Source organism: Martes martes (genome assembly GCF_963455335.1).
Source record: "Martes martes genome assembly, chromosome: 1".
Lineage (NCBI taxonomy): Eukaryota > Metazoa > Chordata > Mammalia > Carnivora > Mustelidae > Martes > Martes martes.
In genome coordinates, this window is record NC_137888.1 from 92,739,180 (window position 1) to 92,811,268 (window position 72,089).

Below are 72,089 nucleotides of genomic sequence, written 5' to 3' on the forward strand. Positions count from 1 at the left end.
GAGTACACACAAGCAGGCAGAGAGGCAGGCAGAGGCAGCGAGAGAAGCAGGCTCCCTGCTGAGCAAGGAACCCGATGCGGGACTCGATCCGAGGATCCTGGGATCATGACCTGAGCCGAAGGCAGCGGCTTAACCAACTGAGCCACCCAGGCGTCCCAACACTGAGTGTTTTAATCCATGGACATGATATACTTCTCATTTAATTTCTTTCTAGATTGCTGCTGTAGTCCATTTCAATTTGAGGAAATTTCAGATATCTTGCTTAGGGATTTAAGCCCCTAACCCCCAGCCAGGCTTAAGGATCTAAGACCACGAGTTCTCTCCCCTTCTCCTTGTCTCAAGAAGTTCCTTTGCCTGTGAATATGGAAGACTGGCTTCTCTGTCTGCTGGTCCCCAAAGTTGAAAATGCCACCAGGCATCAAAGTGCCCACTGGTCTCTCCTTCCTTAGGAAGGGGTAGTCCATCTCTAGAATTTAATTCTTTTGGCCTTCTTTGCGTCCACAATTCTCTGGTGGCTTCAAGGGAAAAAAATGCAGTATTTTAAAATATTATTTTTTCCTAGTGTTCTCTCAGTGTTTGTGGTAAGAGCAAACTTTTTTTGCAATCTTCTCCATTCTACCTGAAAATAGAATCAAGATAGGGATTTTTAAAAATGAGACAATCTTTTTTCTTTTCATGTAAGTCAACCTGTTAGAAGGAATCTCTACTTGAATTCATCTCCCAACACAAAACACAGAAACCTACATTTCATGCCACGTTAGAATGTCAAGCCCAAGATGCCATTAACTAAACTTAAATTTAATCTGTCTTAAGGATATGGAATCCCCTGGCAAGTAAACGGATCTTTTTATTCTTTTCCCAGTATTTTGGATTTTGGCTACTTGAACTTCCTCAACACAATGTCAAATGACATCATAAAATCAGTAGATGGCGCATCTAGAATTCATCCGAAAGATGATCCACAACAGGCCTCTGGTAGAACATTTTTCATTGATGCTTCGAATCGGAGCCTGACTACCATCCCATCAGAGCTCTTGGAGTTAGAAGAATTAGAAGAAGCGCATCTGGAAAACAACCAGATTGAAGCAATCCCTCCGGGCGTCCAGCGTTTAAGGAACGTCCGGATCCTCTATCTGAACAGGAACAAGCTGAGCGAGCTGTGCCCAGAGCTGGGCAAGCTGGGCAGCTTGGAGGGCCTGGACCTGAGCCACAACCCGCTCCTGTCCTCGTCCCTTCCGGTCCTCAGCGGCCTGCGCCGCCTGCGCGAGCTGCGCCTCTACCACACCGGCCTGGCCGAGATCCCCATCGTCATCTGCAAACTCCTGCACCACCTCGAGCTGCTCGGGCTGAGCGGCAACCACCTCCGCTCTCTGCCCAAGGAACTAGTGAACCAGACCAAACTGAGGGAGATCTACCTGAAGCAAAACCAGCTGGAGGTTTTTCCCGCGGAGCTCTGTGTTCTCACCAACCTGGAGATCATTGACCTGGACGAGAACAAACTCACCGTCATCCCGGAAGAGATTGGGAACCTGAAGAGGTTGCAGAAGTTCTTCGTAGCTTATAACAGCCTGCCCGTTCTCCCCGAGGCGCTGGGCCACTGCAGCCAGCTGTCGGTGCTGGATTTGTCCTACAACCGCCTCCACTCGATCCCGCACACCCTGGCCGAGCTGGTGGGGATGACGGAGATCGGGCTGAGCGGCAACCACCTGGAGAAGGTGCCGCGCCTCGTCTGCAAGTGGATCTCGATGCACCTGCTCTACCTGTGCAACACCGGCCTGCGGGGGCTGCGGCGCTCCTTCCGGCGCCTGGTCAGCCTGCGCTTCCTGGATCTCAGCCAGAACCATCTGGAACGCTGTCCCGCGGAGGTCACGGCGCTCAAGAACCTGGAAGTCCTGGCGCTGGATGATAATAAAATATGGCAGGTACTGAGTCCCTTCCTGGCTGTCACCGCGCTTCTGCAAGGGCTTTTCCCGCCCCTGGGCCGGTGCTCATGTCCTCATTTTGGCGTGGGTGCTGTTATCCTCAGTGACTCGCGGGGAGAACGAGGCGCAGGGAGCGGTAACTACTTTGCGGAGGCCACAACCCTGTACGAGACAGAGCCGAGTTTCAACCCAGAGCGGCTGGGTCCCGGGGGCTGTGTTCTGAACCAAGACCACCTCCTAACGGGGCTTCCTCACAGGGCAGGGTCTTTTCTGGCATGCGCAACCTCAGGCCTTGATGTTCCCCTCACGGTGAACTGCAGGAACAGTCCCCAGAGAAGCTCTCCCACGTGTGCAGGGCGGCGCGTTCACAAATGTCCGGCAGAGCACCGTTGACAGTAAGCAAGTACGGGAGACAATCTAAATTTGTCGCTAGAGCGGTGAGCGCGCAGATTGTGCTATATTCGTAAATTTAAAAACTATACGATAATTTAACCCATGTGCCAGGGCAGATCTCAAAATTGTGATGTCTCTTAAAAAGGAAAACAAGGGGGGCGCCTGGGTGGCTCGGTGGGTTAAAGCCTCTGCCTTCGGCTCAGGTCATGATCTCAGGGTCCTGGGATCGAGCCCCGCATGGGGCTCTCTGCTTAGCAGGGAGCTTGCTTCCTCCTCTCTCTCTGCCTGCCTCTCTGCCTACTTGTGATCTCTGCCTGTCAAATAAATAAAGTCTTTAAAAAAAAAAAAAAAGGAAAACAAGTTGCAGAACCTGATGCTATTTATAAATTCTTAATCACACAAACTCCATTCATACACAACACATACGTTGTGGATATGTATATATGTAATAAAAGGATAAAACATATGAGCTAGAAAAAAACGCGCTGAATTCTTAATAGTGGCTGCCTCTGGGAAGAGGAAGAAGGCAAGGAAATGAGGGGATCACAGGGGACCTCGGTTTTAATTGCACCATTTCATTTTGTTTACTTAAAAATTCTTTTTATTTGAGTCTAGTTGACGCACATTTCATTTTATTAACAAGTGGTTTGGATGGTGCATGCACAGGTGTTTGTTTCGTTATTTTTAATATTTGAAAATTAAAAAGAACAGTGAGTTCTGCTACAACTGTAGAGGGAGAAAGCAAGAGATTTGGAAATCCATGACTGTATCAAACAATAGGTCTGCTTTTCCTGGCCAAGGGCACAGATCTCCTGTGCTCACCATACTTTATACTAGTCCTAGGCCTTAAGGGTTTGTTGGGGGTGTTTTTGTTTAATCTCTTACTCGCTTTTTAATTTAGAACTTTATGGGGAGTGCTGTTGTTGTTTTTCCTAGTTGCTGTAGTTTTAAAACAGCCTTTCAGGAAGTAACAATTCTGATGCTAATTTAGGATTTAGGAAGAGAATCTAGGGCTTAATCTCTACTTAGGTAGCAACCCACTTTGGAGGATTTTAGAGGTTTTTCAGAGGCCATCTGCCCACCCCCCCACCCTCCCCCAAGCTATTCCAACACTGAGGTAAGAAATTCCTTTTACAGTGGAAAAAGGCTGTCCAGTTCTATGTGGGAGTGAAAGGCTCAACATATGAAGTACCCTTGGGAAGTATAACACACTGACTTAATTCCTGCTGAGTCCTGAATGATACCTAATCCTTTCCTGTGAAACATTTTCAGAGATCAGAATAGAAGAGGGAATCACACACAGACGGCACCTTAACAAACATTGTTGTGCCCCAATAACGGGTCCGTGATTAAAGGAGCGAGACTGATACAAAGCGAAGTTCAAGCAAAGCTTTATTTCGCGCCAAGCAACAAGAATCTAACCGAACGTTCGGGGCCGCACCTCTTACAAGAGAGGGCGACCCTTCTCTGTTTCACAGTCTAGCTTTTAAGGGCAAAGACCATGCGGTCGGGCCTGGCCACGCACAGGTGGCCAATGAGATTGTAACACACACAGAAAACTCCACAGTGATGCTAGGTGACCAACTGAATTATAATTTACCCTAGTAGACATTTGAATCAGCCTATTACACCTTGATTAGGATTGGCGCCAAAAGGGTTCCCAAAGGGCGGGGGCCCATACTCCTTGGTAGCTAGGGAGACAGTATGCAACCCCCTACTGATCGGATGTCTCCACCTGGCCTGACCCACCTTTGTATCTGGGCTTTGTTACCTGGAGCTGGATTCCGGAACTTGTTTTTAAGTGAATCCCCTGGGGGAAGGGAAGCAGGGACAGTTTAAGGGTTAAAACAACGAGGTTTTTGTTTAACCTCAATGAAAGCCTCTTCCTAAAATATAAAAATATAAAATAGGTCCTTACAACATAAGCCTCATCTGACACCATGTTTTACCTCAAGTCAAGTTGGCCGAAATGTGGATGTGTTCAATATTATCATATTGAATGTAAAAATCTCTGTGTCCCATTGCTTGTTATTCTTCAGTTCTTATGATGGTATTTCTGTGGTTTTTGGTCTTCTCTCATTTCCTATTATGCTAATCCCTCCAGTAATTACCCTCCCAGTGCATTTCTCTGTAAAATGACACATGACTTTTAAGACAGCTGCTTACCTCTCCTCCCCCAAAGATTTTCCTGATGGGTTGCTTACTCTTGGAGCCTGGCCGGTAGCTTTTTCTTGTCTAGGTGGATGCAAAAGTAGCTGACTTTCAGTGTGTATCTAGATGGATTTTCTTTGTATGGTCCATCTTCTGTTAAGGGACAACTCAACGTCAAAATGACAGAAGCTTGGTTAGAGCATCCCTAATGATGGTCCTCATTTGACGCTCCGTAGGTTTTCTGTACATCCAGATTTATTCCCACTACACTTTAATGTGACTGTGATGGGATTAATTATTGGATCTTGAATATCCTCAAAAAAAAAATCTTTAAACATTCAATGTGTTTTGAAAAAGAAAAACTAAACCTATGAGCTAACTGAACAGCAGTGTGAGGGACATTACTAGGCTATAATGAAGGGGCCAGATTGAAAACCTTTTTCCTATTATTTTGAACTGCATTGATGCTGCTGCTTTGTATTAAAGGGATCTAAGTGCCTGATGAAGAATCTTGAAACAGCCAAGAAGGAAAGCTTAAACAACAGTTTCTCTGGAGATTGACTTCCTCTGATTGAAAAATAAATAAAACTATGAACATTTCATAGCATTTTTAGGAAAATGAGCACTCATGCTACACAATAAAGGGAAAAATATAAGAGATTGCAGGTGTGTGAGACTATCATGTTATCCTTCTAGGGCTTTCTTTTGACCTACTTCCCAATTATTTATCTGTCTCCCCATCTATGGAGAGAGCAGGCTGACTTGAACTGTAACCATTCTCATGAAGAAGAGAGGAATGGGGGGAGGAGAAACCAGGGCTCAGGACAGGCAAATGTGGGGAATGATTTCCCCATTAGGAGTAAAGCCAGATGAAGGTGTTTCAAAGTGAGTGAAGAAAGCTGTTGATATGTATAGCTGGGCTTTTTTTTTTTCCTACAAGAAAGTAGGTGTCTCTGTAATGTAATCAATAGGGAGACTGTCACATTTTAAGAATGAGATTTTTCCATGTGGTTCCAGGGGGCCAGAAAGAGACCAATAAGTGAACATAATAGTGATGCAAATTTTGGCTTGACAGGAGAAGGAAATCTGATGATTAGAGGTCTCCATCCAACTAATGAGTTTTTCATTCCAGGAGGTGGTGTTTGAATGTATGCTGGATGGCTAGCTGTGAAATATATTCAACCATCCTATTAAAGGATTGGAATAGATGACCTTTGGAAGACCTTCCAAGCCTGACAGTCTGGGAGTCTGGAAAATGGCTACCCAATACCTACAAAGGGCACATAAGCCTTGGTGTTCATTGGAGGGCAGAATATGACAAGATACAATCACGACAGTCTTTGTTGTTTGCTTCCAACTGAGATTTTTTTTTTAGGATTTTATTTATTTATTTGAGAGGGAGAGAGTAAGAGAAAGAGAGAGAGAGAAGGAGCAGGGGAGGGGCAGAGGGAGAGGGAGAAGCAGACTCCCCACTGAGCAGGGAGCCTGATGTGGGACTCCATCCCAGGACTCTGGGATCATGACCTGAGCTAAAAGCAGACACTTAACCAACTGAGCCACCCAGGTACCCCCCACTGAGATCTCAGCTGAAGTTTCTAAATTGCTGACTTAAAGCCTTTTAGGATGAGAGGTCATGTTCCTCAACAGATCAATTCTAATAACTGAACTTATTCAGATTATAGTTGCAATACTACATTAAAACCTTCAGTACTTTTTCAGGAGTGTCAAGCTACATTACAGTTCAAAAATTTGCAATAAAGTAGGTTAAAAATTGCTTCAATTTCAAGCAGTGCCTAAAAGTGAAGAGCAGAGAGGCTCAGAGAAAGAGTGGGACTCCAGGCATTAGATCTACCATATAAATACTCTATATGCAGACATGTGTGCCAACTTTTCATCAGCAGGAATTGCTAAATTGCTCTGCTTTATGTTTATCAATTGGCCTCACAACTAAAAAACCCATTTATGATCTTACTGTTTAAAATAATCTTGATGTGAAACTTACCTTTTTGGAATACTTCTAGTTACCGCCAGACTTCGGCTCACTTTCAAAGCTGAAGATGCTTGGATTAACAGGAAATCAGTTCCTTTCATTTCCAGAAGAAATCCTTTCTTTAGAGTCTTTAGAGAAATTATGCATCGGGCAAGACCAAGGAGCCAAGTTCACCTCTTTGCCAGAACACATTAGTAATCTACAGGTAAGCCTCCTCCCCAGACGAGTAGGCAAAGCAGTTCGTGCCCACTGATTCCTTAAGTTGGCTGAGACTGAGAAAGCATGGTGGTGTCCCCTGTAGGCTGCCTGTGGAATCATCCTGACTAGATTTCCAACTGTGAACAAGTAGTCACTCTAACATTGTTTTCCTGAGCTGCTGGGTCCATCCTCAAAGAACACAGCCAAGAAGTTATGCCATGCCATACTCCTCTCCACTGTGCTGTTTGGCATGTTTTATTTGCAGAAATTGAGCCATTCCACTTTCCATTTGATTATACCTTGTTGTAAGAGGCCCCTGAAAATTGTACTATTTTAAGTTAAAGCGTCATACAGGTGACATGGCTAGGTGCCTGCATTTTGGATGGGTCAAGGTGACCTCCCTCCCTGCATGGTGGCAGGCCAATCAGGGTATATTTAACACTGTCCCGGGTTCCTGTGGAGATGGGTCCGTAGCTCAGTGCTAAATCCTGACAAGCAACAAGGTAACTTCACTCAAGGTAGCCTTACCCTGTGTCTTAATGTACGCATAAAAAATTGAGAATTTTTTTCCATGTTTGTGGTACTGCACTCTTACTAAGGATAAAGTAGATGCGGGCCACAACATGACCTCCCATCCTGGACCTGAATGACAGCGTGTGTTGCCCGGGTACTTCTCACCTGTGACACGGAGGTCCTGTTCCCGATTCTCCATTACTTTGTCCTATGTTCAGAATTCTTCTTATCATCTGGCTCCTGGACAGACCACATAACACTCCCTGAAATCTTCGGGTGAGATGCAAACATTACATTTTTGCCCAGCGGATTTGAAAATAGCTAACTCATTACCTGCACATTTGGCTACTTCAAACCTGGGCAATGTTAGATTGATACTTGACACAATTTCAGTTTGTTATCGACTGCTGCAGATAATTAGCTGTTGAAAGGGAGCAAATGATATATATAGTTAAATTATCACAATTATCTCTCCATAAAGTTCGTGCGAAACAAACACTAGATTCCTATGTTTTCTTTTCCTGCAAAACTGGGAACCATGTCTAATGGTTTTACTCAAAAATAATTTTATGTTTTGGTGATGGTTCTTTAAATAAGTATGTTTTTCCCTTGATCCCAATGCATAGTATCCCCCATTGAAAGAGTATGGGAGGGGTGCCTGGGTGGCTCAGTGGGTTAAAGCCTCTGCCTTCAGCTCAGGTCATGATCCCAGGGTCCTGGGATTGAGCCCCACATCAGGCTCCCTGCTCAGCGGGGAGACTGCTTCCTCCTCTCTCTCTGTCTGCCTCTCTGCCTGCTTGTGATCTCTGTCTGTCAAATAAATAAATAAAATCTTAAAAAAAAAAAGAAAGAAAGAGTATGGGAACTCACCAATGATTGTGGTTATTTTCATTCTTTTATCAGTGTAAGGATCATCATGGTCTACTCTTATGTTTTTCAGAGTCTTAAAGAGCTGTATATAGAGAACAATCATCTGGAGTACCTGCCCACATCCTTGGGATCAATGCCTAACCTGGAAATTCTCGACTGCCGTCACAACCGCCTTAAACAACTTCCGGATTCCATTTGCCAGGCACAAGGTGAGGAATCTTGGTAGATCCCCAGCCTGGTGGACTGTGAGGCCAGCATGTCCCATGATGACGCATTTCCCATTTCCTCCATTCACTAAAGACCAATCTCAATTTAGAGAGCTTAGCCCGACCCCATTATCTCCTCGCAGGTATCCCTAGCAAGACAGGGAAGGCCAGCCTCCTGATTAGTACAGCTAAGAACCTCACAAAGGCAGTTAGATTGTTTATTGGGAACTGAATAGAGAAATAAATAGCAATGGCTAAGAAAATTAGCATTCGCCCATGTAGTCATCATACCATCGACTATACCTGCTTTATTGCCTACCTGCTACATGCCAGAATTTGGAGTTTGCATTAGGTCACTAAGTCACTTGAATAAAAGGAAAAGCGTTGATCCAGAGTGGTGAAATCAGCAAGGAAGGACTTTTGGAGCTATATGACTGGCATGAAGAATCATTTATGACCCGTATTTAAATACCCAAACATTTCACACTAGGCTAAATCATTCTTTATTTGTGCATGTGTCAATTTATCCATCCATTGAACAGCCTTTTGCTGAGCTTTTCGTGGGACCAAATTAAAAAATGTTTTTTGCCATAGATTAAAGTCAGGGATGAGCATGCAGTACTCCTTAGTAATGCACCTGACCATGCATTTTCATCCTGTCCTTGGTCCCTGGAGGACTGAAATATTGTCACATTTTTTTCGTGTGTACTATTTCTGTCTCTCATACTAATATACACTGGCTCTAACAACTTTGAATTGTTATAAGGAAGAGAACTTGGTTTGCCTCATTAAATGTGTCTTTTGTTTCATGACACAGCAGGAGACACACATTTCAAAGTAACTAAAGAATGCGTGCGTTGACTTTGCTTCTTCTTAAGACAAATCTGTCATTAAAAACAAATTGTTTCAGCTTTGAAAGAATTACTGCTTGAGGACAACTTGATCACCTGTCTTCCAGAGAATTTGGATAATCTAGTGGATCTAAAGGTTTTGACACTGGTGGACAACCCCCTAGAGGACCCCCCAAAAGAAGTGTATACTGAAGGCATCCAGGCTATATGGGCACACTTTAAGAAAAAAAGAAACATGAAGATAATGGCAACAAAGGTAAAAAATTCTGGATAGCACATTCACAGCTGCTTTGGAGAAGGGCCAGTGGTAAAGATATTACGGACCATGTCGGGGCTGCTCTTGACACATCTATACCTTGTCCTTGTTAAGAGTAAACCCTCTTATTTCCTTTATATCCTCAGAATTGAGCAAGAGGGTCTTTGAACATCTCCTTAGCATTTTTGCATTTTCTTTTTTCATCTCTTTGTCAGTTAAGAAGACAGCAAAGAGGTGAAAGAAACCCAAACTTCCAATCCCAAAGCAGTCTAAAATTCTTGGACTGTTCACTGGACTGAAAAACTTATATTCACAAAGTTGCTAAGATAAGGCTGAAAAATTAGAAATGAAAGTATTTGTGGAGCAGGGCTGTGGGGACCAGAGTTCTGCTCTGGATCAAAGGGCAAAGAGCCTTTAAAGTGGGGGTGACGGGGTCAAAGAACCCGTCAGTTGTCATCTCCTCCTTGCCCCCCTAGCCCATGGAGATAATACGCTACCCCCGGCTAGGCCAGGCCAGGCCAGGCCAGTGTCCACGTCAGTCAGGATTCAGTGTACATTATGCATTTGATCCAAGCCCCCATTGTCTCACACCTTGACGACCACTCTGGTCCTCCAACTAGTATCCCCACTTCCACACCTGCTCCCCTTACAGTATACCTTCCGCTCAGTTGTCAAACCAGTGCTGTTAAAACACAGGTGAGATCTTATCACTACTCTACTGAAGTCCATGATTCTCTTTTTCACCTGAAGCAAGAGTCAGTCTTTACTTTGCAAGACCCTCTTCTGGCAATGGCCCTCAACCATATCAAACCGAACACCCTCTCTTTGATGCTAAATAGTATGTGATACCTTCTTTACTCTTCTGAAATTTAACTCAGATAATATAATCTACCAAAACCCGTAATTTTGACAAATGAAAATAATGCCTGAGTTGTAACGTAAAGAAGAAAGGAAAATAATTTATATTAAAATATTTATTTTAATATGTATATACTCAAGAATGGCTACACTGGAAGAATGAATATAATACTTTTTGGATACTTCCCAAAAGTGTTTTGAAAAACCATGTACCCTCTTGCACATTTTGAAATTGATGTTTAAATTCTTTTGCCACTAAGTTTAAATTATTGCAAAGGATTTTTCAGCGAGTTTTAAATATTGACATCTTAAAATAGAGCTCTTAGATCAGTATTTTAAACATACCCAATGGAATCTAAATACCATTATGATTTGATATGTCAGTCACATCAGTTGACAAAATGCACGAGCAAGCTCTTATAGCCAGAAATTTTTTTTTAGGATCGCGCGCATGCGCACGCACACACGCACATGCGCACTGAGTGGGGGTGGGGCAGAGGAAGAGGGAGAAAGAATCTCTTAAGCAGACTCCATGCTGGGTTCCGTGCCCAGAACCAGTGGCTGGACTCAGTCCCACAACCCATGAGATGGTGACCGGAGCCGAAACCACCAGTCAGACTTGAGCCACCCAGGTGTCCCATAGGCAGAAATTTTATATCCTTTTTCTTCTTGAACATGTATTTCTATTTCACTTTCCCTTAAGAATTGAGCTTAATGTTTTATATATATAACTTTAAGTCATTTATAGATCCCCTTTCATACTTTTAGGCAGCACAAATATTTATATTAATTAAGTTTTAAAATTAAAATTTTTTTCTTTGACCATAGGGTTTTTAATGTCCTGATTAAGTCATATTACAATTATTAGTGGTATAAAATTGACCAAAACACCATAACATCCATTACAAATTTTGGTATTTAATTATTTGACCTAGAGGATTTGGGGAAAATACATACACAAATGTGAGACTTCTCCAATATAGTTTATATATCCCTGTGTAATTGTTAGTTACTGCTAGAATGAGATAGGGTTGACATCGGTGCTATACCTGTTTTTCATTTTACAGATGAAACGCTGGGAAACCTTATTTACATAGATTAGTTACAAGAATGGAAGAAGTTGTTGTGTGTGTGTGTGCCTATATTATTTCATTTTAAATGGTAATGCTTCACACATCTCTGAACTTCTTCCAGATTTATATCCCCAAAAATCAGATAGTGGGCTCTTGGCTGGTCTTTCAATTTTCTTGAAGGCAAAGAGCTGGGAACCATTTGCCTTATAAAAGAATTGGTTACCTAGTCCCTAGGGCCAACATCAATACTGCTAGTCTTTTATTATTGAAATATAATTGACATACAATGTTATATTGGTTTCAGGTGCGTATCATACTGACTTGAGAATTCTGTGCATTACACAGTACTTACCCCAAGTGTAGTCCCCATCTGTCACCATACGAGATTATTACAATATTATTGACTGTGTTCCCGTATGCTGTACTTTTCATCTCCATGACTTCCTTTATAACTGGAAGTTTGTGCTTCTTCACCCCATCAGCTCTTCCACTCATCTAACCATCCCCCCCCCCACCACAACCAACAGTTCTTTGTAAGAGTCTGTTTTATGTTATCGTCATTTGTTCGTATGTTTTGTTTTTCCGATACTACTATTTTGTATTGTCTGGTTTTTATGGTGTCCCAGAGGTCTTTGGAGTCCAGGGCCACACAGCCCAGTCAGGTGTGACTGAGAGGTGTGCCAGAGGGGCAGCCAGGAAGCAGGGTGGGAATGGAGAACTAGCAGCCTGGTTCCTGGTTCCTAGGCAGATACATTGTGGGCAGGGCTGGAAGTTGAAGCTCTGGAAATGGATTGCCTTCGGACTCTCCAAGCGTTCACACCCTGGGAAAGTCTTTGTGCCCTGGGGCGCATGTCAGACCATTGAAGATGGCTAAACCTCAAGACATCAAAAAGCCTGGAAAATGCCTAGAATGCCTCTAGAGGGCAATACTGTTCCCCTGGAAAATCACCCCCTGGACTCCTGTGTGGCTGCTCTCACTCTCCCATATCCTCCACCCCATCTTCACATCACAAACAGATTCTTGGTGTTTTCCCAAAGTCCAAGCCTGCTCCTCCCTCTGCCCAGAGATGCATCTCCCAGATATGGACAAGACCTTGGCCCTCACGTAGTTCAGTCCTTGCTCAAATATCCTCATATCTGCCCTTGATCCATCTTATATAGAACAGCATTCCCCACCCACCTCATTCATTCATTTAGCAAATACTTACCGAGCTTCTGCTAGGTGCCAGGCACTTTTGTAGGCACTGGAAATATATCAGTGAACAAAACAAATTTTCTGTCCTCATATTGCTGAAAGTCTAGTATGATGGAAATAAAAACATGAGATAGAAAACAGAAAATTATATAGTCTGTTAGAAAATGATAAGTGGCATTGGACAAAGCTCAAGCTAAGGGGAACTGAGGTTGCCAGAAGTCAGGTGTGTGTATTGAGTGGGCTGGCAGGGGTGGGGGGGGAGGGTTCGATTTAAATGAGATGGTCAGAGCAGGCCTCATTGGAAAAATGAATGTCTTAGTCAGCTCTAGCTATCATAACAATATACCATACACTGGATGGCTCAAACAACAGACATTTTCTCACAGTGCTAGAGGTGAGAAGTCCAGGATTGGGGGACCAGTGTGGTCGGTCACTGGTGAGAGCTCTCTTTCCGCTTTACACGTGGCTGTCTTCTTGCTGTGCCCTCATGAGACTAAGTTGTGTGTTGTCTCTCATAAGAGCATTAATCCCATTATGAAGACCCCATACTGACCGCATCCAAGCCTAATTACCTCCGAAGGGCCCACCTCCAAAGACAATCACATTGGGGGTTAGGACTTTCAATATGAGCTGGGGATGAGGAGAGACAGTTCACTCCACAGCCATGACAATTGAGCAAATACTTGGAGAACTGGAGGTTAAGCCATCTGAGTATTGGAAAGAGCTTTTCAGGCAGAAGCAGCCGCAAAAGCAAGAGCCGGGAGATGGGGTTGTGTGGGGTGTGGCCGACTGTGAGCAGGCCTGACAGCCGGAGCAGAGCAAGGGGAAGGAGAGAGGTCCTTGCAGTTAAGGGGAAGGGAGCAGATCCGAGAGGCCCTTGTAAGCCCCTTGTAAGGACTTGAGCTTTTATTCTGGGAGAAGTGGGGAGGCCCGGGGAGGTTCAGAGCCTACCGCTAGGGGAGGGATGTTTCTGAGTAGGTGGGAGGGCACAGGACCTCGGAAAGAATGGGGGCTGGCTGTAGGCAGGAGCCCGGCAGTCCAGTGAGGAGAGGGAGGGCGGATGCAGGCCCTCCTGACTCCCCGCACTGTGCACTGTTGTCTCTGTGGCGTTTACTGGCATCTATGAAATCATACATTCCTGTGTTTATCCTCCATCCCATCTCTTCTCGCTGCAATGTGAGGTCTGGGACATTGGCATTTAACTGCTGTTCCCTGAACGTCTACAGCAGTGCCTGGGACGCAAAAGCACTGATTTGTTGTTGTTGTTGTTGTTTTTACATTTGCCAGAATGGCCGATTGAAAGAGAAAATAAGGTGTGGAGTTCTAATGACATTCCATTCTTCACGTCTTTAAAACTACCTACCGGGGGTGCCTGGGTGGCTCAGTGGGTTAAAGCCTCTGCCTTCAGCTCGGGTCGTGATCTGGGATCGAGCCCCATATCGGGAATCTCTGCTCAGCAGGGAGCCTGCTTCCTTCTCTCTCTCTGCCTGCCTCTCTGCCTACTTGTGATCTCTGTCTGTCAAATAAATAAATAAAATCTTAAAAAAAAAAACTACCTACCAGAATGAAGAGATAACTAACCATCCCTGGTCCGGAGTGATACCAGCTGACGCTGTCTGGGTTTGTTTTCAGATTCAGGCATGGTGGCGTGGAATAATGGTCCGGAAAGGATTGGGGAGCTTTGAAGAACTGCAAAAAGTGCTGAAGAAAGGAAAGAATTCTCCAAAAGATAAGAAAGGAAAAAAGGATGTAAAAGGAAAAACTGCAAAGAAAAACAGGAAATAATTCTATAACGAACTGAGGTAATGAACTCTGTTGGATTAAGAAAGCAACATGTGTAGGAATTAGATGGCCTACCACACTAAAATTATTCATAGAAACATGACTGTGTAAAAATAAAGATTCTCACTTTATTGAAATATTTATGGATGAAATGATACGATACCTGGGAACTGCCCCAGAATAATATCAGGGAGAGGTAAGTGTGGGGGATCCCAATGAAACAGGATTGGCATTAAGTTGTTAATTGTAGATGCATGTGATAGGTAAATGGAGGTTCATTGTACGATCCTGTCTACTTTAAAAAAACTTTTTAAGTTTATTTATTTAAGTAATCTTTACCCCCAACATGGGGCTCAAACTCATGACCCCGAGATAAAGAGTCGGATATGCTTTGGACTGAGCCAGCCAGGCAGCCCTAAAAATTTTAATTTTGAAATAGAGACTTACAGGAAGTTCCAAGGAAATGGGCAGGGAGGTCCATGCACCCTTCACCCTCCCTCAGTGTTGACATCTTGTATAACTCTAATAGGATACCAAAACCAGAAAACTGATATTGGTGCCATAAACTGAGCTTATTCAGATTCTATGGGTTTTAGGTAAACTTGTGTGTGTGCATGTGTATGTGTGTGTAGTTCAGTGTCGTTTTGTCACATATAAGCTTTATGTAGCCATCACCACAAATCTCCTGGGTGCTATTCCTTTGAGTCACACTTACCGTCCACCCCATCTCCGGATCCCTAACCTTGTCTTCAGTTGTACAGTTTTATTTCAAGGATGTCATGTAAATGGAATCACATGGTGATTGGCTTTTTTACTCTGCTTAAGTCAAAGTCCATCCACATTGTTGCATGAATCAATTTATTGCTGAGTGGTATCGCCTAGTGCCATAGTTTGTCTAACCATTCACCCTTTGAAGGATATTGGTCTGTTTCCGGCTTTGGGCTAGCTGTACATAGGTTTTACATACATTCATGGAGATACATGAGCACAGGTGTTCATGGAATTCATGGAAATGCCCAGAGAATGAAGAATACCACAATTGCCTAAAACATCCCTAACTATACCACCCAAAGTCTCCTTGTTCCTGATGACTTCCTTATGGAGTAATATTGATTTCAAATTCTACATGTCCTTCAAGCAATAATTGCAATATAAATTACTAGTGTAGCAACAAGAAACCAAGCATAATTTGCTTAGAGTGTATCAGAATAGAAATGTGTAAGCAGACAAACACTTCTGCTGTGTAATGGGTTTCATGCTCCTGCAAAAAAAAAACAACCAAAAATTTCAAAAATCATTTAGAGCAAGACAAAAACTTTAATTAACAAATTAAATAGATTTTACATAGAATAGTCCATACCAAAAAATGCCCAGAGTTAATGTTATTTTATTTTAGCAATAAAAGATTTTACTTTATTTTATTAAGATGTGTTTTTGATACCGGGTTTCAAAGTTTTGACGACTTTTCACTAAGATTTATATGTCTGTGACCATTATTAGTGTTCATGGTTTATATCTGAGATAAAAAGCACCAGAACATAAAATAACAAACCAGGGAAGAGTATACTTTCTGACAAAAATGCAAATAGATTATATTAAGACACATATAATAGTAAAGATAACATGAAACTATCATAGCTTGTGCCTTTCACATTAGAATTTCATGCACACACTCACGCATACACACACTCACATGCACTTGTATTTAGAACATTTATCATGTGGGAAAAGAAGACAGAGAAAATTCTAGGTCAAGAAAAAAGGTATTACCAGAATCTAAACATTTTTGGCAGGCCTTGTAAACACTAAGTGAACTATATATCCAGAATAAATGAAACTTCATGGAAACACATAATCCTTGCCATTAGAAAGTAAAATTGTATCTATATTAGATTATCATATACATATTTACAAAACTTTCATCAACATCAATCCTATTAAACAGCCCAAAAGCTGATACTCCTTTGATTACACTAAGATTCATTCATGCTCTTTTTCTCCTCCAGATAATGGTTTATAGCTTAGTTAAGCCTTGGGAGATCAGCTTCCTGAAACTCACCTAGGTCAAAGTGAATGCTGTGTCTGTGATCGTGGTAAAAATGTTCTAGTTCTTCCTCCTGCGAAGTAAGGAGGATCCATCTTCTCATCCCTATCTCCGTGATCTCAGAAAGTTTGGTGATAGCATTTAACAAGTGTCCAAACCATTGTCCGCAATCTCGAGAAATTGATGGCCGAAGGCTAATATCTAGCTCGGTCAGCTCTTTGAGGAACCACACATTTTGGCAGAAGATGGCCCATCCTGCATTACAGATGCCATCATTATAGCTCAGGTTGAGCTCCCGTAGCTTGGCAAGGTGACCTGTGTGTATTACCGAGGCTGGAAAATAAAGTCACACTAAATGCTAAAATACAAGAAAACTGTCTCCTGTGGCTGTTTGCCAGTTCTAAGATCAGTAATGATTGGTGATTAGAAATGATTTGTTATTAGCTAGCAGCTTTATTCGGGGCATCTGAAATCACGTTAATACCAAATCTGTTCTCTGTGCATCCCAAGTACAGCTTGAAAGTTGTTTTTTTTTTTTTTCTCTCTCTTTCCAAATCCCAACCCAAATAATATCTTTTGTGTCAAGTTCCTGCTCTTGGCCCCACTAAAGTCCCACCTCTTCCTACAGACTCCAGTTAAACGTGAGGAGTGACGGCTCTCACTAAACTGAGGACCATTTATAAATTGTCATCTTGCTGTTTAATACCGTTTAGTTGGTCACTGTTCATTCAGTCATTCTTTGTTCAGCAAGTATTTAACTGAGCACTTTTCATGGCAAAATACACGTGGGTGATTTCTAAGTCACCTTAGGGACCTCCAATTCACAGAACAGTTTTCCCTTTGAAGAGCACATATCACAGTACGACCTAAAATGGCACTTGATAATAGTTTGTGATGAAGCTAAGAAAAGATAGTAACATTAGATAGTAACTAGCATAGTTAACAAGAGTGTAACACTTGGGGGCGCCTGGGTGGCTCAGTGGGTTAAGGCTTCTGCCTTCAACTCAGGTCATGATCTTGGGGTCCTGGGATCGAGCCCCGCATCGGGCTCTCTGCTCAGCGGGGAGCCTGCTTCCCTTCCTCTCTCTCTCTGCCTGCCTCTCTGCCTACTTGTGATCTCTGTCAAATGAATAAAATCTTTAAAAAAAAAAAAAGAGTGTAACACTTGAGTAACACTCAAGATAGTAACTTGAGATAGGAGAGCTTCCCAAAGCAACCAGAGCGTGCTTCCCTTGCCAGCCAAATGCAGTGATGGACCACAGAGATCATATGAGTAGCACGGGATCTCAGAGTTGGCAGGGACCTACCCTGGAGGCACCCTCATTCAGCCTCTGGATCAATGATCAGAGATGACTCTCCCTCCAGCTTCTCTACTGGTGACCAGCCAGCTCCTGCCTGAGGCACACTTGCTGGTTGCCGCAACGGAGTGGGGTGGCTCTCAGCAGGAGAAAGCCCCCATCCTTCAGGTCCCTTTCTGCCTTCCAGTGACGTTCACTGATTGCCCTGCAGCCTGCCAGACACTTTGGCTCCTTCCTCACATCAGCCTTGTGGTGTTAGACGACAGTCTGTTCCCCTCGAATTCTCTCCCTTTAGGAGTAAATGTGTCCCGGTCGTTCTTCATGTGTCCTGGCTCCCAGAGCAAGCAGGTTGCTACATCCCCATTGCTTTCCCTTGCCCATGGTTTGGGTCCACTGTGCATTTGAAAGCTTAGCATTCCATACACTCGAGAGCGGCACTCCATTCATAGGTGTCCGTGTTGATGTGGGTCTCTTCCTCACTCTGCAACATTACTCACCATATTCTCAAGACCTAACTGTTAAAGACAATGTGCATGCTTTTCTGTTTTACAATTTTTTCTATTATGGCAATTCTAAAGGGTACAAAAAAATAGGCCAAATAGGAGCATAAACTCCCATGTCTCTGTCATTCAGATTCAACACTTACCTTCATTACAACAATCATGTTTCACCTAATCCTTCCCTTCTATTTACATATTTATTTTTTTTAGTACAGACATTCCTCCTTTTATCAAACTTCACTTCACTGTGCTTCACAGATAGTGCTTTTATTAAATTAACAAATTGAAGGTTTGGGTCAACTCTGCATCAAGCACCATTTTTCCAACAGCATTTGCTCACTCTGTCTTTGTGTCACATTTTGTAATTCTCACGATATTTGAATTTTTTCCCTAATTTGTTACGGTGATCTGTGGTAGGATTTGCTGAAAGCTCAGATGATGGTTAGCTCTTTTAAGCAAACAAGTATTTTTTTAGGGGGAGTAGGGTCATAGGGAAAGGGAGAGAGACAATCCTGGGCAGGCTCCATGCCCAGTGGGGCTCGATCCCACAACCCTGAGATCATCACCTGAGCTGAAATCACAAGCCAGATACTGAACAGACTGAGCCATCCAGGCACCCCACAATAAAGTATTTTTTAACTAAGGTACATTCTTTTTTTAGACATAATGTATTGCATGCTTAATAGACCACAATATAGTGTACACATAACTTTGTATGTATTGGGAAACCAGAAAATGTACTCGACTTGACTTTTTGCAATATTTGCTCTATTGTGGTAGTCTTGAACCAAACCCACAATATCTCTAAGATATGACTGTATTTTATTTTTATTTATCCTATAGTATTATTGACTGCATTCCTTATGCTATACTTCTCATCTGCATGACTTATTTATTAAGTTTTTATACCACTTGGTTCTCTTGATCTATTTCACCCATTTTCCACCTCCTCTGGTAACTAATGATAAGTTTGTTCTCTGCATTTAAGAGTCTGCTTTTTGTCGTTTGTTTTGCATTTTAGATTCTGCATATAAATGAAACCATATAGTATTTGTCTTTCTCTGACTTATTTCACTTAGGATTATACCCTCTAGGTCCAACCATGTTCTCGCAAATGGAGGATCTCATTCTTGGGGCACCTGGCTGGCTCAGTCTGTAGAGCATAAGACTCTGCAGAAGTTCAAGATTGTTGAGTCATTGATCCCATTGTTGGGTCATGAGTTCAAGGCCCATGTTGGGCATAAAACTTACTTTAAAAATAAATAAATAAAATGTATGTATTTAAAAAACAGATCTCATTCTTTTTTATGGTTGAGTAATATTCTTGTGTGTGTGTGTACCACTCTTTTCTACCCATTCATCTATCTGTAGACACTTAGGTTGCTTCCGTATCTTAGATATTATAATTAATGCTGGTATAAACATGGGGGGGTGTATATCTTTTCAAATTAGTGTTTTTGTTTTCTTTGGGTAAGAACCCAGTGGTAGGATTACTGGATCATGTGCTATTTCTTTTCTTTTCTTTTTAAAAGATTTTATTTATTTATTTGACAGAGAGAGATCACAAGTAGGCAGAGAGGCAGGCAGAGAGAGAGAGAGGAGGAAGCAGGTTCCCTGCCAAGGAGATAACCTGATGCGGGGCTCAATCCCAGGACCCTGGGATCATGACCTGAGCCGAAGACAGAGGCTTTAACCCTCTGAGCCACCCAGGCGCCCCTCATGTGCTATTTCTATTTTTAACTTTTTGAGGAACCTCCATATGGTTTTCCAGGGTGGCTGCACTAATTTACATTTCCACCAACTGTGTAGGAGGGTTCCTTTTCCTCCACATCCTCTCCAAGACTTGCTATTTCTTATCTTTTTGATTTTAGCCATTCTGACAGGTGTAAGATGATACTTCATATTGTTGTGGGTTTTAAGATTTTATTTTTAAGTATTCTCTATGTGCAATGTGGTGCTCAAACATACAACCCTAAGATCAAGAGTCACTCTACTTACTGAGCCAGCGAGGCCCTCCCTCATTGTGGTTTTGATTTGCATTCCCCTGATGATTAGTGATGCTGAGCATCTTTTTCTGTGTCTGGTTGGCCATCTGCATGTCATCTTTCGAAAAATGTCTCTCTGGTTCCTCTGTGCATCTTTAAATTGGATTATTTGGGGTTTTTTGGTTTTGAATTGTTTGAATTCTTTAAATATTTTGGACATTAATGCCTTACTGAATCTATCACTTGCAAATATTTTCTCCCATTCAATAAGTTGCCTTTTCATATTTTTTGGTGTTTTCCTTCATTGTGCAAAAGCTTTCCATTTTGTGTAGTCCCAAGAGTTTAATTTTGCTTTGGTTTTCCTTGCCTGAGGAGACATATCTAGAAAAATGTTGTTAAGGCCAGTGTCAAAAAGATCACTGCCTATGTTTTCTTCCATGAGTTTTATGGTTCCTGGTCTCACATTTAGGTCTCTAATCCATTCTGAGCTTCTGTGTGCGGTGTTAGAGAGTGGTCCAGTTTCATTTTTCTGCCTGTAGCTGTTCAGTTTTCCCAGCACCAGTTATCGAGAGACTGTCTTTTCCCCATTGTATATTCTTGCCTCCTTTGTTGTAGATTACTTGACCACATAAGCAAAGATTTTTTTTTTCCACCCTGGGTCTTTGCTCTGTTCCATTGATCTATGTATCTGTCTGTATCTGTGCCAGGGCCATACTGTTTAGATTACTACAACTCTGTAGTATATCTTGAAATCTGGGATTATGATGCCTCCAGTTGTGTTCTTCTTCATGATTGTTTCGGCTACTTGGGATCTTCTGTAATTCTGTACAAATTTTAGGATTATTCTAGTTCTGTGAAAAATGCTGTTGATAGTTTGATAGGGGTTACATTAAATCTGTAGATTGCTTTGGATAGTATGGACATTTAACAATATTTATTCTCCCAGCCCATGAGCATGGGGTATCTTTTCATTTGTTTATGTCACCTTCAATTTCTTTGATCAGTCTCCTATAGTTTCCAGAGTACGGGTCTTTCTCCTCCTTGGTTAAGTTACTCCTTGGTATTTTATTATTTTGGGTACAATTGTAAATGGGTTGTTTTCTCAAATTTCTCTTTCTGCTGCTTTATTATTAGGTATAGAAATGCAACAGAATTCTGCAAATTGACTTTGTATGCATCATGCATCATAGTGAAAGCTTTACTTCTCCTTACCAATTTGGATGCCTTTTATTTCCTGACTGCTGTGGCTAGGACTCCAGTACCATGTTGAATAAAAGTGGCGAGAGTGAACATCCTTCTCTTGTTCCTGACCTTAGAGAAAAACTCTCCATTTTTCACCATTAAGTATGATGTTAGCTGTAGGATTGACATAGATGACTTTTATCATATTGAGGTATATTCCCTCCAATCCCACTTTTCTGGGAGTTTTTATCACATGTGGATATTGACTCTTGTCAGATGCTTTTTTTGCATGTCCTGAGATGACTATATGATTTTTGAGATAATCATATTACTGTATTTTAAACCAAATCGCAGGCATCGTTTTAACTTACTTGTATTGTTTGAATTTTCCAATCACATGAGTATCCTAATTATTATGTTTCACTATTTTATACTTACTAGATATTTTAAACATCTGGGTAATAGGATCATAAGTTATGGAAATATTTTTGTAGTTTACTCTGAGAAACTGTTATTATTTATAAAAGAAAAAAAGCTACAAGTGATTAAGTATTCTTAAAGAACATTTGTTAAAATAATCCAAGCAATATAAAAGTGGCAATGGCTAACCAGGTATAGTAAAACTTGTTATACACAAAAAAAATTTTGGAGGGGTCCTCATCACTTAAGAGATCTGGGGGCGGATGGCTGCGTGGTCCTGGGGATGTGGGCACAAGGGTAGAGGAGAGACACAGATGTACTCTCCAATTCATTGTTTCCCAATGGGAAGTGGACATAACAGAGGCAATTTTAGGGGAGATTTGGGAAAGGTATTATATTATATACCCTGGAATCCTGCAGTGCAAAACTTATTCCTTATTCAACTCTCTTTCCATCTTTCTAAATTGACATGGAGAAAGCATCAGATTGATGCTCTTAAAGACCTCTCTTCCCCTTTTTCTAACAGAGAGAGGATGAACCTCTATTCAAAGCCTTCACCTGGCAACAGTGTACTAATGTCTATGCGAGGTGATTCCCGTATCTCAGTTATGGTGATGATGAGTTTCCTGTTTAAATAAAAGCATTTAGGTTAAAGACTCAGTATAAAGGAAAAATTAAGTAACAGTGCGGGTACCACGTGGACAGGGCAAACTTTGTGAAGGCAGGCTGGAGGGAACTGAAGTTTGAATAAGAGACCAGGACAGTCCTTCCCCTCCCTGTGCGCGGAAGGCAGGGAGCAGAAGCTGAAACGCCCCACCACCATGTCTATGCCCATCTGTCCCTTTGTGAAACGCCCTCCTCTATCTTCCTGGCTTGGGAATTGCCCTTATTGGTTTCCACCAGCTCTCTCCTAAGCAGATGTCCAAGAGAAAGAAGGGAAGGGGCAAAGAGGGTCCACCACAGGCCTGGCCTGGCTCCCTGCCACCCTTCCCCTGCAGTGCAGGTGCACTGGGCTCTGAGGGCCAGGACTGCTGTGGGACCAGTGGATACCAACCCAGGAGAGCCACGTCCTCCGTCACCAGGCCACAGCTGCTCAGTCTCAGCACGCGGAGGGACGCTAAGAACTTCAGTGTTTCCAGAAGCAGCTTCAGGTTGCCACCAATACATTTATTCCAAGAGAGGTCGAATATTTCCAGAGCAGGGAGGTAAGCAGAGGCTTCAGCTAAAATTGATAACAGAACAGCAATCCTTTAGGCTTCCCTCTCTGCAACTGAGGAACCTGGGGCAATATAGTAATGTAACTGAGATAAGAAAGTTACAGCAACTGTTGTCTTCTGCCCAAAATTCATGACCACAACTTATGCTGTCTATTTTTATTTGGGAGAAATGTTGGAAATTTAGAAAAGTAAGACTTGATTAAATGGAATTCACTATCAACTGGGATTTTTCTCCTTTAGTTCCCATCTAGGAAGGAGAAAGCAACAGAGGATTTGGACAGCTAGTTGAGATTTCCAGAGCACGTCCTTGTTTTACATATTCTTGTGTTCAGTCACGGCAGAAGTTCAGAAATGCGGCCAAGCCTCCTCAGGACTCTGAAGCACCCAAATGTGTTTGTGTCGACCTCCCTGCAGTTTCAGAGATGAGGAAGAGAACTAGTGGATTTGGGAGAGATTTTAAAATGAGGTTCAAAAATGTTCTACTTAATTCTCAGCTGCCCCTAGTGTTGAAATTAACCCAAACAACTATTCCTAAGATATAGTTAATTATACTTTAATTCCACTCTTCTTTCTAAAGAATAACAGGTGTCAAGGGGCAAGTATATATCCTTTTATGATATCTAATAAGAAAATCCCTCCCACCTGCATGGTACAGAGACCTATCAATAAGAAATGGAACTTTTTCTTCTAAAAGTGTTGTGGAGAATTATATGTTTACTTGACTTCTTTATTTTGGAAGCCAGGGGGAGAGAACATGAGAATGTAAGGAGGGGAGGGGCAGAAGGCAGGGGGGAGAGAGAATCTTAAGCAGGCTCCACGCCGGCATGGAGCCTGACACAGGGCTCAATCTCATGACCCTGAGATCATGACCTAAGCCAAAAAGATACAGAGGCTCCTCATTTAGGTAAGAGATGGTGTCTTAACAGGGAGCCTTTATGCTGAAACCTGAAGTCAGAGCTCCCCAGGAAAGAGAAGGAGGCTGGTGGGGGTGGGGGGCATTCCATCCAGAGAAGAGGAAGGCCTGGAGACAAGGGAGAGCTCAGTGACAGGAAGGAACCAAAAGAAACCAGCTGAGTCTGGTTCAGGGAGCAAGGGGGAGACTGGCCAGAGGCCCGAGGTACTAGGGCCAGATCACTGGGGCCTCTTAGACCCCGTGAAGGATGTGGGTTTTAACAGAGGTGCTGTGGGCTGCCATTGTGTCTTTTTAAATTGGGTAGTGGTGAGATCTAATTTACTTTGTAAATGAAATTTATAGTTTCTCTCCCCATAATAATATTAACAACTAACATTCACTGAGCATTTACAATATGCCAGGCACCTTTCCAAGGACTTTACATGTATCAACACATTTAATTTTTTTTTAAAGATATTTATTTATTTATTTATTTGAGAGAGAGAGAGAAAGAGAGAGAGCGAGTGCGCACAAGCAGGGGGCAGAGCAGGCAGAGGGAGAAGTAGGCTCCCTGCTGGGTTAGGGGCCCGATGCGGGACTCAATCCTAGGACCCTAGGATCATGACCTGAGCCAAAGGCAGCCACTTAACTGACGGAGCCATCCAGGCATCCCAACACATGTAATTCTTACAACCCCATGAAGTATGTACTATTATTCCATTTTACATTTTACAGACAAGGAGACTGAAACACAGAGATGTTAACTATCTCAGGTCACAAGAGCTAGAGCCAGAATTTTATTTTAGGCAGCCTAATCCCAAGTGCTTTGAAGCCAGAAAATGTACCACATATTCCCCCACAAAATAATTGCAGTTAATTTTCTGGAGTTTACAGCCTCCTCCCCTAGGCACAACTCTAGACTGACTCTCTGACTCAGGTTAAGAACTCCAGATCTGCTATTTTGCCCATCCAGACATGGGGACAAGGAGATGAGCGATGCTGGGAGAGGGATGGGCACAGTTCACAGCAAGAACCAAATCTATGTGGGCCGAACAAAGTACTGGGCTGAAAGGCCTCAAGCGTGCCCTAAATGTAGAGGTCTTAGAATTTGGGGTGAATTACATGCATTCATTTCTGTTAACAGACATTAATAAATAACTTATTTTGTTACTAGAATATGTTTATTTCATTAGTTGTAACTCCTGTCTAGTCCATGGTACAATTCATTTTTCTAGAAATGTCAACGGACATAGAACCCTTGGGGGCCAGAGAGAAGGACTCTGTTTTCCTCCTTGTCCAGGAAGCACCGCAGTGCAAGCTCTCTAGTCCGTGCGTGTGTGCAGAGCAAGAGTTAACCGGCCAGGCCTGAGGCTGCCACCCCCTAAAGACTTCCTGGCAAGGCTGGCCGGCGTGCGGGCACTTGTAGTTGGATGTGTTCCACCCCTTCCTCACCTAATAAGAGTGGCTCGCGGCGCCTCCCCTGTGTCTGCAAATTCTATGACTTATGCCGAACACCAGCTTTCCTTCTGTGCTCTGGAATTCCGATATGTGCCAGTAGAGGGCGCCTGCGTGCTCACCCCCCGCAATAAATCCAGCCCTGGATGGAAGGTTCAGGTGAGCTTCCGTGGAAGGCATCACTTCACATGTGTTGTCAGAAGCTGGTGGGCGAAGGAAGCGTGTCCTGTGTGACTCCACAGATGGAGGGCTCTTGGAAGCTTGTACTTGGTTTCCTCTTTGTGCCACATGCCTTTCCCTTTGCCAATTTTGCCTTGTACCCTTCTGTTGTAATAAATCCCAACAGTGAATCCAACTCTAGGCTGAGACCTGTGAGTCCTCCTAGTGAATCACTGAACCTAAAGGTGGCGTTGGGGACCCCCATCCGGCAATGTATGCCCAAAGTGCTCTGCCTGGGTGGCGGATTCTGCAGAATGATGCCAAGTGACTTTGCCTCAAAGTATCTCCCTCTAGGGGTGCCTGGGTGGCTCAGTTGTTAAGTGTCTGCCTTCAGTTTGGGTCATGATCCCAGGGTCCTGGGATCGAGCCTCACATCAGGATCTCTGCTCTGTGGGAAGCCTGTTTCTCCCTCTCCCACTCCCCCTGCTTGTGTTCCCTCTCTCTCACTGTCTTTCTCTCTGTCAAATAAATAAATAAAATCTTAAAAAAGTATCTCCCTCTATCTTGCAGACAATGTTCTTGCCCCCAAAGAGGCAGACATTCCAGATTCTGTAGACCCTTGATCTAGGCCAGACAGTATTTATGACCTTTAAGCAGGCCCAGATTCCTAGAGAGGGCAACGAATTCTGTTGGAAAGTGGGTGCTGGGCCGTCAACTAGACTCACACACCAGGAATTGCCTCACTTTCCCCATCAGACTCCCAGCAATCCAGTTTATATTGGCACCTCGGTGAAATCCCAAGTTACCATGGATATGGACCTCCAGAGTTGGCTATGTACACTTTAGATTTTAAAAATGTTAAATTTGCGAATCAGCCAGAATCATTCATCTGGCCTTCAGAAAGCCACTTTTAAGAGAAACATTTCCTGAAAAGAAGACAAATTATTCATTCACAGCCTTGCCTCTGGCAGAGGCTTGCCATGAGAGTCCTATGTAGGGAGTATGTGTTCTCAGGTGTTACTGTACATGCTTGCAGGGATCTGGGGAATTCTCTTACCCAGGGCGGTAAAAGTCTCACTCTCCAGAGCACAGCTGTTGATGAGTAAGGACTTCAGTGCTGGTAAAAATCGGAGCCGGCTGAGGAGGTTTTCGGAAGAGCTGCCCATCTTCTTGTTGGCAGATAAATCCAACTCTTGAAGACTGGAGAGTAAAGGGATTACCTGGGCTGTGGAAATGTCAGCAGTGACATGTTTTAGGCACCATCTCACGAAGAGTCTGCTGGATATTTGGGTCCCAGAGTCCCACAGTCTCCCTCGCTTATGCACACGCACACCAGCCACACTCCCCAGTGTGCAGGGCTCTCGCCAGGCTAGGAGCAAAGACCTTGGAGACAGAACTGGGTTCTAATCCTGCCTCTGCTGCTAAAGAACTGTGTGATTTCAGGAAAGTTACTTAACTTCTCTGAACCTCAGTTATTGCCATAGTAATAACGACAACAGAACTTCACAGGGTCACTGGGAAGATGAGACGACTCGGTACATGTCAGTACGCTATCTCTGTATCTCTGTGGGGCTGCCTCACCTTTGCAGAGCCTTCCAGGGCCCCCTAAGCCACAGAAGCCCTTGGTCACTATTATGTCACCCTATTCATTTTTGCTTATCTGTTTTTCTGTCCTCCCTCAGTGAAAATGAGCTTATCTGTAGGGCCTGCTTCCTCCCCAGAGTGTGCAGAAGAATCTAGAACACTGGAGGCACAGATGTTTGTGGAAGGAGGGAAGGAGGATGGGAAGGAAAGGCAGGCAGGCAGGTGGGATCCCAACAGATGTCACAGTGTCTTCCTCTTCGCTGTGTGGGCGGTTGATTCCTGTCCCTACCGGATGGAGGCTCCCGGACTGTGAATTTCCCTTAGCCCATGGCACAGTGCCTTGTACAACTAGATGATTTGAATCAAAAGTTGTTGGCTAAACAACCCGTAATTCCATTTCTTTGGAGCATCTAGAATGATCAGATAAAAGAATGGTGAGTTATTTAACCTCCTAAGGTATAAATGGAATGTATTTTCATTTCCATCTCTTCCAAATTAGACAGTAGGAGAACGATGCAATTTGCTACAGTTCTTATATAATCATTAGCTTTCCAGGGCTGTTTACTCGTGCTGGTGGCAGTGAGCCTGGTAAGAGAAGCAGATCCCCTGTTATGCTAGCGGTAACAACTGAGGTCCCTCTAGCCCTGGAACCTTCTTCTGAGTAAGACGACCAGAGGTGATATTCATTTCATTTGGCTGTATCAAGGAAAATTCATTCTTTGGAATCTGGCTGCTGATAATTCAGGGGTATCTCCTCCAGGTATGACGCTCAGAAGCAAAGGGGATGGTGATACCCCATACGCCCCACCTGGAGCTCAGAAACAGATTTGTTTTGTTCCTTTAAAATCTTTATGAAAGCCTTGAACTTTTCTCCATTTTCCAAATTGAGGCATGAGCCCCAAATGTAATTTAGCAGGTCTAAAATATAGATGTTGGATCTAAAAACCTGTTTTAGTCTTTTCCTTCCCAAACTGTACTAAAGAAAGCCAAAAAATTCTTTTTATTCTTGTTTTCTTTTTTTTTAATGCTTTTTTTTTAAAGATTTAATTTGTTTATTTGAGAGAGTGAGAGAGAATGAGAGCAAGTGAGCATGAGAGGGGGAAGGTCAGAGGGAGAAGCAGACCCCTCCCGCTGAGCAGGGAGCCCGATGCAGGACTCGATCCCAGGACTCCAGGACTGTGACCTGAGCTGAAGGCAGTTGCTCAACCAACTGAGCCACCCAGGTACCCTTATTCTTGTTTTCAGTTGATTCATTCATTCGATCATATTCAACAAGCATTTCCTGGTGCTAATTCTGTGCCAGCCCCCTGTACCTAATGAAGGAGAGACGCAGAAGGGGCTCCCAACACAGGAGGGGCCGTGATCTGGAGAAAGAGTAAGGACAAAGGCCCCGGGACAGGAGGTCAGCACAGAAAAGTGGCTGGGGTAGAATCGAGGAGGGGAAGGCTAGGCAACAAAGTCAGAACGACAGAGGAGGAACAGGGAGACCACTTGGACTCGCGGTAGTCTGGGCACAAGATGACAGTGGCCTGAACCAGCCTGGTCAAGTCTAGACGGTAAGCTGTGATGAGATCCTGCAGGTGTTTTGGAAGTTTACTGTGGCCACAGATGGAATAAACTCCTTAATGGCAAGGCTGCGCTTGGCGCTGTTTGTTATGGGAAATTGCATTTATATATTATGTGTTATAATTACAGGATTATGTCTACAGTGGAAAGCCAGTGTAGGCACCTAAAGTTATAATGTACACCGGTGATGCACCACCCTAAATTCTTGTGTAATTTCACTGTATCTAAGGGGCTTAACTTCAGTTGTTAGTCAGAAAGCCGCAGTGCCCTTTTTTGGGCCTTCTCTCTACATCCCTGTTTGAAACAAACTTTGTAACTAACAGAGTCATTTCTAAACAGTAACATATATTCAAAATTTTCTTCACCAAGTGCCACATCCATCATTTACAAACGTGTATAGGAGGAATTTAGATTCACTCATATTTACTGGACACATAATATATGGCAAATAAAATATTGGGGCATTCAAAGAACTTTTATGATTTGGTGCTTTTGGTAAGTTTAAGTAAGTTTAAGGGGACACCTCAAATTTGCCAAGTTCTAAACATACACTGAGGTTCCAAAAGTCCTTCCTTGACTCTATTGTTCACACTTACTCAGCGATGCCACGTCATTGGCCGTGAGCGAGCACTGGTGAAGATCCAAAACTTCTAGATGCTCCAACATGACCAGCGGAGCTGATGAGTCTTCAAAACCTCCACCCAGCTCCCTGTTGCAGGAAAGGTCTAATTTCTTCAGTCCACCTAAATACCTAAAAGCAGCATCTAAAAGAGAAAATCGAAAGTCCCATTTTGACAAGGTAGAAGGTGGAAGGCAGGTGCAGGGCAGGCAAGGGGGCAGGTGTGTAGAAGGGAGACGGTGAAAATACACCGGGTTGAGAAAAGCCAAGATGGGGGAAGAACTTTAGACTTCCTACCATCTGGCCCTCTCTGGACTTGACAGTGGCTTCAAACACCCCCCCAAAACCACCCCCCCCAACAACACCCCATGATCTGCGTTGACTGCCAATGGCTTCAGTGGAACCCTGCAATGGCTCGTCCTCGTCCTCCTACACTGGCGCATTGGCATTTCACAGAATTCTAGACTTACTCAAACTGCCAGTGAAAAGGATATTATAGGCTCTGTAAGTCGAAGGGGAACACAAAATTTCATGTCATGTTCTCCCTACAGATGCCACTGAAGCTTTCTTTTTATCAGTACGAATTCCTTCCTACTACCGAGCATAAAATAATGTTGACATTTTCAAAAGTAAGAGAAAAATGGAGAGCTTTCTTAGCACATAACTTTTCTTTTGCCCAGTGTCTATCTCAAACCCGGAATATCCTGGCCTTTTCAGAGGCAGCGATTTTGAGAGATTATCTTTAGACTCATGAAAGTATATGCTTATTGTAAAAGAGTTAGAAAAGAATAAAACAAAGAAGATTTAAATTACCTATAATCTCATGCCTCAACATAACCGCTGTGTATATTTAGTTGAATTTCCTAACAGCTTAAAAAAATTAAATATAAACTAGAATTATGTATGTACAGAAAAATCCCAGTCATTGCTAACTCACCCAGCAGTTTGACACTCTCTTGTGATAGCCCACAGGAGTGTAACTTCAGTGCTTTCAGATTTGAGGTACTTCTTAATCCTTGAGCAATACTGTTCAGACTGGCACCGATATTTCTGTTAAGGGAAAGGTCAAGGACTTCGAGATTTTGCATCATGGGTAGCAACTGACCTAGAGGGAAGTGAATCCAAATGAGAAGAGAAACTCAATAAAAAAGCAGGGTGTGAATGTTGGGGCAGGATGGGGAGGGCAGCCTCATGTGATCCCGGGGGTACAGTGAGCCCCTCTTCCAATTCAGGCAAGATAAAACACAGCCAACTTTGACCCTTTGACCCTCAGATTGCCTGCTCGTGGGCATCTTCACATTTATTTTCTGGGAAGGACCCTTCCAAATTCCACTTACCTACAAATGCCCCATCTTCAGATGTGAGGTCACAATCCACAAGCTCAAGCGTTTGTATCTTGCTCCCTTCTTGGAACTTCTGGAGGGTCAGAGGCAAGTTCCCCCCCACTTCACTGTTCCAGGACAAGTTCAGCTCCTGCAGGTCAGTTATGCCCCCGAGTGCTTCTCCTGTTACAAAACAGCCCAAAGATTGGGTCGATTGCTAATCTGCAAAGCAGGGAGTCTGCCTCAAAATCAGCTCAAGTGTTATTTATGGGATGATAATGGCTGAGCCAGGGACTGGTCAGGTGCCAAAGAACAGAGTAGACCCAGTTCTTGCCCAGTCCCAGCAGGCTGAGCCCCTGTATTTAGAGGCTCAGCAATTCTAGTCCCTCCAAGGTTCAGAAGCTGTGCCTCTGTACAAAAATCATTGTCCAGAAAACCCCACCTGTCAGTAGGTGGTTTTGTGGAGTCGGTTTTGTGGTAGTAAATACATGTACTATTCCAACTGCTTTCTCTCGTCCACCTTGTCTGGGGTCAGCATCACTGGGAAGCTGGACCAGAGGATGAGGAGAGGCCAAGCAGGGCACCCACCATCCCGGGGGCAAAGCTCACTTAGACATCAAGAATATACAACTGAACCGAGCCCTAGAGAGAACCAGTAATAAAGCACAAGATGCTAGCAACTCATAACAGCCATGCAGCCCTGGAGAGTGGAGGAGGGTGCAGTGAGAAAAGGGTGGAAAGCATCTGAGGGCTGGAATGGAGGCTGGGAGAGAGCAGGGAAGTGACCAGGGAAATCAGCCTTAGGAATGACTTCCACTGTCCTGGGTAGAACAGGGCAGAGAGGCACACACATGGAAAATGCACTTCCTTGATTGCGGAGTCAATCTCAACACCGAATGTTTAAGAGTAATGGAAAGTCCCCTGTGTCTAGAAGCCTCTCCTCCACGGTCCACTACTGGCCTTGGACTTCAGCCGCTGGCCGTTCTTTGTGTGGACTGAGGTTTTGGGAGTCCAGGAACCTCATGTTAAAATGCATGTTCTCTCAGCCCAGGTGCCATTTTGTGTGCCATCACCAGTCAGCTAGGGTGGCTTTCTATAGTCCAGAAGCCCTCCTCAGCATCAGGGACAGAGAGTGCACGACTGATCAGCCATGTCTGCTGTGCACATGGTACGGGGGAGCCATCATCGATCATCCTACACTCAGTAATTGTAACAGGTATAATAATATTGGGATGCCCCCTGATTTATGGTCTCTTTTCATTAAACCATTTATTCGCCCTGTACCCCATCAGCCATCAATACTAAGGAAGGTCCCTTCTGATGGGAGAAGATGCAGAAGCCTTCCAGAGAGGAGGAGTCTGGGAGAAGGAATGGGTTACAAAACATCATGGCAACAAGGATGGAGGCTCTCTCCTGAACCAGGTAAGTTTGGAATGAGTTCCAGGGCAGAAATTCCCATTTCCTCACTTCTTAAGGTTGGAAGATCATGAACAAAATTTAGATGAATCACAGAAAATAGAGAAACTACATTTTCTTTTCACCCCTGAGTAGCAGTGAGTTAAATTTGCAGTCTGCTACATAATAATCAGCTGCTAACCAGTGGGGCTCAACTCATCGCATCAAACCACTGAAAGTTAATTTCGAATGAGGGAGTACTGAAAGGAGGACCTCTCCATTACTGAGCATGTACTATGTGCCAGGCACGTAGTAAGTGCTTCACAGAAATTATTTAATCCTCAAAATAGTTTTTTGAGGTAGATATCCAACCCATTTCAGAGATAAGAAAGCTGAGGCTTAGGAAGTTTAAATAATTGTCCATGGTCACAAGACTAGTTAGACGCGGGGCTAGAATGTGAACTAACACTTGGCCACTTATGTGGTGTTTCTCCTCAGCTACAGGAAGGGTGGGCCAGGGGGCGTCAACTGACCCTGATTTTCTACAGAGGGATTAGAGAGAGGACATTTGACATGAACTGTGTTGTTTTTACAGAGATCTTTGCAGAGATGTAAATGATCAAAATATGTCACTGAAATAAGAAACTTCAGACCAAAGGAATATTTAAAGATCTGAATGGCATCTGAAACCAGCAAGGATCGTATAAAGAGTTGGGTTAATAACATGACAAATTTTATCCTATATTCTATGTTCAGTATATAAATTAACTTAATTGAGGTCCTAGTTCTATTTAAACCATTGCTTTTAGTTTAAAAATATTGTTTTGATCCATTTTTTAAGATGGGAATGGAAAAATAGAAGAGATTATTTTGGGATCGGAAAATAATCATTATCTACCCCAACGCCTCAATTTTATAGACAATTAGCAGACTGAGAGTAAGCAAATTTGACAAACTATCTCCATTTAAATTCCATGAGAGCAGGTGTCTTTCTGGCCAGGCTTGTTCCCTACTCTGTCCTGGGGCTTACTACAGTGCTAGTAGGTACAGGCTGCGTAGCTTTTTAGAAGTTTTGCAAGTGCTAGCATGGCATTCCATCATCCAGGCGCTCTCATTCAAGAGCACCTGGAGGGCGGGGGTGACCCAGGGATTTGCCCTTGACACTTCAGAGCCGCTTCCAGTGAAACACTGACCATACCCAGGGCTTGCACATCATCCGTGGTAAGTCTGCAGCTTCCCAGCCTCAGGATTTTTAACTTGCTGAGGAGATGCAGGTGCTGTGTGACTGAATGGAGGTTTCCGCCTACAGAATCATTCCAGGAAATATCCAGTTTTTCCAAGTCTGGGAGAAGAGGCAGCAAAGCAACTGGAAATGAACAAGAGGATATACAGATTTGCATACGTAACTGCACGAAGGAGCGGTGGCGGCCATACTGGCTTTCAGCAAAGCAGGGGTCCCTCAGCCATGCAATTGGGAAGAATGACTTTTGTATTTCCTATTTCCTAGGATATTACCTATTTCTGCCAAATAAATGCACTCCAAAAATGTAGCAGTATCTCCATAAGATTTCATAGGAGCTCCTTTATTGTAGCAGAAATGGTAATTCTACTGTTACTGCCACTGCCGCTGTGATATGTATACTAGTCCTTTATTTTGCAAAAATAATTCCTCACCCCTTCATCCTATCAGATCCTCGGGCTGAAAGCTGGAGGACTGTTCTGTTGGCCAGGATTGCCGAGATTGGGGGTACATGTTACCCCTTCTTTTAGATCATGATTTCCTGGGTATCACCACCTTAGAAAGCTCCCATTATATTTAAATAGACCAACATGTGGAGGTTTAGACAGGCACAAAGCCTGACCGGAACCTTGTCTGAGTATCTGCCATTGCCCATTAACAGCGACCTTACTGTCTGTGATAAAGATTCGCTAAGGCCATCTTTATGTCCTGAAGCGATGAGACTCAAGAGTGGAAATGCCAACCTGGAGCAGGCGAAGAATCTTCGAGTATTTGCTTTTAAATACCTATCTTGAAGGTTCAGGGCAGCAGTCAGAAGTAGCAAGCCGAGCTCTTACAGTTTTAGGCACAGCAGCGTCCAATATTCTGAGTGAAATTTATATTTTGCTTTTTGTTTTTCTACTACTCTTCAATTTCAACTTGTTCACCAAAATTCTAACTTTATCAAGCAGAGACGTCTATTGAACACATGAAGAAGGAAAAAAAATTAAAAACAAGATGCTGGGGCCCGCTCTCCGAGACTCCAGGTCAGTGGTCTGGGTTGAACTCAAGTGAACACAAACTCTGCTAGTGATTCTAGCACACACGGGCATCTGGAAACACAGACATGGATAGGGTTCTCGCTGAAGAGATGTCCAAAATGTAATGGCATGGATTCTCGTTAAAATGGTCAAGGATGGACTCACCATCCAGTTCTTTTGATACCTCTGTGCTGGGAGACACAACTAGTTTGAGGGAAGGCTGGACTTAAGGTCTCTGAGAAAAAGGGAAAAGAAAGGTGGTCATAGTTGTGTGGGGAGGGGCACCTTCGCAACCAGACAGCTGCTTCCGTGGGGCAGGTGCGGCTTACGCTGCTGAGCACGCAGGTTGTGAGCAATGACTGCTGGCGTTTCCTCTCTTACCCCACAAATAACTGAGCACAACACCCCTTTACGCACCCGGCAGGGCTCGGGCTTCACGGACGGGCTGCACGAGTTTATATCTCATGCTGTGGGCAAGACAAATGTTTTTCAGGGAGTACGGAGCCATCAGTAGGGGCGGTGAAATGCTCAGGGAGAACAGACAGACTAAGGAACCTTCCTCCTACGCTCGGCTCAAATCTTTGAAGCTTGAGGAAGGATCAATTAACTTGTTTAAAAAAAGAAAAATAGTGGTGCAGCTGCTACTCCCGAGTTGTCTGGGGCCACCCTGAGACCCAGGGTTGCCAGGTGAGTAATGAGCGTGTTTTGCCCGCCCATGGCAACCCGAGGGCTCCCGTGGCCCTCCGTGCGCGCCAGCTGCTACAGACCCGCTTCCCTCAAGTCGGCCGCCGTCAGCCTGCAGTTGTTCAGATCTAGACACTTGTCCACGGCCGTTCTGCCCAGCTTCTGCAGGAACTGCTCCTTTCCCTCCATGCTGGGTCCCCCTTCCATTTCTGAAGTGAGAGGCTGAGCTACATGGTGAGAATAAAGAAGAACGTGCCGTTAGTGAGACCGTGGTAACGATGCACAGTGATGGCAATAAGACGAGTCAACGGACTGACTAACAACAGTCCTGAGCAAACCTCCGCCCAGAAGGGAAGCGCTTAGCGGAGACAGAACTTCACCACTGTCCTGCCTCCAGGTGCTGGACACTGATCACTGCAGTGACCCTCTTCCGGCAAGGAAACTGAGGACTCAGGGGCTTTCCCTTCACGGCCTGACAGGGGCTTGTCAGCATGTGGACACGGTTGTCTTCCTGGGCGAAGTGGCGAACTTGTTAGCACAGCCTTTAAGCTAAATGCTGCTGAGGGTCGCACAGCCTGGTGCACGCCGGGTGGGGAATACAGGTATTTTTTTTTTAATTTTTTTATTTTAATAAACATATAATGTATTTTTATCCCCAGGGGTACAGGTTTGTGAATCGTCAGGTTTACACATTTCACAGCACTCATCATAGTCCATACCCTCCCCAATGTCCATTTCCCCACCACCCTCTCCCATCCCCCCTCCCCCCCGCAACCCTCAGTCTGTTTCTTGAGATTGAGTCTTTTATGGTTTGTCTCTCTCCCAATCCCATCTCTTCATTTTTTCTTTTCCTACCTCCCCCCAACCCCCCCCGCCTTGCATCTCCACTTCCTCATATCAAAGAGATCATATGATAGTTGTCTTTCTCCGATTGACTTATTTCGCTAAGCATGATACCCTCTAGTTCCATCCACGTCGTCGCAAATGGCAAGATTTCATGTCTTTTGGTGGCTGCATAGTATTCCATTGTGTATATATACCACATCTTCTTTATCCATTCATCTGTTGATGGACATCTAGGCTCTTTCCACAGTTTGGCTATTGTGGACATTGCTGCTATAAACATTCGGGTGCACGTGCCCCTTCGGAGCACCACGTTTGTATCTTTAGAATATATACCCAGGAGTGCAATTGCTGGGTTGTAGGGTAGCTCTATTTTCAGTTTTTTGAGGAACCTCCACACTGTTTTCCAGAGTGATTGCACCAGCTTGCAGGGAATACAGGTATTTGACCAAACAGGTGAGGAAAGGGAAGCATTGCAGTCACCTGGCCTCACCCGCCTGGAGCTTCGTTGGCTACGGGAGCCAACGAAACGCGGCTCCTAGACCATTCAATTGACAGATCCAGAGGGCAGAGTGGCTGGGAGAGCTTTTCTCTACCCCTGCCAGAGAATACACCCAGAAAGCCTCATTTGTCCTTCTTGCTGAGAGAGACGACTTATGTGGCCCCCTTATCAAGTTCCTCTGTACTAATGCTGGGCTAATGCGAACATTAAGCTAAGAAAAGCTTTAATTTCACTGAACGCCTATTATGTCCCAATATGTGTCAGCATTTAAGACACATATAAAACACATCATACTTTTGTAAGGAAAAACAAATATGCAGGTACTGACAGTGACTTTAAGGAGGTTTTGTAGATGAAAATGTACAATTTTAAAACATAAAAAGAGCATACTGGAATCCATAATGAAAGTGTAAGTTCCAAATATGCAGTGATACTCTTCTAACCCTTACGAAGTATAAAACCACATAGCTAAAGAGAAATATATTGGTACCAGTGAAAATTAATAGTAGGATTTCAGTAGTGATCAGCCTAGATTTAAATATTAGGAGAGGAACACAAACTCTACTTCTCCTCTGCAGTGTGTTTGCTGGCTGGCTATGATTTTTTATTAACACATAATGTATTATTTGTTTCAGGGGTACAGGTCTGTGAATCATCAGTCTTACACAATTTACAGCACTCACCATAGTACATACCCTCCCCAATGTTCCTCATTCACTGGCTGGCTTTTTTTTTTTTTTTTAAGGCAACTTGAATTTTATTTTATTTATTTTTATTAACATATAATGTATTATTTGCTTCAGGGGTACAGGTCTGTGAATCATCAGGCTTACGCAATTCACAGCACTCACCATAGTACATACCCTCCCCAATGTCCATCATCCAGCCACTCTATCCCCCCTCCACCCTCCAGCAACCCTATGTATGTTTTGTGAGATTAAGAGTTTCTTATGGTTTGTCTCCCTCCCAATCCCATCTTGTTTCATTTTTTCCCTCCTTACCCCCTAAGACTCCTTGCCCTGCCTCCCAAATTCCTCGTATGAGGGAGATCATATGATAATTGTCTTTCTCTGACTTATTCTGCTTAGCCTGATACCCTCTAGTTCATCCACATCATTGCAAATGGCAAGATTTCATTTCTTTTGATGGCTGCATAGTATTCCATTGTGTATATATGTCACATCTTCTTTATCCATTCATCTGTTGATGGACATCTAGGTTCTTTCCATAGTTTGGCTATTGTGGACATTGCTGCTATAAACATTTGGGTGCACGTGCCCCTTCAGATCACTACATTTGTATCTTTAGGGTAAATACCCAGTAGCGCGATTCCTGGGTCATAAGGTAGCTCTATTTTCAACTTTTTGAGGAACCTCCATGCTGTTTTCCAGAGTGGTTTCACCAGCTTGCATTCCCACCAACAGCGTAGGAAGGTTCCCCTTTCTCCTCATCCTCACCAACATCTGTTGTTTCCTGACTTGTTAATTTTAGCCATTCTGACTGGTGTGAGGTGGTATCTCACTGTGGTTCTGATTTGTATTTCCCTGATGCTGAGTGACATTGAGCACTTTTTCATATGTCTGTTGGCCATTTGGATGTCTTCTTTGCAGAAATGTCTGTTCATGTCTTCTGCCCTTTTCTTGACTGGATTATTTGTTCTTTGGGTGTGAGTTTGATAAGTTCTTTATAGATTTTGGATACTAGCCTTTTATCTGATATGTCATTTATAAATATCTTCACCCATTCTGTCAGTTGTCTTTTGGTGTTGTTGACTGTTTCTTTTGCTGTGCAAAAGCTTTTGATCTTGATGAAGTCCCAAGAGTTCATTTTTGTCCTTGCTTCCCTTGCCTTTGGCGATGTTTCTAGGTAGAAGTTGCTGTGGCTGAGGTTGAAGAGGTCACTGCCTGTGTTCTCCTCAAGGATTTTGATGAATTCCTTTCTCACATTCAAGTCTTTCATCCATTTTGAGTCTATTTTGTGTGTAGTATAAGGAAATGGTCCAGTTTCATTCTTCTGCGTGTGGCTATCCAATTTTCCCAACACCATTTGCTGAAGAGACTGTCTTTCTTCCACTGGACATTCTTTCCTGCTTTGTCGAAGATTAGTTGACCATAGAGTTGAGGGTCCATTTCTGGGCTCTCTATTCTGTTCCACTGGTCTATGTGTCAGTTTTTGTGCCAGTACCATGCTGTCTTGATGATTACAGATTTGTAATAGAGCTTGAAGTCTGGAATCATGCTGCTGCCAACTTCGGTTTTCTTTTTCAACATTCCTCTGGCTATTTGGGGTCTTTTCTGGTTCCATACAAATTTTAGAATTATTTGTTCCATTTCTTTGAAAAAATTGGTGGCATTTTGATAGGGATTGTGTTAAATGTGTAGATTGCTTTAGGTAGCATAGACATTTTCTCAATATTTTTCTTCCAATCCATGAGCATGGAATGATTTTCCATTTCTTTGTGTCCTCTCAATTTCTTTCATGAGTACTTTATAGTTTCCTGAGTACAGATTCTTTGCCTCTTCGGTTAAGTTCATTTCTAGGTATCTTATGGTTTTGGGTGCAATTGTAAATGCTATCGACTCCTTAATTTCTCTTTCTTCTGTCTTGCTGTTGGTGCATAGAAATGCCACTGATTTCTGTGCATTGATTTTATATCCTGACACTTTACTGAATTCCTATATGAGTTCTAGCAGTTTTGGAGTGGAGTTTGGGTTTTCCACATAAAGTATCATATCATCTCCAAAGAGTGAGAATTTGACTTCTTCTTTGCCAGCTTGGATGCTTTTTACTTCTTTTTGTTGTCTGCTTGCTGAGGCTAGGACTTCTTTTTTTTTTTTTTAATCTTTTTTTTTAAATTTATTTATTTGACGGACAGAGATCACAAGTAGGCAGAGAGACAGACAGAGAGAGAGGGGGAAGCAGGCTCCCCGCCGAGCAGAGAGCCCGATGTGGGGCTCGATCCCAGGACCCTAGGATCATGACCTGAGCCGAAGGCAGAGGCTTTAACCCACTGAGCCACCCAGGCACCCCGAGGCTAGGACTTCTAATACTATGATAGAAAACCTGAACAGACCCATAACCAGGAAGCAGATTGAAGCAGTCATCAAATATCTCCCAACAAACAAGAGTCCAGGGCCAGACGGCTTCCCAGGGGAATTCTACCAAATGTTTAAAGAAGAATTAATACTTACTCCCCTGAAACTGTTCCAAAAAATAGAAATGGAAGGAAAACTTCCAAACTCATTTTATGAGGCCAGCATTACCTTGATCCCAAACCCAAAGACCTCATCAAAAAGAATTACAAACCAATATCCTTGATGAACACAGATGCAAAAATACTCGCCAAAATAACTAGCCAATAGGATCAGACAGTATATTAAAAGGATTATTCATCACGACTAAGTGGGATTTATTCCTAGGTGCAAGGTTGGTTCAACATCCACAAATCAATCAATGTGATACAATACATTAATAAAAGAAAGAACAAGAACCATATGATACTTTCAATAGCTGCTGAAAAAGCATTTGACAAAGTACAGCATCCTTTCTTGATCAAAACTCTTCACAGTGTAGGGATAGAGGGTACATACCTCAATATAATCAAAGCCATCTATGAAAAACCCACAGCAAATATCATTTTCAATGGGGAAAAACTGAGAGCTTTTCCGCTAAGGTCAGGAACACGGCAGGGATGTCCACTATCACCACTGGCTGGCTGTTTTTAAGAGAACACCTATACAGCGTACATCTTTGTAGGATGGTTGGTGTTACCACATTCTGCCAGTAGGAGGCAGCACCATCCACCATTTTGTGTCTTCACTCTGGCCTTCCACTTGCATCGTGCATTGATTGGATAGATCGCATTTTATTTTGGATAGGGTTGCCAGATTTAGGAAAAACAGAAACAGCCTTTCCAATAAAATTTAAACTTCAAGTAAACAAGGAATCATTGCTTAGTAAAGGTATGTCCCAAATATTGCATGTATTCTATCTGGCAATTCTAATTTGGGGTAGAGCAGAAGAGAGTGGTGGGTGGGGGACTAACATTTATGTGCCAATGGGTACAGGATGTTTTGTGTAAACTTCATGCAAGGAGTCACAATCACACTATTTCATAGGTTTGGAACCTGAGACACAGAGAGCCTGTCAGTGAGTAAGTAGCAAGTCAGAATTTGAACCCAGAACGGTCTGCTCCAAAGCGCATTATATGTATGTTTGTGTTAATGAGTTTCTGTGTTAAAAAAATCTCTCTGTGTGCTATCTGGTGCTTTCTGCCTTCTGTTTTTGAGCTTTTTATCTCCATAGGTTCAACCTACAATCATGCTCAAGTTCCAGCTTCACCAAAGCTTCTGTTTTCTCAAGCTACTTTTTGGTCCATCATTAGGAAATGATTACTGTCAAATGTTTGGAAAGGGTGGTTTGTACTTGCTGGGCCCATGTCACCCCATTTGCCAATTAACCCTCTATGTTCTGGTGACCACAATCACCTATCCCAACAAATTGTTTCTCAAAGGTCACCAGCAGTGACCTACCAATTGACAGTTTCAGGAATCTCTTCTCATACCGCATCCTACTTGGGCACTCTGTAATCCTGGATATGACTGGCAAGTCTAAGATAGCATGAATGGAAGACCTGGTTCAAATCATGGGTCCCGTAGGTGAGCAAGTCACTGAACTTCTCCGAGCCTCGGTTTACTCGTCTGGAAAGAGAGACTATAATTCCTACCTGGTTCACTTCTCATTTACTGGGGCCTCCCAGGGAGATGGGACTCTGCAGTGCCTTTTATGTGAGAGGTATTCTATTAATATTTGTTGAATGCACAGATAATTGAATGAATGAATGAATATTAGCTTTAAACTCCTTAATGACCAAAATAAGTCAACACGATAAATCTTTATCAAACTCCCAAGTATAAGTATGAGTACCAGTTTGTGAGGTCCTTGGACACGTCCTTGCAGACCATATATATCATTTTTTTAATACATAAAACCATTTCCTTAAAGGATAGCATATGTCACAGCTCAAGACATAAAACAGTTGAGTCAGAATTGCTCTCCATTGGCTGAGGTAGGATGACTGACATGCCATGAAGAGGACAAAGTTGTCACATCTGAGCAGTTTTGTGGAGTGATTCAGGGCCTTTTCCTGGCTGTTTTACTGCTGAACCAAGCTTTTGCCTTCCCCACGTGATCCTGTGAGCTAAGCAGTATCTTCACATTAGGTTCTTTCCAACCTACATCTGTAAGGGTTAGTTTCTTGCTTATAAACAACCAAGAGGTTTCATAAAACATGATTACACATTTGTAACATGGGTGGCACTGTACAGGGAACCAAGATAACAAGTTCCTTATTTTTGAGGAGCTACCTGTCTAATGGAAGAGACAAACATGAAAGCCATGCCCACCACACAGAGGAGACATGCAATGGTGGAGGCGTGCGGAGGGTACCTGGGAACACATGGTGTGACAATAAGTACCTCAGGTCCCATGGACATGTCTTGGCAAGCTTTCAAGAGGAAGGGATACATGAATTACACCTTAAGGGAGAGGGAGAGTCAGCCAGGTGGGTGGACATGAGGGAGGGATAAGTGGAGGAGGGGTGCAGAAGGAGCATGGTGATACAAGGGAAGGTCTTTATAAGCCCAGGGAACCCCTTTGAAAGAATATGTATGGCCAGTTCAGGAAACTGCAAGTGAATCTCAATGTCAGGAGTAGAGGATGAACATGAGGTTGGGGGAAGGCAGAGGACACAAAGAGAGGTCCATCTGATCATAAACACCCTGAAGACCGTGCTTGGAAGTGTAGACTCTCTCCAAGGCAAGAGAGACTCGGGGAAAGATTTGAAGCAGGTGAAAAGACATCATGTCTGTGATTTAGAGAGAGCAAGCCGTGGCAGAGTGAAGGACAAGCTGGCCAGAGAGCTGGACCAGAAATAGGGAAACTAGTTAGGAAGCTATCCCAGCAGTCTGGGCAAAAAACAGTGAAAGCCAGAACAGCAATAGAGAGGAGGAACCAGTTCTCAGAGCCATTTGAGGGCAGAATTGACATGACTCCAGGAGCCACTGAATTTTGGGAGAAATGGAAATGGAGAAGCCATGCAAGGTTGAGTGGCCAGTGTTGTACAGCCAGGATAACCAATGCCTGGCCTTGCACGGTCAATTTCATCATGGTTGTGGCATTCATGACCCACGTTCCCGAAGCTTCGTTTCCTACGTTAGAACAAGTATCAACAATTTTCTGATACAGGTTGTCTTTTTTTTTTTTTTAAAGTAGACTTTAACTTCCTATTTCCAAAATATATTTAAATATACTTAATTGACTTTCACATAAAATGATATTGTTTTTGGTATTTGATGCAAATAACTGGACAGAATTAAAGGTAAGTATAGATGAAACAAGATTGGCCATGGGTTGATCATTGATGGGGGGAAGTGATCATGGAGACTCCTTTGAGACTCCTTTTAGACTATTCTCTCTACTACTATGTATGTTTGCATAAGAAGTTTAAGATGTTTAAAAAATACATTTAATCTAATAATATGCCAATGGTATTGTGTATGATATATAGCTTTAGGGAGAGATTTGGCACTATTTATTTTCATAACTCTTGAATCTGTATTATCTGTTCTAAGAATTTATATTTTAAAAAAAGGCTAAAGGGCACCTGGGTGGCACAGTGGGTTAAGTCTCTGCCTTCGGCTCAGGTCATGATCTCAAGGTCTTGGGATCGAGCCCCACATCGGGCTCTCTGCTCAGCGGGGAACCTGCTTTTCCCTCTCTCTCTCTCTCTCTGCCTGCCTCTCTGCCTACTTGTGATCTCTGTCTGTCAAATGAATAAATAAAATCTTTAAAAAAAAATAAAGGCTGAAATACAATGAAGCCAGGAACAAGTAAGAGGGAAAGACAAAAATAGTCACTGAAGGACGAAAAAGGAACTTAAGTAGTTATGGCATATACGTGGAATAGCTGTTCAAGGTGGCATATGAACATCATTTTATGCATGTCTGCCATGCTGGGGTTAAGCAATATAATCATATGTTGCAGAAGTAATATCACAGCTCCATGTAAGCTCAAGAGGGATTTGTAAGCTATTATAAGTGCAAAAGATGCCTGCTCTGGCCCCCAGGCACCTCCATGACTGTCCTCCTGCTCTTGTTCTCTCTCGTCACTCCTCGTGCTTCGGCACCCCTGACCTTGGGCTCACTCTCAAGCATGCCAGGCCCAGTCCCACCTTGGGCCTTTGCATTTACAGTTCCCTTTGCCTGGGAACCTACTGCCATTGATGTCCACGTGACTGGCTTTATTCGTCCATTCTCCTTGGCTTACTTTATCCAGACCTCTGCTCAAATGCCACCAAATCAGAGAATCTTTCCCCACAATCCCATCTAGAGTAGGACCCCATCCATCCTTCTGTCTCCTTAGCCTTCTTCCAGTCACTTATCACACTGAAATTGTGTGCATTCAGTTCTTTGTGTACACGAGGTCCTGTTTCTTATGGCTGCATTTGTAACACAACAGTAGCTGTCATACAAATGTAGTGACTCCAGGTTTGTTGACTGCCTGACTGGCCATAAATGCATGCATATGAACAAAAGTCTGAAAAGAATCTTGAAGAAAGAATCATTTGTGTTAGAATGAAAGAAAACAAAGTATTTTCTCTATACCTTCCCGTAGTGTTACTTTTGATCATTTAAAAGTCAAATTAGCAAAGTATTTAAAGCATTTAAGTCACATAGTAAACGCTTAGAATAGAGACTCAGATTAGTTTTAGTTTAACCCATACGATCTCTTTAGGGGAAAGCATTATTCTAAAAAATAAAGAAATAAGAGCAGTCAGAAGTTTACCGGTATCTAAGGTGGCTGTTTTCTGTGCCTCGTTGCAGGGTTGGAAATCAGTTGTTTCAAGGTCATTGCTCTCTTTTCTGCTTTCAGGTTTGGAGGACATGAATTTTGAGCCCCTGAGGAATTTGTTGACAAATGAGGCCCGGGGTTTAGTTTCTCCATTTGAAGAATTCTTCTTCTGTGTTTGACTCATGGTCAAGTTGAAGGGGGCCTGTCTCAGTAAGCTATCTTCCTGTTGTTTTCTGTTTCTAGGATTACTGAGAAGAAAAAGACTCTGTCAAGCCTCTGTGAAATCAGAATTTCCCTGCATGAGTTTTTATTTCCTCTTTCCTTTGTTTTTATTACTGGTAATGTTTAATGTAAAAATAAGAATGACGTAACCCAGGATCCGGGAACCAACAGATGGTGGCAGATACAAATCTAAAGCAAACTTGGTTTTTAACTTTGCCCTATTTTATTACGTGAGATATGGGTCATTAAAAACCACTTGGGCAAATGCATCAGATGTGTCAATACATTTAAATTTCAGCTGTCAATTAGAGTTACCTTCTAAGGGACGACGGTAAAAGAGGATTTACCATACCTCTCAACTGTCTGACCCTTTGCGGAACTGTTGCCCAGGAAGAGTTTGCCTTCAGTGAGCCCAGACTCCTCTCTCTACATACTGCTGCTTTTTCTCCTGGCATCTTCCCTTTTTCCACTCCAGCCCTGCTCTGCTCCCCCATGGAAAACACATTGGCAGTAAAACTTTTACTCAATCCATAAACAGAGCCTACTCTAGGTCAGATGCGGCTCTGGCTGGGAGATTCGATGAGGAGTGAGACACAGCTCCTGTCTTTGATGGAGGCTTAACTTGTATGTCAGAGAACACACTGGGTAAGGGCTGCCAGGGAGAAGGGACCCAGGAAGTCAGGGAAGGCTCCAATGGACTGTGCCTGCCCCTAGAACAGACTTGGAGCCTGGGTTTTTAGCCTGGGGAGTTAGCTAAAAAGAGAGAGGGAAGAGTGGCCCAGGCAGAAAAAAACAAGCTCAGAAGTCTCCAAAAATAAAGGCTGGGAACAGTCTAGGGTGGCTCCAACAGTGAATTCTGATCTTCCTGGAGCAAAAGATGTGGGGATGGAGGTAAGGAGTGGGTCTGGTGTGATTTGAGGCTAAAGAGTCATAAGGGTCAATCTATTGTCCCTCCTCGGATAATAGAGGGTTTTAAATACTTAAACTGCCAATGGAATTTTAGATTTTGGGGGGCATTTTAAAAAATTTAAATTCAATTAATTAACATATAGTATATTATTAGTTTTGTAGTTAGAGTTCAGTGATTCACCAGTCTTATACAACACCGGTTGTTCATTACAACCTGTGCTCTCCTTAATGTCCAACACCCAGTTACCCCATCCCCACCCCACTCCTGGAATTTTAGATTTTGTTAATAAAATTTAGATCTTGTCCTTGGGACAGGAACTAATAGGGTTTTTTTTGTTTTTTTGTTTTTAAAGATTTTATTATTTATTTGACAGAGAGAGAGACAGCAATAGAGGGAATATAAGCAGGGGGAGTGGGAGAGAGAGAAGCAGGCTTCCTGCTAAGCAGGGAGCCCAATGTGGGACTCCATATAGGGCTCCATGCGGGGCTCGATCCCAGGACCCTGGGACCATGACCCAAGCCGAAGGCAGATGCTTAACGACTGAGCCACCCAGGCACTCCCCTAATAGGTATTTTTGAAATTACAATGTTCATGGCTTCTTCCTATAAAATAGGTCTTTCTGTAATAGTATGTTCTAGAAGGATTCAAGAACATTTTGCACAGGGGCTCTGAAAAATGACCTTGGAGAGCCCACCTCCATGCTAGGGAAACTCAATATTCTATACACCTGGAGTACTAAAATTTTAGAAGTCACAATTGGGCATCTTTTTCTTTTTGCATTTTCTTTTCAAATGAGAGCAGGATGCAGCCCAGATATACCCAGGAACAGACAGCAATGGAACCAAACGGTAGCCCCTTGCTGCAGGCCCACAGCTGACCTAGCCTCAGTGGGTTGGGTGGGAAAGAAAAAAAGTCCTCTGGCAATGAACCCGGCTACAGCCAGCAGCCCTGGGTGTCCCATCCTGATTCCACCGTCACCTCAGGGGCCCTTGTCCTTTGGCTGGTCCTTTGGCCTCCCCCTCCAAGATTTACCTCCATGGTCATTGTCATTCAGTTGCACCTTTTGGTGGACACAGAGCCCTTCTCTGGAGTGTCATTCCACTAAATGGTTTCACTTTTTCCCCCACTAAATGCGCTGACTTCAATTCCCAAGTCTTAAGAAAACACTGCTGGATGGTGCTCCAGGATGTGGTAATTTACCCAAATGAAACCCCACCCAGCTTGGGAGGCCCCTCCAGGTCCTCTGAGGAGGAGAGCACTTGTGAGCAGAATGGGAAGGGCGGGGCTGGGGGGTGGGGGAGGCAAGATAGAACCCAGGATGCAGGATTCAGGATTCAGGGGACAGAAGAGGAAACAGAAGTTGGGGGGTATGGGGGAGGGGAAGGCAGAAAGAAGAGAAAGCCGAGGGTAAGAAACAACAGACAGGAAGCCAGGGAGGTAGAAAAGGACCAAGTATAAGGAAGGCAGCCGTGTGAGTGCCAAGCAGAAAGCATTTGCACATTGCTTAACGTGCAGTGGGTAAGAAGTAGGTTACCATGCTCTCTCTAAAAACATCTTTTTGCTTTTTCTTTTTTTCCAGGATGTGTGCAGGAAATTCCTCTCTATATACAAACTTGAACAAGTACTCCAGCTTCCCGTACCAACTCAGGCTTACACAAACCTTCCATTTTCCCCTTGTCCCTGCACTGAGTTTTACAGTGTGAAGGCAAAGTCTGGAAGCAGAATTCGGAAATTTGCAGATCACAACATAACAACCAAACTACAGCTGCTGAAAACTGGGCTTTGTCTCTTCTTCTAGGATCAGACACATTCATTTAAGAGGCCTTTGGAAAACCTAAGGGCTGGCCCTCCAATTTGACTTAACAACGTTAACTGAGCAGTTATTTTTTTATATTTACTATATTATCACCAGATAAGGTCATTTGCCATGAAACTCCAAGGATAATATGCAGTTGGCATATTGTTTTCTTGCATCTAAGCTGTATTTATTTATTTATTTATTTTTATTTAGAGTGAGAAATGCCTTTTCTTCCTTTTCCATCCTCAGATTTGGGCTTAACATTACTTAACGTTTCTGATCCAGTGTTTCAGAGTGAATCATATTTTCACTGATGCTTGTTAAAGGGAAATGCATCATTCTTTCTCCACAAAAGGGAAGTCCTGACACATGCAACAACATGAATGAACCTTGAAGACATTATACTAAGTGAAATAAACCAGTCGCAAAAAGACAAAGGCAGTGTGATTCCACTTATGGGGTGAGGGGGGAATCTATTCAAATTCATAGAGACAGAAAATAGAATGGTGGTTCCCAGGGGCAGAGTGGAGGGGAAAATGAGGAGTTGTTTAATGGGTACAGAGTTTTATAAGATGTTTTATAAGATGACAGTTTTATAAGATGACAGAGTTCTGGAGATGGGTTGCACAACAATGCGAATATATTTGAAACTACTGAACTGTACCTTTAAAAATGGTTAAGATGGGAGGCACTTGGCTGATTCAGTTGGTAGAGCATGCAACTCTTGATCTTGGGGTTGTGGGTTCAAGCCCTGCATTGGATGTAGAGATTGCTTTAAAATAAAATCTTTAAAAAATGGTTAATATGGTAAATTTTATGTAATATGGGGTTTTTAGCACAATTAAGAATTTTATATATATGATACAGAGAACTAGAACACTAACTGTAAGGAAGTTTTAGAAGTACCTTAATTTCAGCTACAAGTGTGATATGATATGATTTTTTAAAATCCATGCCTAAATATATTTTCATGAGTATAAAGTAAAAATCCTAGTTAATTGTTACAAAAGTATTATGGTGGCATGCAGGGTCTTGAGTTATATATCTGATGGTCTTCATTGAGCCTTATTCAGAACTCTTCTCTAGAACTAAACACATTATTGCAAATATATTTCTAGCATTATTGTTAGTACTACTATTCTCAGTTTAAGCAGAAAAGGAATTTATTAAAAGTATGGCAGAGATAAATATGTATTTGCCTGCACTCCTTTTGAACCCCACTTAAATAATAATTAAGGGATTTTTTTTTTCTAAACCACTTCATAAATCTCTAAGGACAAAGAGAACTGGGTAGAAGTCAACAAAATTTTGGAATCTAGAGAGCATAAGGAAGAATTTAACTGATTTTATAGTTAAGTGCATGTAAGAGTTGGGGAACAAATTTTAAAAATTTCAGTGTCCCGAAAGACTCAGTAAATGAACCAATAATTGTACCAGGTAACTCTGAAGGAAGAGGTGAGTATGGGTGGACTGAGAACAGAGTGATTAGTTAAAAATTTGTAAGACGTTTTTTGTTTTTTTTTTCTTTTTAAGAGTTTATTTTTAAGTAATCTCTACACCCAACCTGGGGCTCAACCCCCATAAACCCGAGATTAAGAATTGCATGCTCTGCTGACCGAATAGCCCGGTGTCCCCACCTAAACAAGTAAATTTTATTTCTGCCTGGGTGGCTCAGTCTGTCAAGCATCTGCCTTTAGCTCAGGTCATGATCCCAGGGTCCTGGGATTGAGTCCCACATCGGGGTCTCTGCTCAGCAGGGAATCTGCTTCTCCTTCTGCACCTCCCCCTCCCACCCCTACCCTCACTCGTGCTCACATGCTTTCTCACCTTCTCTCCCACTCTCAAGAATAAATAAATAAGTTTTATTTCTCACACTAGGGCAGACAGAGATGACCTCTTCCCCACCCCAGCAAAAGATAGAAAGTTTATTTTCAGGACAGTTTGAAACATTGAAGATCTGGACTCAGACACTGGTCATGTTTTGAGTACCTTTTTGGATAGGGAAGTTGAGTAAGGTCTGTATATTGAACCACGAGACCTCCCCCTACTTCCCCTTCAGTTCCTCTAAGAACACACTGGCAACCAAGCTTGAACCTCCCCTTTCCCCACCCCATAGCAGCATATGGGAGGACACCAATCTAGGGAAACCAATACTGACTGTGCGGTGTCCTTCAACTACATAAATTTGCCTCTACCAAGCAATTACAGAGATGTTCTCTGACTGAGAAGTCCTACATATATACGCAGAGCTCCTAAAAAAAATGCCTAATTCTATATATGCTTCAAGGGCCAAAGATCTCAAGATAGTGGAGGGGAGACTGACATGCAAATGAGATGCAGAAACAATAAGAAAAAGGGAACTCAGAGAGAATAAGGACAATAAGGGAGAATAAAAGATTTTTAAAAACTCACTATTGTGCTTAGAGAGTGAAGTGTTGATGGAGGGTCCATAAACCAAGAACCAGATATAAGAAAGGGAAAATCCAGAGAACAGAAGACCTTCTAGAAATTAAGAATGTGATACTTTCTGTGCAAGAATAAAGTGGTATCATTTTGAATCTACCTAATCCTCCAGCAACAGCCACCGCCACTACAAATGCATAAGAGTGACCTACCATGAAACTAATAAGGTATCCTGTGAATTCCCAAGTACAAGGAGAGGGCTGATTAACTGACAGCAGCCAGACCCACATGATATCAGCAAGTGGCAGGAGATAGTAGAAGGCAGGCAGAGATAGGATCTTCTGGTGGCACTGAATGCCCGTAAACTCATAATCAAAACTGCCAAAGGTATTTATCCCCAAATTTAAGTGTCCACATTCAGCATTGAAAGCTAATTGAACTTTTTGGGGAGCGGTGCTAGAACAGGAAAGGGGTTACTAGGGGTGAAGGCAAAAGAAAGGTTAGATTATATGGGGCTGTTTGGCCCTATTAAGCCTCAGCACTAACCAATGGAATCTCTTTTGCAGAACAAAGTCCCTCTCAGAGGAGAGTCTGCTGGGGTAGAATCTAAATGAAGCAGCACAGAGACATTGTGGGCAAAGGCAAGAGAAGATCCAGGTAAAGTGGGGGAGGAGGCAGAAAAGCTAGTTTCAGAAAGCACAAGGCAATGTTGTTTAACTCTTTATTTTTTTGTAAAGACTTTATTTATTTATTTATTTTACACAGAGAGAGAGAGAGAGAGAGAGAGAGCAGCAGAAGGAGAGGGGGAAGCAGACTCTCTACCAGGCAGGGAGCCCGATGTGGGACTCGATCCCAGGACCCCAGGATCATGGCCTGAGCTGAAGGCAAAGGCTTCACTGCCTGAGCCACCCAGGCGTCCATGTCTAACTCTAAAATAACAATAGACTAGCCACTGAGCTAGGGAAGCAGTCCTGGCCCACTCTCTCTCCTAAGTACACCATGCGGGTCCCTTCATAGGGCTGGCTTGATGTGTTCTCACAAAACAGCAACTGGCTTGCCAGAGCACATGCATGACTCGTGAGTCAGAGCAAGGAGAAAGCTGTGAGGCCTGTGGTGACCCAGTCACTCATCATGCACTCTATATATTCTATTTGTTAAAAGTAAGTCACTAAGTCCAGCCCTCACACAAGGTAAGGGAAACTAGGTTCTACCCCTCGAAGGGAGGAATACAAAAGAATTTGCAGACATTTAAAATGTCCTACAATATAAAAAAGAGAATTAGAAAGTGGGAGATATAAATAGATGATAGGCAAAGACAAACCAACATCTGTTTGGGATTCCCTGAAGAAGAAAGGGGATTCCCTGAAGAAGAAACTCAAAGCAAATACTAAAACCTTTAATTCGTGAAACTACTTCTTTTTTTTTTTTTAAGATTTTATTTATTTATTTGAGAGAGAGAGAGAAAGAGCACAAGCAGGGGGAGCAGTAGACGGGGAGGGGGGAAGCAGGCTCCCCGCTGAGCAGGGACCCCAATGTGGGACTCAATCCCAGGACCCCGGGATCATAACCCAAGCTGAAGGCAGACACTTAACCATCTGAGCCACCCAGGCACCCTGTGAAACTACCTCTGAAGGAAGACTTAAACCGGCATATTTAAATGGCATAGAGCATACCTAGGACAAGCTACCTGGAATGGATAACACCAAGACATATTCCAGTAAGACAAATGAGCTTTAAAAAGAAAGAAAGAAAAGGCAAAAAGATGAGGTCATTTGTAAGGGAAAATAATCAGACTGTCAGCAGACTTTTCAACAGTAGTTTACTATTTTTCCCAGACAGTGGGATACATATTTAAAATATTCAAGGAAGAAAATGAGCCAAGGATTTCATAATTAGACAAGTTGAACTCTGTAGGCATACGGCTATGAGCATTTAAGAATAAGGAAATGCTGTTGCCATGAACTCTTCCTGGGAAATCCAAATCTAAAGATTTACCTTTGGACAACAAAAATAATGAAATGATATCAGCATAAGGCCTAATTGATGTTGATCACTGAATATATACTTACGTGTGGTTCTAAGAATAATTGATATATTTAAGGAAGACCAAGTATTTAATGGTTGTGTGCTCTGACATTATGAATATCAAATTATGAAACCTATGAAAAAGTAATAGCACTATAGTATAACAGACTATGATTTCTGTATTATGGAAAAAACTAAAAGAAATAGCTGCAAGTAAAATGATCAATAATAGTCTATTCTCTCCAGAAAGACAGAGAAAAAAAGCAAAGAAATTATATAAGAAAACTTTCCAGAACTGGAAAGTGTGAGTTTCTACGTTGAAATAGCCTCCCAAGTAGTCATCAAAAGAATGAAGAAGAAAACACCTGTATCAAATCACTCGTTCCTGACATTTCTAAACAATGACTAAGAGAGGATGCTAAAAGCTGCTATAGAGGAAAAAATTAGATGCATAAAGAAGATCAGGACTCAAACTGACATTGGACTTTCAGCATTAACTTTAAAAGCTAGAAGACTGTAGGGACACCTGGGTGGCTCAGTCGGTTAAACGTCTGCCTTTGAAGATATGGTCCATATATATAACGGAATATTATCCCTCCATCAGAAAGGATGAATATCCAACTTTTGTATCAACATGGATGGGTCTGGAGGAGATTATGCTGAGTGAAATAAGTCAAGCAGAGAGAGTCAATTATCATATGGTCTCACTTACTTGTGGAGCACAAGGAATACCATGGAGGACATGGGAGAAGGAGAGGAGAAGTGAGTGGGCGGAAATCGGAGGGGGAGACAAACCATGAGAAACTGTGAACATTGAGAAACAAACTGAGGGTTTTGGAGGGGAGTAGGTTGGGGGGTTGGGTGAGCCTGGTGGTGGGTATTAAGGAGGGCACGTATTGCATGGAGCACTGGGTGTGGTGCATAAACAATGAATCTTGGAACACTGAAAAAAAAAAAGTCTCCCTTTGGCTCAGGTCATGATCCCAGGGTCTTGGGATGGAGTCCTACACTGGGCTCCTTGCTCAGTGGGGAGCCTGCTTCTCCCTCTGTCTGCCACTCCCCCTGCTTATGCTCTCTGTCTCTCTCTCTGACAAATAAATAAAACCTTAAAAAAAAAAAAGGCTAAAAGACTATAGAATAGTGTCTTCAAAATTCTATGGGGAAAAAAAAATTCTATGGGAAGTTATTTCCAATGTAGAATTCTACATTCCCAAGTAATCTGTCTCGTGGAAGGTAAGAGATAGAGATTTTGAACAAATTGAGTCTCAAAAAAATTTCCCTTTCATGTATACTTTCTCAGGAGGCCAATGGATTATGTACTGCACACCAAATGAGGCAATTAGCCAAGGTAAAGGAAAACATAGGATCCAAAAAGGAAAAAGTCCCAAGATATTTACAAAGGGAAATCCCAGAATGATAGGTACTAGGGTTAGGGTCACCCAGGCCATTAGTGGTCAAAACCAGAAGATTTTAAGAGGGATATTTCAGTAAAACAAAACAAAACAAAACAAAAACTGGGGCAAGAGTGATTTCTGATTTATCTGGCCATACTGGAGGGAGTTTTGAAGCTCTACCAGAATCTATGCAAGAATTAGTAATAAGTACAACAGAAAGCAAATTTTAAACTGCAGTGATTCTGAACTATACAGAACACACTAGGGTTGTTAGAAGGGAGGTGGGTGAGGGGATAGGCTAAATGGGTGATGTGTACTGAGGAGGGCACTTGTGATGAACACTGGGTGTTATAGGTAAGTGATGACTCATGAAATCCCACTCCTGAAACTAATAATACACTATCTGTTAACTAAACATTAAAAAAAATAAACTGCAGCAATAATTAGAAACTATTAGAAGTATTAAACAAGTTTGTCAAAGTTGTACAATCAATATGCAAAAATCAATTGAATTTCTATACACTTAGCAATGAACAATCCAAAAATGAAATTAAGAGAACAATTCCATTTGTAATAGTATCAGAAGAATAAAACACTTGGGAATAAATCTAACAAAAGAAATGTAAGACCTATACTCTAAAAATTATAATACATTGTTTAAAACAACTAAAGAACCACTAAATAAATGGAAAGACATTCCATTTCCAAGGAGCAGAAGACCTAATAGGTTAAGATGGTAGTATTCCCCAAACTGACCTACAGATTCAATGTAATCACCATCAGAATCCCAGTTGGCTTCTTTGTAGAAATTGATAAGCTGATCCTAAAATTCACATGGAACGCAAAAAAGCCAAAAAAGAACAAAGTTGGAGGACTTGCACTTCCCCTGTTCAAAACTTGCTACAAAGTAGCAATAATCAAGCCAGTGTGGTACCAGCATTATAATAGACACATAGATGAATGGAACAAAATTGAGAGTCCAGATATAAACCCACTTATTTATGGTCAAATAATTTTCAACAAGGTGCTAAGACTATTCAATGAGAAAGAGAGCTTCTTTCAACAAATAGTTTTGGAACAACTGTACCCACATGCAAAAGAATGAGAATGGACCCTAATCTCACATCATTACAAAAATTAACTTCAATAAATCAAAGACCTAAAATGGTTTGGGTGTTTGTTTGTATGTTTGTGGTTCAGTTAGTTGTTGTTTTTTTTTACTTTATTTAATTAAATAATTTATTTACTGGAAGCAACCAAGATATCTTTTATTTTTTAATTTTTTATTATTTGCTTTAGGGATACAGGTCTGTGAATCATCAGTCTTACACAATTCACAGCACTCACCATAGCACAAACCCTCCCTAATGTCCTTAACCCAGCCACCCTAACCCTCCCCTTTCCAGCTCCGCAGCAACCCTCAGTTTGTTTCCTGAGATTAAGAGTATCTTCTGGTTTGTCTCCCTTCCCATCCCATCTTGTTTCATTTTTCCCCTCCCTACCTGCCATGACCCCTGCCCTGCCTCTCAAATTCCTCATATCAGGGAGATCATATGATAATTGTCTTTCTCTGATTGACTTATTTCACTTAGCATAATACCCTTTAGTTCCATCCATGTCATTGCAAATGGCAAGACTTCGGGGTTTTCCACGGCTGCATAGTGTCCCATTGTGTATATATGCCACATCTTTATCCATTCATCTATTGATGGGCATCTAGGTTCTTTCCATAGTTTGGCTATTGTGGACATTGCTGCTATAAACATTTGGATGCACGTGCCCCTTCAGATCACTACATTTGTATCTTTAGGGTAAATACCCAGTAGTGTGATTCCTGGGTCATAGGGTAGCTCTATTTTCAACTTTTTGAGGAACCTCCATGCTGTTTTCCAGAGTGGTTTCACCAGCTTGCATTCCCACCAACAGCATAGGAAGGTTCCCCTTTCTCTGCATCCTTGCCAACATCTGTCATTTCTTGACTTACTAATTTTAGCCATTTTGGCTGCTGTGAGGTGGTATCTCACTGTGGTTCTGATTTGTATTTCCCTGATGCTGAGTGGCGTTGAGCACTTTTTCATGTGTCTGTTGGCCATTTGGATGTCTTCTTTGCAGAAATGTCTGTTCATGTCTTCTGCCCTTTTCTTGACTGGATTATTTGTTCTTTGGGTGTGAGTTTGATAAGTTCTTTATAGATTTTGGATACTAGCCTTTTATCTGATATGTCATTTGTAAATATCTTCACCCATTCTGTCAGTTGTCTTTTGGTTTTGTTGACTGTTTCTTTTGATGTGCAAAAGCTTTGATCTTGATGAAGTCCCAAGAGTTCATTTTTGTCCTTGCTTCCCTTGCCTTTGGCAATGTTTCTAAGAAGAAGCTGCTGTGGCTGAGGTTGAAGAGGTCACTATCTGTGTTCTCCTCAAGGATTTTGATGGATTCTTTTCTCACATTGAGGTCTTTCATCCATTTTGAGTCTATTTTTGTGTGTGGTATACGTAAATGGTCCATAAAACTTTATTTTATTTAAATTCAATTAATTAACATACAGTGTATTATTAGTTTCAGAAGTAGACTTCAGTGATTCACCAGTAATATATAACACCCAGTGTTCGTTATATCACGTGACCTCCTTAATGCCCCATTTACCCCATCTCCCCAACCACCTCCCCTCCAGCAACCCTCAGTTTGTTTCCTATGATTAAGAGTTTATTTATGGTTTGTCTCCCTCCCTGATTTCATCTTGGGCTTTTTTTTCCCTCCCTTACCCTAAGTGCCTCTGTTTTGTTTCTTAAATTCCACATGAGTGAGATCATATGATAATTGTCTTTCTCTGATTGACTTGTTTCACTTAGCATAATGCCCTCTAGTTCCATCCACTTCAAAGACCTAAAATGTAAGAGGTGGGGGGCATGGCTGGCTCAGTTGGTAGAGCAGGTGACTCTTGATCTCGGATTTTAAAATTTGAGACCCATGTTGGGTGTAGAGATTACATAAGGATAAAATCTTTAGGGGTGCCTGGGTGGCTCAGTGGGTTAGGCCTCTACCTTCAGCTCAGGTTGTGATCTCAGGGTCCTGGGATTGAGCCCTGCATCGGGCTCTCTGCTCAGCGGGGAACCTGCTTCCCCCTCTCTCTCTGCCTGCCTCTCTGCCTACTTGTGATCTCTCTTTCTGTCAAATAAATAAGTAAAATATTTTTTTAAAAAAAGAATAAAATCTTTTAAAAATGTAAGAGACAAAACTATAAAATTCTTAAAAGGTAACATAGGAGTAAATCTTTGTGACTTTTGACTTGCCAGTTCTTAGATATGATACCAAAAACACAAGTAACAAAAGCAACAAAGAGAAGAAATAGATCAATTGGCGTTTATCAAAATTTAAAACTTTTGAGCCTTGAGGGATATTATCAGGAAAATGAAAAAACTCACAGAATGGGAGAAAATATTTATAAATCATTTATGTGATAAGAAACTTGCATCTAGGGGTGCCTGGGTGGTTCAGTGGTTTAAGCCTCTGCCTTCGGCTCAGGTCATGATCTCAGGGTCCTTGGATCAAGCCCCACATCGGGCTCTCTGCTCAGCAGGGAGCCTGCTTCCCCCCTCTCTCTGCCTGCCTCACTCTGCCTAATTGTAATCTCTCTCTCTGTCAAATAAATAATAAAAAAAAAAAATCCTTATATCTAGAACATGTAAAGAACTTTTACAACTCAATACTAAAAAGACTAACCCAACTCATAACTTAAAATGGGCAAATGATATGAATATACGTTTTTCCAAAGAAAACAGACAGATGGCCAATAAGCTCATGAAAAGACACTCAACATCATTAGTCACCAGGGAAATGCAAATCCACACTAGGATGAGATACCACTTCACATCCAGTAGGATGGTTAGAATAAAAAAGTCAAATAATAACAATGTGGAGAATTCAAAACACTGCATGTACTGCTGGTGGGAACAGAAAATGGCAAAACTGGCAAAATGGCACTTTGCTTTTTTTGTTTTTGTTTGGGTTTATTTTGTTTTGTTTTTGAGGGGGTGCACAATCACTTTGGACAACAGTCTGGGAGTTCCCCTGTGCCCTGCACCAGGAAAATATCAAAACTCAGACAAAATCCCAAGCCTCAGAGGTCTATCTAGACAAATCCTGATCGTGAAATCAGCTTAAGGTAAAGAAAGTCCAAAGATAATTAGAGAGCTGTAATTAGCTGTTCAATTAGTCACAGAAAATAACAGGTCCAGGGAGATTTGAAACATCTACTCCCTTCTGGTCCTTAAGCTAGATGCTCAATGTAGCTCATCCCAGCTGCATTCCTTATGCTCCCTTTTAAACCTCCTCAAAGCAGCCTGGAGCGACTGCCTTACAGAGGAACTCAATGAGACAAACATTTGTATGATAAGCATGTGTATGTACGTTACACAGCACTGAGTTCTGACAAAGCTCACCTTTGATGAACTTGTCCTTATATAGCGTCTAACGTTCCTAACATAGAGAACAGATAAACAGAAGGGAACATGCTTTGATGAAATGCAGAAGAAATGGAGAAAGACGGTGGTTTCGCTCTTGGCAGAGAAAAGACCAAAGATAAGAATTGCAGCACTAGATACATACAGGGTTTTCAGCTTCCCCTAAGTGGCCTCAGGTGATCTCCGAAAATGGTTTACCAGTCACTTGACCCAGAAAACCCTACAAAATCATGCAAATCAAGAGGTTCAAATCGTCATGCTCACTTTAAGAACACTCATGAAACTGCCCAGGCCATCAAGGGCATGCATATCCGAGAAGCCATCAGGTATCTGAAAGATGTCACTTTGCAGAAGCCACGTGTGCCATTCCATTGCTACAGTGGTGGACCTGGCAGGTGTGTCCGGGCCAAACAGTGGGACTGGGCACAGGCTTGGGGGCTCAAAAGCAGTGCTGGATTTTTACCATGTGTGCTTAAAAATGTAGAGCGTAATGTTGAACTTAAGGGTTTAGAGGCAGATTCTCTGGTCACTGAGCACATCCGAGTGCACAAAGCCCCCAAGATGCAGCGTAGAACTTATGAGGCTCCTGGTCAGATGAACCCATGCATGAGCTCTCCCTGCCATGCTGATGATCCTTACTGAAAAAGAGAAGATTTTTCCCAAACCAGAAGAGGAGCTCGTGCAGAAGAAACTAAAGAAACAAAAACTTGTGGCCTGAGAGTCGATTCTGCATAAAATAAATACAGATAAGTATAGGGTTTGCGAAAGCTGAAGTGAGAGCTGGAAGGCTTTCGAAAGCAGGGCTCTCATTTAAATTTGGCTCCTCTGAGACATGGTGTGATGAGCATTACTACTTGCACGTTCAAAATCTCCTTCAGCCCTCTTCCAGCAGCTTTTCCATATTGCAGAGTCAGACCCTTAACCAACTGAGTCACCCAGGCGCCCTGAGACTACAAATTTAAGGACTTTTCCAGCCTCCCCTAAAGCTAGGTTCTGGATGTGATCTAAGTCTGGCTGATCTCTCAAGTTTGTGCAAGCCTTGAATCTGTGAGCAGGGTACTTGGGGACAGGGGCAGGTCACGTGACACCCAATTTCCTGATGTGTGTGGTCTCAAGCCGGTGGCTGTGACAGCTGCTTCTGGTTTCACAGGCAGCATCTTTTTTTTTTTTTTTTTTAAGATTTTATTTATTTATTTGACAGACAGAGATCACAACTAGGCAGAGAGGCAGGCAGAGGTGGGGGGGAAGCAGACTCCCCGCTGAGCAGAGAGCCCCATGTGGGGCTCGATCCCAGGACCCTGAGATCATGACCTGAGCCAAAGGCAGAGGCTTAACCCACTGAGCCGCCCAGGCGCCCCACGGGCAGCATCCTTAACGTCGCCCAGGCGGCAGTGTTCTTGCTGGGCCATTTCCGTGGGGTGGCTCTAGTTTCTTCTTGGAAACACAGTGTAGAATCCATTTCTCCATGATTCCATAAGCCATTTAATACCTGTAACAAATGCCTTTCTACCAACCTAGCCAGAGATGATTCTGGATCAGGTTGGATACCTCCAATGGCAAGAAGCGACGGTAACTTTTGAAGGAGTGGGAGACACCACTGGGCAAACTTGTGACAGGGGGGCCTGCTCAATCTCTCAATTTGGTTCAGTGCCTCCCAACAAGGGGGAGCTCAGTGCCACTCCACAAGGGCTGCTGGGATAAAGAGAAGGATTATAGAAGTGTGATGCATGACCACTGTTTGTTTTAAGAAAACCCAAATAAAGTTAGAACAAGTTATTGAGATCTTCAATGAAGCCCACAAGGCCCTTCCAGTGTGGTTTCTCTGTGTTTCACAAGCCCAGCGGACAATTCCCCTACTTTTTCTTGTCCAGCCATGCTGGCCTTTCCTTTTTCGGATTAACTATGCCCTTCTCCGTTCCCAGCCTGGAACATTCTTTAACTGATGACTCCTACATGTTCTTAAGTCAATCCTCCCATCAAATCTCAGACCTTGGGCTGTTCATGTTATGTGCTCTCTTGACATGTTCTATCTCTCTTCGTAATGAGTCACAGCCAGAATTAAATACTGATTTATGGAAGTTAAAAATAGATGTCTGCCCTGCAGACAAAGTTCAGGAGAGCAGAGCCTGCCTTATGGGCTAGCATATTCCCGATGTCTCACAGTGCTTGGTCCATGGCTGGTACTCAGTAAGTGTAGTTTAGTCAACGCGCTCCATCTTCCTGGTTCAGTGTTGTTGCATCACTGTCTGAATATGCGCCCCCAGATTGTGGCAGCAAGGGAAGATAGCCTGCAGCATCGGCCACAGGTTCCTAAATACTTCTGCGTGGGAGTAACCTGCATCCCTTCCTACTAACATTTTATTGGCCAAAGCAAGTCATGAGGTCATCTACATTCAAAAGGGTGATCAGGAATGGGAGAAGAACCGGAAATTTTGACCTCTTGCAGCTCCCCACCTGAGAGGCTAACCTAAACATTAAGGATGGGATGGGGGAAGTACTGATTAGTCTATAAGTAGTGGCTTGAGTTTTACTTCCTAAAGCAAGCACATTGCATTCTTTGTTCTAAGGCACATTTTTCCCCTTTCAGTTTTATTGTTAAGTTCTCTCGTGGCTAATGTGCATTCTTATCTTGGCAGTCCTAAGCTCAGGGCTTTAGCAGAAATGTCCCTGTGAAAATGAACTTTAGGTCAATAGCAGAATTTGCTTACCCAAGCTGGCTCATCATCTATTCATTGCCTTAATGAGGACAAGCAGATTTAGTCCCTTTGTTACACATGAACCGTGGGTGTACTGTTGCTTTCATTCATTTGCTTTGAAATTAGCTGTTCTTGGGTCTTTGCAGAATGGTGATTGCAGATTGCATCAACAATCAACCACACATTTATTGAACATCTGTTACCTATAATTCCTTTACTAGGTATTGAGAGGTAAAAAATACAATTTATGGCACTTGTCCTCAAGGAAATAACTCCAGCTGAGAAAACAAAATGTACCCCCCCTCCCCACCCAAATATCACCTAAACTCATGACCATGTAAATTTAAACACAGACTCAGTGGTGGGGCAATAAAAAGGATTTCAGAGGCAAGAAAATTCTACATAATGTTGTATAGTCAGTGTTTCTGGGGGTATGTGGAAGGTGATCTGTGCCTGGGGGGTGGTAGATCTCAGCAAGTAGAATAATGGGTCTCCCCCTGCCCAACCCCAGGCCTGGGCTTCCTTAGAGAGAGCTTGAGAGAGAGGAGCATGATCAACAACAGTAATAGGGAGGGAATATTTACCATCCATGGATGGAGAGAGGAGGCTGTCAAAGCAGCAGGGAGAAATACTGAAAGCAGGGGACTTAGCCCAGTGGGGGCCTCCAGTTGGTCCAGCCATCTCAGTCTTGAGGTTGGGTTGTCCTCAGGTCATAATTACACATGAGAATCCAGAAACTCTAGGTCATCTAGGAAGCCCAGCATTGGGATTAACATCCAAATCCCATGTCATGTCAAACATCTTTGTGTTGAGTCTGACATCCTCTCAGCCCACGGTGGCCCTGCCCATTATTGCAACAAGCAGGCCTGTGCAGGCCTAACCTGACAGCGCAGCCTCAGCTGAACCCAAGGACTCTACCTGGCTCTGGAGCTCTGCCGCCATCTTGAAAGATGCTGAGGAAGCTGCCCAGACATTCTTTTGTGGCCACAAGTCTCAAGCGCCAGGGACTTAACACCCCTGGGGCAAACCTTAGCCAAGGGAACTTGGGTGTGGGGGCATGCACCAGATACGTGCTCCCCTCCTCTCAGGCTGACAATTCTGAGGGTGTTTTACATATTTCCACAGGGGTTCCCCAGAGAAAGTGAACCACCATTGCCTACTTTAACATACTCTGGACTGGCTTTTCCTCCTTCCGTTTCATCTTCCAGGTCCCCAAAGAAGTAAGTCCTCATGCCCAAATAAGGAAAGAAAACTTTTTAAACTTGTTCACTTATTTCATCATTACAGTATTTACCCCTTTGCCTCAGGGTTATTTACTGAAGTTAAAAAAAGCAAATTCTTTGCTCCTTGATCTTATAATAAGTTATATTGGAGATCTTTTCATATTAGTACATATACATCTAATTTTTGAAATAGTATCCACTCTGTGGAATATCATAATTTATATAATCAGTTCTCTATTCACTCTTGTGATAAATACTTCAATGGACATCTTTTGGGGGGGTCATCAAAGATCCTTTCCTGAACTATTTTCCTTTGTTGTTTTTAACTAGTGGGGCATTCCACAGCACCAGTGTTGAGGTTATCAGCCATCAACCTGGCGGCCCACAGCTTGGGTAGTCCCCAGGATCTTTTTAATGGTTCCAGAGAGTTCTCTGGCTAAAGATCAGTGCTGCACCCATCAGGCAATGTTGATAATCCCATCAAAAGTGGTATTTCCCCTGTGCTGAATATTTTTCTGCTTCTCCCTGTCTCTTAGCAGTTCCTTGAGGGCTCTCATAATCAGGCAGAGGGAGAAGGTATCACTTCAATCAGGGCCTGCCTGTTTGGAAAGGTCATTTTCACTGTTATCCTCAGACCCTTGCAATCACTGGTTGTCTTGGTGATATCATCACCAACCTTTTTGGGAGACAGACTCAGGCTCAGACAAGACCAGACTCCTGATCTTGGGAGCCAGGGCAGACAGGCACGGACTTTCCCATGGTCACCTCAGGTACATGACTTTGATCCTGTTGGGGTGACCTGGTGTGGCAGGGTGGAGGCAGCTGGTGTCAGATGAGCCCAGAATCAGGATGACCAAAGACAGTTGCACCCTCACCTCCCCCTCTGAGCTGGAAGCCAAAAGCCCAACGAACATCTCTATGTATGTATGCATCCTCTTTTCCCAAACTGTTCTTAATCTTCATTTTAATGTGATTTCTCCTGACCCAAATGTTGGGAGAAAAATCCTAGCCTGTACTTTATTAGGAAAGGCCAGGATGGACAGCCTTCAGGCAGTAAAGCTGAACTAGGGAGTTTTGCAGGATGTACTAATGTGCCTTTATACCCATGAGAGTTGAGCCAACTGAGAAGTTAGAATGGTGTGCACACAAGGCTACCCTCACTTCTGACACCAGTTGCAAGTTCAGGGGTAACTAGTCCCTATAACTACCCTTGGGTTTGATCATTTGCTAAACTCACACAACTTACTGAAAGCTGTTATGCTCTGGTCAGGCTGTAACACAACTGATGGATACCGATTGAAATCAATTAAGGGAAGAAGTACCCAGGGCAGAAGTCAAGATTGAGTACAAAATGAACTCCCCATGAACCCACGACACTACCACTTTCTTGGCATTGATGTGACGAAATATGCAGTGAGTATTGCCAACCAAAGAGGTTTACCCAAGCCTTGGGGTCCAGAGTCTATTAGGGTCCCATCCAGTGGCAGATCTTGGATTCTAGCCCCTCAGGAGTTCACCTGATATCACAAGGCTCAAATCCCCAACCCCTATTGAGTTGTGACTATGTGTCTGTGGCAGAGCCCTCAGGCAAACAAAAACACTCCTATCAGGAAGCGGAGGACAAAGGCCAGACCTCTTTTGGGAGTAAATGCTAGAGTCTTCACTGCACAATACCAAAAACAGAATCGAGTCCATTAAATTTTTCTGGGAAATATATAATTAATAATGTCCAGTTTCTTGGGACACCAGGGTGGCTCAGTCAGTTAAGTGTCTGGCTCTTGATTTGGCCTCAGGTCATGACCTTAGGGTCATGGGATCGAGCCCCATGTCAGGCTCAGTGGGGAGTCTGCTTGAGATTCCCTCTCTCCGTCTCTCTCTGCCCCTCCCCCTGCTTTCTCTCTCTCTCTCTCAACTAAATAAATAAATCTTAAAAAAATAATGTACAGTTTCTTTTCTGAGAATTATGTTTAACCAAACAAAATAGGAAGAACTATCAGTTGACTCACTAACAAAAAGTGTCCTTGACAGAGATTGGCTCAACATGTGGCAAAGAGAAAACCATGCCAGGATCCTGGTCAAATGATCCCCCCCTCCCCAAATTCACTCTCTGCCCACACATGCCTCCTCTGACAAACAGCAAGCTGCCCTGGGACCTCATGTTTTCCTCTTGGTCAGGGATCTTTGTGTATTTTAAGGGATATAAAATCCTTATGTTTTTGAATCATTTACAGTTAACTCATTAAAAAATTTCACAGTGGAAATTTTGTGGTTCTCTTCTTCTTTAAATTTTGGTGGGAAAAGAGTAAAGAAGTTTATACCAGGTACTTTAAACATTTACTATAACCACAAATCTCGTTTCAGGCTGGAAAATAATACACGATAATATTGGTGTTAATAGTATCATATGGACCACATTCTTCCAGACCTTGAGTACTCACATCACACCATAGCCACAAAGCTTTCTGGGGCAATTCCAGACAAAAGTTGTCTTAGTACATTTAGGCTGCGCCAACAGAATACCATAGACTGGGTGGCTAACAAACAAAAATTTATTTTTCATGCTTCTGGAAGCTGGGAAGTTCAAGATTAAGGTGCTGACAGGCAGATTCTGTGTCTGGTGAGTACGTGCTTCCTGGTCCCCAGAAAGCCATTTTTTTTCACTGTGCCCTCACACAGCAGAAGGGGCTAGGGAGTTCTTTTGGGTCCCTTTTCAAAGGGCATTAAGCCCATTCATAAGGTTTCCACCCTCATGACCTAATCACCTTCCAAAGGCCCCACCTCCAAATACCATCACATTGGGAATTCGGTTTCAACCCGAGTTTTGAGGGAATGCAGTCAGTCAGTCAATAGCAGAAGGGATCTCTCGGCCTTTGTGAAATGTTCCCCCACACTTCTGATCTGAGCTAATATTACCTGTGTGCTTATCTCTCCAACTAGAGTATAAAATCCAGAGTTGGAAGGTACTTCATACCTTGACACTGCACCTTGCCAAGCACAGAACACTTTGATAACTGCTTGGCAGAGCGCATAGTGGGGCTTCAATAAACATTTGTGGATGATGAAACAGTTTAGAATTTTGTAGGTTTCTTTTGCATGTGTTTATTTATTTGGTCCCCACAATGCTTATTGTTACTTTGTCCTAGGTTTGGAAAGCAGGCTCCTTTACCTTCCCCGCCCCCCATTCTTTAGTTGCAAAGGACTGTACCACTAGTTTCAGTAAGGTCTAGGACCAGCACTGGATACCTATCAATCACATATCTTCTGTATGACACTGACAGGGTAAAATTACACATGACTGAATAGAAATAGAAATAATCTGAAAGAACTCCTGGAGGGTGGAAAAGGAGGGATTCTGTTGTGAGGAATTTTCTCTGGTTTTTAATATATTTTATTTTTTTGCTTCACTGAGAAAGTATGCAATTAACCTCAAGAACCAACGCTCAACAAAAACCTACTGACTGTTTTGTTCCTCAAATAAGCTTTATGTAATTTATACATTAACCGAAGTTAGACCTTTCCTGGAGGTGCAATCACCACCAATTCCCAAATTCTGTGGCTAGGAGCAGTATCATTTAAACACAGTTCTGGGTTTCCACTATGTAATTACTTTAAATTAAACCACTGGTTTGGGCAGGACTGTGAGACCACGTTCTGCCCTAGAAGAGCCCTTAATGACTAACTGTCGTTGTCTAGGAAAACAGTGGAAACTCTGTTGCCATTCAAGAAAAATGTGGTCAGGGGACTGTTCCCTTGATTGCTAGAGCAACTCCAGGGTGTTTTAGTGGGTCAATTTTCAGAGTAGTCTGGCCATAGTAAAGATTTTTTAAATCCGGTGTTAGATACATTTTTTAAGGCTTTGGGAGTAACTGTTAACTATACATATAAACATTCTTTTTTTCCTCTGGCCTCATATCCATTTTTTCCAGCCTAACACTTCTGAGGCTCCAGCTGCTTTACCTGGTAAATATTTTATTAAACTGGGACAGTTGTTGACTCTCTTTCAAAGGTACTCTTGTAAAACAGGATAGATTTTTAGTGGTATGCTACGACTTACATGTGGTCCTATAAGACATGGGCTCAGAGTCTCCCCCAGAGAAGAGATTTGGGGCCATTAAGGACCCTTCCATTGAGGTCCTTGGAGTGAAAACAATTTTCGTAACAACACGAAGGAATTATTTGCTTGCTTCACTCTCATACACTCATGACTGTACAGTGGAAATTGCCAGAAACTACATGACATGATGTCACACCAGATGGAATAAGAAGCAGATAGGAGACTCCAGCTGTCTTCTTTCAAGCCAGACACTCCAGAGATTGACAAAAATGGAAAACAATGCCATTCTTCAAACTAAATTTTTTGAAAAAATATTATTCATAAACATATCTTACTTACATTAGGGGAGAAATCGGAGTGGGAGATGAACCACGAGAGACTATGGACTCCAGGAAACAGAGAGCTTTACAAGGGAGGGAGGGGATGGGGTAGCCTGGTGATAGGTATTAAGGAGGACACGGACTGCATGGAGCACTGGGTGTTCTACGCAAACAATGAATCATGGAACACTACATCAAAAATTAATGATGTACTGTATGGTGACTAACATAATACAATAAAAATTATCTTACTTCATTAACATGTAAACTGTTAATTTTACATTAAAAATTAATTTTACATTAAATTAAATTAAAATTAAAAATTAATTTTACATTAAAAAATTAATATTTTTAAACTTTTTTTTTGAGAGAGAGAGACTGAGTGGCAGAGGGAGAGGAAGAGAGAGAGAGTCTTAAACAGGTCTCATGTCTAGTGCAAAGCTTGATGCAAGGCTCAATCTCACAACCCTGAGATCATGACTTGAGCCAAAATCAAGAGGTGAACTCTTAATCAACTGAGCCACCCGGATGCCCCAAACTGATAAATATTTTTTTAAATTCTCTTGGTTGAATTTCTTGTACAGTAAATATTGATGTATATATCCATTTAAACAAAAGTTTTTTGAGGCACTCAATACGTTTTAAAAACAAAACGGACCCTGAGACCAAAAATAGTTTGAGAATTGCTGGTGTAAGGGAAATATGGTGATGTCCCTGCCATGCACTAGCCACCTTTCCACATGTTCCACCTTGAATAGCACACAACACACACACACACCAATCAAGCTCTTTCCCAACACTTACTTAAGAAAAAAACCATTTCATTCAATAATTAATATTAAACAACTCATCAAAGCAATTGAAAGAAAAAACTTCCCCAACTGAGTAACAAAGGAGGAAACCAGAGTATGTCACCCGAAAATACGCCTCTTTGAGCTTTTACGTTGAGCTGAAGGCAATAAAGCAGCAGCAAACATGGGAAAACTCTCTACCTTCCAACTTTTCCGCCTAAAGGCAGGATATGAATTCCCTTTTCTTGGAGGTGACTACAGACTCTCATCAGCCCAGAGACAGCACCAGAGAAATCTGCCAACAAATCAATTTCATCAGCTTCCGCCCCTGTATTTCCTTCCCTCAGTTTGTCTCCCTTGGAAGGCTAACATAGCTCTCCTTTGTCCTGTCATTTCTTCACACATTTATTGTTCTGCATGGAAGATACTACATAAGCAGGAGTACAAGCCCCCCTTTTTATTTAGTTTCTCTTATTCTGAGTTTCTCCCATGCATACATAAGATATACATGCTAACAAACCTGGATTACTTTGTTTTAATTATTTTTGTTACATTAACCCGGCTGAAAACACAGAAGCTGGAAGGAAAGGTTTTCCCTCCCCTATCAATATGTATTGATAAAACTACTATATAATATGTAGTTTGGATATGGGAGCAAGGAAGGAAAAAGCACAAAGTAAGAACTAAATGTAAATGATGATTTTGGTATTAGGCTATATTTGCACATGTACTCAACTGTAATTTGGCCATTCAAAAAATTTTACCTCTTCTATTAGCTAAAAACCCTAGGACACTGTTTTCCTAATTTTCTAAACAGTCTTCATCACCTAAGGCCAAGCACAAGATAGCATGACCCTCAAGGAAATATTAAGCATTTGTAAACAAATAAATTCCTCTATTTGCCCCGATATGGAACGATTTCTAAGATATGTTCAGTGAAAATAGCAAAAGCTAACGTATATTAGAGTGCTTTCTACATGCTGGGCCCTGCTCTAAGCATTTAACAGTCATTAGCTTGTTTCATCCTCACAACAACCGTAAGAGGCAGGCGCTCCTATCTGCCTCCTTGCAGAGATCAGGAAGCAGCCTCCGTGACTTTTGTCCAAGGTCACCCTGGCAAAAATGGACAGAGTCAAGACTGGACAGAGTCAAGGCTCCAGAGCCTCAGCTTTTAATAACTCTACCATACCACCACTCTGTGCTTCAAGGCACAGAGTAGCTACCTTTTGTAACACTGAAGGGGGAGGAAAGATTTATCATATTCACTTACATATAGACCTAAAATAGCTTAGAAAAAATAGGCAAAAGCCACTCAGGTTGAATGCCTCGAGAAGGGAAGTTGCAGTCAAAGGCAGGGGAGAAAAGGAACTCTTTGCAATTTTGGACCTTGGGAATACATTATTTACTTAAAATAGATAATAAAATGTAAGTAATGAAAACACAACCCACAAGTCCAACTTCCTTCCAGAGGGCCTCCCAGGCCCTCAATTCCAGATACACCGTGCCCAACAACTGACATTGGGTTGTTGCCTCATTTTTTTTTTTTTTTTTTTAACATAAGTGGTCTTTCTCTACTAGATTGTAAACTCTCTGAATGTCATACCTTCTCGGCGCTCATAGGTCTTAGAGTTCCCTGCAGGACTTAGCACGGTGCTGGGCATTAGCAAATGCTTAATAAAAACCTGTTTATTAACTCGTAAGCCTGTTCCCAAGAAACTGCAATCTGAACCTGAGCCGGCTTCCAGGAGCAAATTGTCTTTTGTGATGAAAATATGTGGATGGGGTCTGCAGAGGGGAAGAGCTGGGCATGGGCTGATCAGCAAAAGAGAAGCCCCTGCTGGGGTGCCCGGGTGGCTCAGTGGGTTAAAGCCTCTGCCTTTGGCTCGGGTCATGATCTCAGGGTCCTGGGATTGAGCCCCGTGTGGGGCTCTCTGCTCAGTGGGGAGCCTGCTTCCCCCTCTCTCTCTGCCGCCTTGTGAATCTCAGGGTCCTGGGATCGAGCCGAAGGTTTTTTACTTGTTTACATAATAGAAAGAGCACTGTTGTCTTTTCAACACCTGCCTTGGGGCCTCTAAGCACTTAATCCAGTTGAGAAGTCAAAAGGAAAGGAAGATTTTTCCATGATGATGTAATCTATTTCTCTCTCTCTCTCTTTTATAAAATAAATTGGTGATGCTGAGCGTTTGTCGAAAACTCATTTAGAATCCCAAGGCACTTTATAAACGAAGCAGTGAGAGGGGTGGGTTAATATCATACAACTGAGGGGCTAGCCAAGCCTCCTTCAGGTGAAGGTGGTTGTGATGGAATAAAGGCTCTTTAGGTTTCAGTCTGGGCCTCCCCCCCCCCGCCCCAGTTTTGTGAACTGAACTCTTGGATAATGTCTTGTATGGATCCTAAAATTGGTCATATTTTATTTTTCAGTAAGAGTGTTTGGGGTTACAAAAATAGGGCTTAAGTGCTCATATAGAAAATAAGTCAGTAGGAGCGAAATAAGGCAAGCAGAGAGAGTCGATTATATGGTTTCACTTACTTATGGAGCGTAAGGAATAACATGGAGGACATTAAGAGAAGGAAAGGAAAAGTGAGTGGGGGGAGATAGGAGGGGGAGACGAAAGATGAGAAACTGTGGATTTTGGGAAACAAACTGAGGGTTATGAAGGGGAGAGGGGTGGGCGGATGGGTGGGTGGTGAGTACTAAGGAGGGCACATATTACATGGAGCACTGGATGTGGTGCATAAACAGTGAATCTTGGAATATGAAAAAAATAAAATTAAATTAAGATGCTAAAAAAATACAAAGTAATTATTAAGGGGGAATAAAAGAAAAGAAGTCAGTAGGCGAGAAATTTTCCTATTCTTTGAAAAGACTCACTCAAAAGTTTCAGCGTCTCTGCCTGGGTCCCATCGATCAGTAGAAAAACATGACTTATACACAAAATATTAGCAACATGATGTTCCGCTCTCCGGGCATATTTATATTCTCCTAGGATCAGCAATCCTTAACTCACAGGAATGACCTCAGACGATGAACCATTCAGAAATTTCTACTTCCTCTTAAAGATTATCTTACTCTCTGAGATCTTCTTACTCTTAACTTTCTTGCTACAATTGCAAATTGTGAGCAAAATTCTATATTTAAGTTTAGAAATCGTCAGAAGAGCACATTTTATTTTATTCAAATTTGCTTTTGAGCTTTTCACAAAAGAGAAGGAATAGTAGCCATCACTTCAAAAGCCAAATGCTATTCTGATTTTTTTTTTATTGTTTTGGAGAACAAAAGATGGGTTTTTTTTGTTGGAAATTTTGGAGCTGATTTTTATGTTCAGATACTTTGAGGAGATTAAGGACAGGTCCTGACATAAACCATCATTACTTCCAACACCTGCCTTACTTTTAGGTGTTCCGTAATTTTCCAGCCACCTTTTAGAGTTATTGACAAGCACAAAATTCTGCCATTTAGATGGGTATCAAAACAATTTGGCAGTAAGGGGTCCTCACAACTTAAACTGAATATCATAAACATAGCTGAGGGAACCCGCTACTTAGAATGGAGCCGAATCTCTACCTCAGAGCTGGTCTCAAACACGTTACTTAACCAAGTCACTGGTGTAGCAGCCTGAGTCATTAATATTCATCCTTTGGTTTTATCAGCACAAAAAGCCAATGAAAAGGTCCTTTTTTAATAAAGATTTTATTTATTTATTTATTTATTCAACAGTGAGAGTGAGAGAGAGAGAGAGAGAGAGAGAGAGTGCACAAACAAGGGGAAAAGGAGAGGGAGAAGCTGAGCAAGGAACCCAATGTGGGACTCCATCCCAGGACCCTAGGATCATGACCTGAGGCAAAGGCAGATGCTTAACCAACTGAGCCACTCAGGTGCTCTGAAAAGGTCTTTTTACAGTTATTTGCTTTATCAACTTTTTTAAATTGAAGCTGATTCCCTTTTTAAAGAGAGTTCAACTTTTGCAGCTTCAGAGTTCTCCTTCCTAGAAAGAAAGCAGACATGATTCTACTTCTGTATCTGTGGAGCTAGCCTGCATGCCCCCTTGCTGAACATTGGTCCGACGAGGCCTGCTTGCCAGATTGCTGGATGGTGAAAGAATTTGGTGGGCTGCCAGATGCTGTTGGCATCTCTGCCCTGCTCATGGCCAAGCGCTTGGCAGGAAACAGGGCTGAGCTCTCCAGGCTGCGGTGCTGGAGGCCAGCAGCCTAGTCTCTTCTAGGATTCCTGGCTCCTTAGCCGGCAAACGTGGAGCTCTGCCATGGCCAAGATTCTTCCCCCTCCAACCTCCCTGTTGGGTTGGCTGAGAGAGCTACGTCTAATGACCTCCTAGGTGACTATCATTTTTAAACATTGTTTATCTCAGCTCTTTCTTATCACCCAAGATTTCTATTTGGAGGAGTTTTGTTATGTATCTAACATATTAACTCCTAGGATGTGGGTATAATTTATAAATAAGCATATAGAGGGGATTCATGCTTGAAAATGTTTTCTAATGGGAGTTCATAATCAAAGAAGTTTGGATACCACTGATCCGGGAGTGAAAGTTCCGGTAAGGGTCTGTGCCCTTTTCCCAAAAGCAGTTAAAAAGCTTATGTCCAAGACTCAAGAACCAATTTGAAACAGCTCCAAATAGCCAATGATGGGACAATTTGAGTACTAATACCAACAATGGATTAAACAAATATATAAATATATTAAATAAATTAGAAAGTCATGAGTTCATAATGGAACTTTTATTTTTTTATTGTGTATTTTTTTAAAAGATTTTATTTATTTATTTGTCAGAAAGAGAGAGAGAAAGAGAATACTCACAAGCAGGGGGAGTGGCAGACAGAGGGAGAGGCAGTCTCTCTACTGGGCAAGGAGCCTGACACAGCACTTGATCCCAGGACCCCAAGATCATGACCTGAGCTGAAGGCAGATGCTTAACCCACTGAGCCACCCAGGCATCCCAATAATGAAATTTTTAAAGTAAAGTCACTGGTCCTCATTGAAAGATATTAGTAAACCAATTATTCTAAAATGAGTCAAAACTTGACTCTGTCTTTCCTGTGTGAGCTGTACCCTCACACTCAAGGAATAATAGAATTAGAATACCACCATTTGGTAAATCTCAAAAGAAATAAGATCTAGGTTTTGGCTATCTGCAGCCACCATCGCAGGGGAGAACTGAACAGCATGTGCCTCCTGATGGAAGCTTCAACATCATCTTTATATAAAGTGACCTCACCAAAATATCAAACCTAAATCAGATCAAGCATCTAAATCTAATATTTCAGGAATATGAAGGCCTGGGGAACATGGTAACACCACTAGGGGAATGCCATAACCAAAACCAGAGACCTGACAGAATAAATAACCTGTTTTCTTAAATACATTCCAAGGAAAAAGAAGGGAGAGGAGAACCTAGAACTTCACAAAAAGTCAGTGCACATCAACAAATGCACATACACCACATGGGCATTTTTTGGATTCTCAACCAAACCAACTTTTTAAAAAAAACTATGAGACAAATCAAGGCAACTTGAACCTTGACTAGACAATAAATGATGTTTAGAATCGGGGGTGATCGAGATGCGGTCATGGTTTCATGATAATTGTTTTAGGGTCTTTCTCTCAGAGATATAGACTGCAGTCTTTGTGGATGAAATGATGTCATAGCTGGCATTTGGTTCAGTATATTCCAGTGTGGGGAAGGAGAAGCAGAAGGCCTAAACGAAACCAGAGCAGGCAAGAGTTTGTCATTGTTGTGGC

At 42.6% G+C, this 72,089-nt stretch overlaps 2 protein-coding genes across 2 annotated transcripts; one reads left to right on the top strand and one right to left on the bottom strand.

Moving 5' to 3' along the window:
- Positions 1-899: 899 nt before the first annotated feature.
- On the top strand, positions 900-14,261 carry LRRIQ4 (leucine rich repeats and IQ motif containing 4; the record flags this gene model as incomplete). The annotated part of the gene is made up of 5 exons (XM_080803664.1): positions 900-1,922; positions 6,488-6,661; positions 8,108-8,246; positions 9,154-9,350; positions 14,109-14,261. 5 exons carry the CDS (start codon positions 900-902, stop codon positions 14,259-14,261), a joined length of 1,686 nt encoding a protein of 561 aa, XP_080659790.1.
- A 2,018-nt stretch (positions 14,262-16,279) lies between these two features.
- On the bottom strand, positions 16,280-44,219 carry LRRC31 (leucine rich repeat containing 31; the record flags this gene model as incomplete). The annotated part of the gene is made up of 9 exons (XM_080821289.1): positions 16,280-16,635; positions 22,742-22,909; positions 26,468-26,635; positions 29,157-29,324; positions 30,117-30,284; positions 30,517-30,684; positions 33,095-33,262; positions 34,923-35,066; positions 44,030-44,219. 9 exons carry the CDS (start codon positions 44,217-44,219, stop codon positions 16,280-16,282), a joined length of 1,698 nt encoding a protein of 565 aa, XP_080677415.1.
- Between the last annotated feature and the right edge of the window lie 27,870 nt (positions 44,220-72,089).